Here is a 72,089-nt window from a genome sequence, read left to right as displayed (position 1 = left end):
TCTGTTCTGGACTGACACCCTTTGCCTCATCCATCAAAACTTCCCTGGATGCACTTCCATATATTCCATTGTACTTAGTGACATTTACTTACAGTTGTTCATATGTGTCTCTTCCCTGGGAGAATTGACAATCTTGAAGCCAGAATTAATCTTTAAAACATGTTGTGTCCTGAGGAGTCAGAGTGGAATAGTAGAATTTTGAGTTAGACAATAATGGCATCTGAAGAATGGTTATGCTCTGCCTAGTATGCATAGCAAATAAATAGACAATTTACATATAAGAAGAAGTATGTATGTATGTCTGAATGAGTAGTTGTAGATACACCTGTGCAAGAGCCTGCACATGTTTGTAAGGTTTCCTGTGTATAACCTGTCATGACAGGTTGGTGTGAAAATACATCTTCACACTTGCTTATGTATTTAACCATTTGTGTGTATGCGTACAAAACCAAATTTCATAGGCTCTTACAATCGAAGATCTTTACCTTCATTAATTGTGTAGTGAAGTTCCTGGCCTTAGTGCTTGTTGGAATTCTGTCTTCCTTTATGCAACTGGGTAGCTTGAAGAGGTGATTCACATTTAACATTAAGGTCTAGACTTTCTTCCAGAGCCTCAAAAAGAGTGATTTCAGCTTAATGAGTTCTCAAGTCCTCCTATATTAGATGACTTTGCGTTTCTTTTTTGTATTAATTTTTTTATTTTAATTAGAAAGAAAATTATTTTATATGCTAATTCCAGGTCCCTCTTCCTCCCCTCCTCTCCTGCCTCCCCCCCCCCAACTAACACTCTACCTATCCCATACCCATTCTACTTCCCAGGGAGGGTGAGGCCTTCCATAGGGGGTCTTTAAAGTCTTCTATGAAACTTTACTTCTTCCTTTTCTGCGTGCTTGCCTTCCATGAGCCACCAGAAACATTTAGAAATTCTACTCCTGGAGGGAAACAATATGCTTCTCTGACAATACTATTTGTAAATGCTGTTATTACCAATCCTAAGTGACATTAAAAAGTGAAAATAAGAAAATAACAGGAAAATATGAACAGAAGAAAACAGATTAATTTGAATTTATAGCTCCAGTTTTCAAAATCAGTAACATTCAGCTCAGTATTGAGACACAGGACTCCGAACTCAAGAGATGTGAACAAGAAAACAATATCTAATCTTTTTATTTGTCACATTATTGTATTTTGTTTATTTTGTACATGCATGTGTTCAGGAGGTCTAAGGGCAACTTACAGTAGTCATTTTTATCCTTCCACTATGGATAGAACTTAGGTCATCAGGATTGGTAGGTAGAAAGTACCTTTATCAAGAGTTATCACACTGGCTTAAAATATTTGATCTTCACCTATAATGACTACAGATCTAGGGTAATACAGATGTTGATTTGCAGAGATATTTACTACAGTATCTGTAACAGAACATGATAGAATATAGCCTTGCCATCTTCTTATGAACAGAAACAATACCTATGATGGAGATTGAACTACACTGAAAAAGTAGGCTGATTCAGTCCTATGTTTGGTTCACTGCTAGTGATTTATAAATAATTTCAGACAAATGGAAATTTAATTGGAATTAATTAGCAAGATAAAGGCTAAAATAGCTTATGGGAGAAGAGTTAGGCACAGAAGTAGTCACATCCATTAGCATACTGATTAGTGAAATGGACAGGCCTACAGTTCCCACAATGCAGTTTATATTTTCTGTTATAGAGAGAAGTATTATAGAGTTTTCTCTGCAAAAATTAAGGTCCCTAGTTTTTCCTATGTATCAAAGGAATATAATATTGTATTTTGTGTTACAGTTTGATTATCAGTGGCCACATCCAAAGGAGGTGAGACAGATACACGTATAAGGGGGTGTTTAACCATGATATTTCACTAATCTTAGCAAATAAGCTGAATATAACATACAGCAATAATGAAATACTTAAAAACCCATCAAGTAGTATCAATGCATGATTTTGGAGTCTCCTAATGAATGGAGTCATTTGAACTCACAGATTTTCTGTATAGTCAAGGGCAAGAGGAAAATTACAATGTGAAAGGAGATTAAAGCTTGGAAATTTCCTAAAATTTGTTCCTTGTGTTTCTGGATGGATGACATTATCCTAAATTAGACTAAGGTATATGGGAGGACAAGTGTGTGGGATGTAGGGAGAAACATAAAAAAAGAATCCAGTTTAGAAATTGAATTTGAGATGCCTGTTGAGGAGAGGTGAAAGCTAAACAAAGTGCACATGTGTTTTCTCCAAATGCATATGTAGCAAGAATTCCCCATGCCAACACTGTGCATGCCACAGTGTCATGCAAAAGCTTTGCTTTCCCATTAATTTATTGCCATCAAATTAATTTATTGCTTGAATATATCATTTGAAACTCTAGTAATTCATTCCATATTTCCAAGCATACCACAGAGAATGCTGTAGCTTAAAACTTGTTCCAGACTTACTTTAAAAAAAATCATGTGTCTCTACTACCAAATAAAATAGGAAAAGTGCCAACTCCATGCCTTAACCTTTTTAAGTTTCAATTACCTGAATTATTGAAGCAGAAACAACCCTTGTGCTTGATTGACCCTCATGATTGTCTTAGTCTTCTTAGCCTTGCTTAGGGCGCATTTCCACGGTCTACTATTACTAGAAAGGAAAATTTATGTTATTTTATTTGGTATTTCCCCCTAAACAAGGCTTGGAAACATCTTTATTAAGAAAGGAGTTTGCTGATCTAAGGAGATGTGTTCTCCAGAATTTTCTTCTGTTGCATTGTACTAGATGTTACTTCTCTTTTTTTTCTTTTTAATCACAAGCCTCATGATTCTGTCTTGTTGCTATCTATGAGTTTTGAACATACACACCAAATGACTTAATATATCCAAAACTACAAAGTACACTACAAATGTCAGCTAATTTTCCACTAAACAACAGCACCTGAAGTGAAATTCACCCTGTGTCAATAGGACATTTTTAAGACCACCAACCCCACTTTGGTTTTTGATAGAGCAACTCCCCCAAATGTAAGAGTTTCAATTGAATGTAGTTTAACAGTACAGCCTAACTAATACTTCACCAAAAATAACTACTTAGTAGTTTTTTAAGCATTTGGGATAATCAAGGCTCATAAAATGTATGATTGAATCAAGTTTCCTTTTGGATAGTCTTCTATGAATGAAGTAGACAAAATTATATAATGCCATTCCTTTTCTCTTACACAAGTCAGTGAAAGTATATGTCAACTTTCATTAACCAATTTCCCTTATGAATCTAGAAATGCAAAGACTCAGTAAGTATAAACTTGAATATTTTAAAAGTAAGGATCATTTAATAGTCCAAAATAAAGTATGTAAGTAGCCTCTCACCAATTATTTTAATTTATTAACATGTTTTTATATTATGGAATTGTTCAAGAAGAATTTATCTTTTATTGATTGTTAGGTAATATAGTAGGCATTGGAGACTCAGTAGTCATAAATTGTACTTGTTCTTGGAGATGTCTATACAAATTTTTTTAAAAAAGCACAGACATAATCCATGGTAACAGCTTCAAGTGGGGCCTGTAGAGAAGGAGGTGTAAAGAGGTTTTCAGAGGCAGGTACACTAACTAGGTATATAAGACAGTTGGAGGAACCATAGTTACATAATGCAGCTAAAAGAATCCCACTTGAGAAATACTAATATAGTGTGTTTGAAGAGTGGAGGTGGATGAGGGGCAAGATGAGTAACCACCTGCCAAACCTCAGCAGCATTGCAGGCAATGCTAATTATTTGAACTAAAAGGAGAGCATTTTGTCGTGTGTGGTGAGGGTGGTGCACAGGAGTTGAGGAGAGGAAAAGGAAGGAGGTCATAATAACACAATTACATCAAGTAACAAAAAACAAATAAAAATTAAGGACAAGAAAGAGCAAATGGATAAATTTCAAAGCGGGCATCAACCAACCAGATTTTATATTTTGGAATGATGTCTGAGAATTTTTAAAGTATGAAAGCTATGTAACTTAATCAAGCAGGAAAGGTCACAGAACATGCATGACCACTGTGGTCCAAGAAGAGAGTTAGGCAATACAGTTGAATAGCTTGCATTTGATACATTCTTTTAAGATATCAAATTGGGAACACTTTGCAATTTATGTGTGAAAATCTTGTAGAACTCTCAAAGCTTTCAGGAAAGTATGAATAGGTGACAATGTTGTAAACTGACTACAAATAAAGGGTTTGGGTTAAACATGATGATTTCAGTTATGAACATACAATTGGCTGATAGCTGTAGTTGGGCTTTCCTATAAGACTTTCTTTGGACCGCCAGCCCAAATAATGACATGGAGACTTATTTTTTTTTTTAATTACGAAGTCTTGGCCTTTAGCTTAGGCTTATTCCCAACTAGCTCTTATAACTTAAATTAAGTTGTTTCTCTTAATCTACATTCTACATGGCTCTTTACTTCTCCTCCAATCTGTGCATCTGACCCCCTCCATGTCTCAGTGGCATCTCCTGCAGTGGCAGATTGTAACCTACCATGCACCCCAATCAGTAAATAGTGAAGGGATTTGGGATGTGTCTAAAATATATTTTAAAATAGAATTTCAAAAATAATAGATTTTTAAAACCAAAATTGTATTCTTTTCATAACTTTTTAAACACAGGTTACTTTCAGGCAGACAGGGCACAGTGAAGGGAAAAGCAGAAAACTACAGTTGGCTAAATGGATATTTGAGATTATTATGAATTCTATCATTCAAGACTGGATTTTTTCATGGCTTTATTGATGCAAAGTGTAATGAAAGGGAGTATGTCCTTGTTTGAAAGGTTTCCATAGTATTTTTAACAGATGCATCCCTGATTGGTATCTGAAAATAAGTCACCTCTTAAATTAAATTACTCACATAGTTTTCCAGTTTAGAATTTCATGATATACACACATTATATATTCATATATTTGTATATTTGTGTGTGTGTGTGTGTGTTATGGTTGTATTTTTCAAACAAGAATACATTAGAAAACAAATACTTTTGACATGATAGCTTTAAAATATGGAGTTTTTCAACAAACAACTGGTTTTTCAGTACCAAAATGTCATCCCTGAAAACATACATACAAGCAACCTTATATGGATTCAATAGGTTATACTCAAGAATATATGACTATATGAATACATATATGCATGTCATAACAATTAATGAAAAAAGAACTCATGAATTTGGAGGGTGGGTAGGGGTGTATGGAAGAGTTTGGAGGGAGGAAAGGAAAGAAAGAGATGTAATTAACTTTACTATCTCAAAAATAAAAAAAATTTAATGCAAATAAATTAACAATAAACTATATAAAAAAGTCTCTGAAGAAAGAGATGAAAAGAGTTTAAGAGCATTTTTATTACCAATTGCATCAGGAAAGTAAAATTTTTCTTTGCAGATATTTGACCTTTTGCCTTATAATCAAATAGATATCTGTGTATGTGTGTGTGGGTATGGGGTGGTGCTTGCATGTGCACATGCACATATAGATAGACATAGGTAAGTATTATATTCTGTCTTGTCGTATTACCATGAGAAATTTCTGAAGTTTCCTGATTCAAACTTTTTTCACTAAAATGGAAAACTCTCTCATTGTTAAATGTTTATGTAAGTATATATGCATATATCTATATACCTATATCTATACATCTTTAAAAAGACTGCTTCTCACCTATCCTACTATCTTGAGTAATAGGACTACAGGATGCAAAGCCACATTGAGTTCAATGATCCCTTTTAATGATGATATTTTTAAGTTTATATTAGCTCATGATTTTTTGTTATTTTTGTTTATTGTTGGGGTGAGTGGGAGATGCATATGATGCCATTTTTTTTTTTGCCAAAATTGCCATGATCAATCATTCACTATTGCATCTAATTCTTTCCTAACAAACCAGTATCCCATGGTCAACTTCTGACTACAGTACACTGAGAGTATCAACCATTACTATTTGTCCACATAATAGATTCTCCGTCCGTTTTGCAGGCCAGTGTGCCCTACATAGACATGGTCCCACTTCCCTTTCTCCTTCTGGACGTCTCAGGCCTCAATAGCACACCCTACACTGGAAACCAAGCTGGCATATCTTTGAGTCTCTTCTTCCTACGACTTCTGTTTAGGCAACAGAAGGACTACTTGTAGTTTCATTAGTAAATATGTGAAATCCCTGCCCATCTAATATAGTATTTGAGGCTTTCTGCTGGTTTGTATGTTTGTTTTCTCATTTGGGTGTTTATTGTACCTTACAACTGTGTATAATTGTATTTCAAAGGCCTTTGAATGTGTGTCTTAGTGCCAGAAAATTCAATTAGAAAATACTGACTTCTTTATATAAAGTTCTGCATACCTAGATATATCCAGAAATGTTTCTGACAGTTCAGCTTCTGTCTTCTTTAAAAAATATAAGCACATATAAAAAGATACATAAGTATTTGTACCAGTAAATTATTGCTAAAGTTAAATTAAGTGACAGTTTTATTCAGGGTAACAGGTGTGAATTTATGTTGAAGTGAAAATTGGGTAAAGTTACCATATAAAGATACACGGAGGAGGGCCTAGGCCTCCCCCAAATGATGTGACAGACTTTGATGATCCTCCATGGAAGGCCTCACTCTCTTTAGGGACTGGGTAGTGGGTAGGTTAGGGGGTTGGAGGGGCATGGGAAGAACAGAGGACGAGGGAAGGGGGGATTGATATGTAAAATGATTGTTTCTAAATAAATAATAATAATAAAAATGTGCACAAATAGTAGTCATTAATTCTATTTTTGTAACATTTCTGAGATGCTGTTTCATGTTTTTATAGTCTGCCTCTTGTCTGTCATACACATTTATTCCCAAAGAAAAATTTATGAACAAATAAGCAATATATTAATAACATTTACAGATAAATAATTGATGTACAAACTGATCCTTTCAGTTCTGTTAGCATCATTTACAGAGAGCTATAAGACTTCAAACTTGGAGACATTAGTATTTTTCCATCTGTTAATATTATTTTTCTTGTATCAATATATATTTATTTTTATATACTTTGGTGTTCATGTTTATATCCATTTGTACATATGTGATACTTAGCATAATGTTTACTTCTTATAATTAGTAAATTGTTCCAAACTTTCTTTTAATAGCCATTTGGAAAGGACATTAATTACAGAAAGCTATATATAACGGAACAGTAAAGAGCTATAGATTGCTTTCATATTATGTTGACTCTGAAATGTGCTTTTACATTTTTATATGTTTGTGAATTCATAGTAATGAACTGAATGGATGAATCGCTATAAGCTTAGGTGCATTTAAAGTCAAAAGTAGAAGGGAAAAGATTCTTAGACCAGATACTGAATTATACAAAGGTAACTATTGATTAATTGTCTGTTGGAAGGAGTAACTGGTTTTATATTACTGCACTTAATTTTATCTAAAATAAATGGAGTGTTTTTCTGCCAAGAAATGATTTTGGCATCCTAAGTAGGCATTTAATTTCCTGCCTTCAAATACCTCAGTAACACAAGGTTCAGTTCCAACACTCTTTATTTAGACCACACAAATGGTGCAAAGTTTAACACTTGCTTTAATAAAATAAAGGCATACCACTTCCAGGTTTGGTTCTTTATATACTGACCAGACTCATTAAAGCTTAATGATCAAAGATTCCTCTTAAAAGAGAGGGAGAGAATAAAATATCCTTCCACCCTAGAAAACAGGAGAGGAGAGCCTGAAATTAAACCCTAGTCTTACAGGTTGCCTTGCAACAATTCCATTTTTTGGCTGTAGTTTCCACTTAAAACAAAATGAAATTTTCTAAATCTGTGAGCTGCCCATGGCAACCTTTTATGCCAGCTTATCTCCTGCATTTGTTCTGTCCTTTGATCTTGTTCTCTTTAAGGCGCCATATTTCTATGTGGTCTCTGCCTTTCTCGACTCTTCTCCGTCGCTTGTCCTTCATCTTTATTGCTGAATCTCATGACTCCATTTCTTAGTACTGTAGTACGCCCAACTGCTTGAAGTAAGCACACCAATGAGAGTACTTTCTCAGAACCGTATCTCACTTCTGCTATTTTCAAATTCCATGAGAATGTAGTGGTAGACAGAAGAGTTAATCATCTCCCACATGAATTCTATTGCCTGTAACTCCTAGCAGAGATCTAGAGAGATGGTAATTTCCCCACCTCTAATAAATATTAGTTCTTATAACCATTCCCAGTCAAAGTTTCAGCATCTGTCTCTAACTATTACAGACTTCAAGTGCTTTTATCATACCCTTATGAATTATTCTTGTTTTATATTTAAAAAAGATACCTGGTAAAGAGCATGGCCTTGAATCATGGAATAGAGAAAAGTCTGAGGGCTTACGTCCAATAGAAATTCACCTTTATAGGTGACACCAAACCACAGTATTTGAGGCCACAAAATATATTTCATCAACACCTTAAATTTTGTTTTGTATTCTGTAGCTACAAGAAATAAGATGCTATTTTCCAAAAACATTTTTTAAATTTATTGTTGGTACTAAATTTTTGTTACCTAACATATATTCTTTAATTGCAGAAATGTCTTAAGTGATAGATGGTGTTATCAGTTCAAACAAAGCATAATATTTTTTCAGAATAAAAAGGCATTTAATTTTTAATTTTTAATATTTTATTTTACTTTTTGTTTTTTTTTTTTTGAGACAGGGCTTCTCTGTGACTTTGGAGGCTGGCCTAGAACTAGCTCTTGTAGATCAGGCTGGTCTCGAACTTACAGAGATCTGCCTGCCTCTGTCTCCCTAGTGCTGAGATTAAAGGCATGCACCACCACCACTTGGCCTGAAAGGGCATTTTAAACACACCATCTGGCAGTGAAACTGGCAATAATCTTTTGCTCAGGTTCACATGTTTTCTGTTTTGACACTTGTAAAGGGTACCTGAATTCATAAGACAACAATAAAGGCAAGTAGGAGAGAGAACTCACTAAATAGACTTTGTGAATGTAATCATGTATGGCATATATATATATATATATATATATATATATATATAGGCTCATTACTAACCCCAGTGGTTTGAGTTTTTGGCAACTGTGCATTTATTTTACATAGAGCAAGATTGGAGTGCTATCCTCATTTTATTAGGTGAGAACTTACATTTAAAGGCAACTGAGCTACGAAATAACAGCGTGAGGTACCATGTGAATGGTTCAGGTTTTCCTTCAGACAAATTAAGCAGAAATCTGTGTAACAATCTCCCTTAATGTTAAAATAGATATGGAAGTTAGTTTAGAAAATTAAGAGTGGATAAAATAGAAAATTTAAATTCAACTTTTAGTACTCTGAAGAAAAAGAGGGCATATTTTGGATTGGTGAGTTGTTCTTGATTTATTTCTATATTATGAGCTTTTCCTGTGAAGCAGAGTCTTAGGAAAGAGATGAAGAAGAGCACTGAATCCCATGAGTATATGATTTCCTTTCCTGTTGTTGTTTCTGAAAATGCCTTATTCAATTTTGAAGTGAGAAAAATAGATATGCAGGAAAAATCCTCCAATTCTAAAATGCACACAGAAATAAATTGGTTATCACACCCATCCTCTGGTAACACTAGTATTAAACACCTCTGGCAAACCTATCTGGCTGTCCCAGGACATCTATAACTTTGACCTCTCTGTGAGGTTTCATATGACTCCTGCATGTGTTGAAGAATCTGAAAAACTGCATATCTTTTCAGAAATTATGGAATCTCTGTATCCAGAAATGTATTAGTGTTAACATTATTAAGTATTTTCAATATTGCTACCATTAAAGATTGTCAATATTGCTACCATTGAGCATATTAATAGATTTTTCAAAGAAATTATGTGTATGAAAAATTGTTTGTGCAGGTAGGATTAGGTTCTTGAGCAAGAAAAGATAGATAGTGTGGAGCCATGAAAATATGTAATGAAATCTAAGGAAGTGGAAAATGCATTCAGGATATGGTCTCCTGTGTGTCTTTGAAGCTGTTTGGTGGAATAATTCATAAGTCATTTCTCGGTGTTCAGCATAGTATTTACAAAATAGAACCAAATAGTTTTCAAACTTCAATTCTTTAGAAGTCTATAAAGATCATTTAAGACCTCCAATTCAATCTCTTTTCTAGAATTGAGAACATTTTTGTTTGAATAGATATACAGGAAAAAAGTAATAAATAAATTATTTTCCAAAGGGATAGAATAATTCAATCTATTCACTACCCATTAGTGTGGTACAACAGGTGTTGGTTGCCCCTGAGGTGTGTGTCGTTGTTGCTGATCACAGAGCCAGAAAACATTTAACTTCTAGTTTATTTTTTAAATGAAATATAATAAAAAAGAATTGTGATGCTATTTTTTAAATGAAATATAGTAAAAAAGAATTGTGATGCCATCAGCAATCCAAAGACAATGCTTTGATAACCAGTGGTTAAACATAGAGCATTCACTAGGGTCCCTTGTATTTACCAATGCAATTGTGCTGCCTTCTTAAGACAATAGCACAAACTATAAATGCAGTGTGCTATGTGGGATTAGTTTCCACATTAAAAAATTCTGTGTGAACATTTTCTTCTATACAAATAAGTGACATGTAAAGGCTAAGCGAATACACTTTGAGAATACAGACATTAAACTATTTACGTATCTTCCCGTTGCTCTCGTATAGTATAGCACAGTATGTACAGAAAGAAGTAAAAACAATTTTACCTTGTATGGTATCATTTAACATATGTTTTCTTTCAAGGCACATTTTCTTTATTGTATTTTAAGGACCATTTCTGTTCCTCGAAAATCAAGAAGAAAGCCTTATAGATTCCGATGTAGGTACGACCGCAGTGTTCTAGATTTTTGTTACTTGTGGAAATGCACTACAATCAATCAATAATTTCTGAGTACTGCTGTATTTTAGGCTTGTTTTGTGATGGTGAAAGTTACTGGAGTCATTAGCACAGTAGATCACATTAGCTCCTTTGAAATAGAGATGTTAATATGTCTAAAACGTCCGAAAGACTATTGAAGGATAAAACACCACTAACCATGAGGTGTCATGCTGCAATGAACACGTGGCCCTGGACTCATTCAGATTGTAATACTGAAGACTATATAAAGTTTGTTAGAGAAACAAAGGTAAGAGTGGAGAAGATTTTTTATGAGAGAACTAGCATAACTGTGAGAGTGTACTTCCAATGGATGTGGAATCAATGAACTAGTAGGAAGCTGACTAGGCTGTTTCCTTGATGGTCCTGATGGGAATGTAGTGCTTAAACACCTGCATTGAGAAGACGTGCTTGTGAGGTCTGAAACAGGGGTCCAAGGGTTACTTTTAAGCAAGGTTATTATATAATGAAATCAGCTGTGAAAATGAATTTGTCTGGAAGTAGTATGCAATACATTGGTGGCTTTTGGTGGATGGAAATTAAGTCTGCAGGCACCCTGCAGCCTGGAAAAACCATGGAAAACATTCCCAATAACACAGGTGTGAGGCAGGTGATAAGATTTTAGCTTCAGAGGGTGGTAATTAGCGAGTAAGAAACAGAGAGGATACCTGAGGCATTTAATGCATGAACACTCCATATCTATATTTTAATCTTATAACTACTCCTCCCATATGCTCGGTCTCATGATTGTTGGTTTAGTTCCATGAACAAAATAGTTACTGCTAATGTGCTAACAAATTTCATATCTCTCAGTTAAAGGCATTATTACGAAAACAACAATTTCTTGCCTATATGAAGATAACGGTACATGATAATATGAATTCATTTAGAGCATGCTGTGAGTTGTCACCCAGCAATGGTGATAGAATTCACTGAGATAGGCACCTGTTCCCAGAGCTTCTCGATTATGAAAAATAGCTGGTACTTTTGACGTAGTTGATAATGATTAGTGACCCATTTAATGACTTCAGACTAAAAGCAGAGAACACATCAAATAAAGGTAGGTGGCACATAATGGGTGCCATCCCATAACAGTACCCTAGTAATGTCATTAGTGCCATCTTCCAAACACTGAATTAATGTACTGTGTGCAGTGAGGAAGGTAACCTAACAGCCACGAAGACAGCCAAACTCAAGCTAAGGGGATTTATTTCTAAGCTTGATGTCAAAGGCTGCTTTTGATATTTAAACATCTATGTTTTTCAAACGGAATCCCCAAATTAAATAAGTAGTGAGTTTGGTATCTTCACGAAGCATTCACTTGATGCTTATGTGAATTTCATGACTGATAAAAAAATACATTTTGTACATTTAAAGTTTTACCCCCTAGTATGTATGTACATCAGTTAGAATGCCATTATAGGTCATTCATTACTGTATAGAAGCCGTGTAGTCTGCATATCATGATCACAATATGAGAATATTTTTCCATAAAGTGGTAAATTTTATTTCTGCTAATTGGTAATATGAAGCTCAGTTTGCAAGTACAGTATAAACATGGAAATTGTTGTTCTGCTATTTTTTGCTATTGTTTGAATAATGGGTGTAGTCAAAGAGCCTTAAGTATGGCACACTACATTTTGCTATATAATTTGACTAAACAATTCAATACAGGATGCTTTTAATGCAGCAACATCACCTAAATTGCATCATCTATGTCCAGGCCAATTCCCACTTGCCCTGTTATTTTAACAACTGATATGCCTTTGTCAATAAATTGGCAACTAAATGATCCAAATAAACAATCCAAGAGGTTTGCTTTTAAGAAGGTTTTCTCTTTGGACATGCGGAAATATTTATATGGTCTCTCCATATCCACTGCTCAGGTTTCACTCCCAAAATCACTCCCTAAAAGGAGTCTGTTTACCAATTGGATATTTATGGGTTATATTGCTATATTCAAATTGCTTGCACATTGTCAATCAAAGAAGAGTTCCTGAGATATACGTAAGGTAATGTGTGAGACATACTAAATGGAGACAGTTGAGTCCCTTTGAACCCCATGTTTACACCTTTGGAGAAACACTAGGGATCCACACTTGAAAATCTCTAGGAATTTGCTCTGAGCAACATAGCACTTTCATTTTTATTTTTTTATTTTAATTAGAAAGAAGATTATTTTACATGTCAATCCCAGGTCCCTCTCCCTCCCCTGTCCCCCCTAACTAACACCCTACCTGTCCCATCCTCTTTCTGCTCCCCAGGGAGGGTGAGGCCTTCTGGAGGGGGTCTTCAGTGTCTGACACATCCTTTGGGATAGGGCCTAGGCCCATCCCCTTGTGTCTAGGCTCAGAAATGTCTGGAGAACTACAAAGGTGACACCAACTAACAATCTAAGCAACAGAGAAGAGGCTACCTTAAATGCCCTCCCCTGGTAATGAGATTGATGACTAATTTATTTGCCATCCTATAGCTTTCAACCAGCAGCTGGTGGAAGTAGAAGCATTCACCCACAGCTAAACCTTGAACTGAACTGAAATCCAGTTGCAGAGAAGGAGGACTGATGAATGAGCAAAGGGGTCCATACCAGGCTGGTGAAACCCACAGAAATAGCTGACACGAACAAGGAAGTGCTCTTGGTCCCCAGACTGATAGCTGGGAAACTAGCATGGGACTGATCCAGAACCCCTGAAGTGGGTGTCAGTGAAGAGACCTCGGAAATCTATGGGGCCCCTTGTACTGGATCAGTACTTATCCCTAGTATAGGAATGGACTTTGGGAGCCCATCCCACATGGAGGGATACTCCCTGAGCCTAGACACAAAGGGGTGGGAGGACCCTAAGAGAGACATACATGGTCCCCTGGAGAAGGGAAAGGGACAAGATCTCCTGAGCAAATTGGGAGCATGGGGGGAGGGGAGAAGGAACTAGGAGAATTAGAAGGGGGGAAAAGAGGGATGAGGAGGACATGTTGGGGCAGGGAGGCTGAGCTGCAAGAAGAACGGAAGAGAGCAAGATAAGAGATACTATAATAGAGGGAGACATTGTAGGTTTAAAGAAGAAATCAGGCACTAGCACTTTCATTTTTAAAGGAGTATATAAAACTTGATTGCTTTGAGTTGCACTTGAATAAAGAAAACCTGTGTTGGACTTTTTCCTATGACCCAGAGGAGTGACTTAACCATTCTTGGTTCTAAAAGACCTAATAAACCTTGAGGGGAAAATTTTAAACCATACACAGAGCTCATTGTTGTGAACCAATTTATTTATGCATTTCCAGTAAATACAATGATAATTAAAACACGATAGTCAGTGTGGATATTGCCTGCCTAAAGAAGAAAAGAAAGGCTTCTTTGTTTATGATAATGAGGAGAAAGTTGTAGACACTTGAGATGAGGACATCAGTATGAAAGAGATGAAGTGGTGCCAGGAATCTGGGGATACAGGAAGGGCAACACAGGAGACTAAACACAGCCAGCCACAGCGAGGTAGAAAAACCTGCAATACTGAAGTTGTGTTATAGTCCGGATGACTTCTTAGAATTCATGCTGTAAAGAAATGAATAATGCACATTAAAAATATCAGGTAAAAATATAAAGACCAAGAATATACCAAGTAAATTATACTATACCAAAAGGGAAAAAATTAAGTGAATTAGTTGATCCCATCACTGACCAGCACACACAAAGGTGATTTAAACAGAACTATAAGACAAGCCAAGTTTTCAAGGTTATGAACTATGTTTGAATGAAGGTAAGCTAACCTGGGATATAATCAACAAAGGATATAAAATTCTTACTCTAAATATGAGTATAGCCAACCAGTGGTGGCACACGCCTTTAATCCCAGCACTCAGGAGGCAGAGACAAGCGGATCTCTGTGAGTTCAAGGCCATCCTGGTCTACAGAGCAAGTGCCAGGACAGGCTCCAAAGCTACATAGAGAAATCCTGTCTCAGAAAGCCAAAATAAATAAATAAATAAATAAATAAATAAATAAATAATGTGTATAAAGCTTTTTTTCTGAAAATCCCTGTGTAATAATTTATCTCATTAAGAAAAAAGGACAAATTAAAAAGTCAGTGTGAAAAAATATGGTTAACTTTTAAAATTAAAACTTTTGTTTAATTATTTCATTTCGTTTAAGAAATGGTAGAAAAATCTTGGGTAAGTGTGGGTACTTGTGCACACTTGCAATTCTAGCACTTGAGGGGCAGAGACAGGAAGATTAGGTGTTCAAAGTCATTCTTAGCTACCTAGAGAATTTGAGATCAGCCTGAACAGATGAAATCTTGTCTTAAAAGCCGAAAAGGAAATTTATATGTTAAGCTCAAAACATTTTAACTCACTTAAATTGTCTTTTATTCAGAGAACAAAGTCTGAATAAAATAATTTTTGAGACTATAAGACACATCTTTGCTCAATTAAACCATTTACTGTCAAGCCCAGGAACTTACTGTCTAATCATCAGGAACAACCGTCTAATATTTTGGTTTTGGATTTATTTGTTTTAAAATATCCACATATGTAGATACATTTCCTAAGACACCATCAGCAGCCATTTAGTCATTTTGTAGGAAAAATAGTTTTACCATATACTTTTGGCTTACTGTTATTTTTCAAGAAATTACATATTCTATGCACACATATACATGTGCATACTCTGAATGAGACACAGATACAAACATATAACTAACTATATAAATAAGTAAATAAATCTTAAAGAAAGAATTGAGAAATTTTGCAGTAAAAGAAGTTTTTCCCATCTGCCTGGTGGATGGTGTGTGCATGCCTGAAGTCTACCATAAAGATGTTCAGGGAGAAATTATTTGAAAACAAGAAAACCTTATAATAAAAACACTGAGAACTAATCACAAACATGCTAATAAAACCATATGATATCAGGTGCACAGAAAATTTTTATTAATGCCATTCAATATTGGACACACATTTATGTGGGACCAGAGGATATTCATGAAGAGGAGATTGCCACTGCTGCTTTTTTTTTTTTTACTCCATATTAATATTTTGGTTTGGAGGCAGTTACCATAATGAAACTCACATTTCTATTTTGATTTTAAGGACAAAGAATACTTTTATTTCTACAACTATACTTAATACATCTCATCCACATTTTCTCTAATGTATTTCAGTGCAATTTGTCAACCTATACTGTAATTCTTCTTGAAGTGAAATCAGCATGATAATTGTGCATCTGTGGTTAATTAGCTCAGTTGGTTGAATCATGAAGCTAATGAGGCCATATCCTGGGTCTGATCTTTGTGTGAGCCAATGAGTTTTACTCTCTTCCCGGGTCAGAGACTACAGTTCAAACCCAGGCCAACTATTTCATAGCTAAGTGCCACTGACCGTAAGGAAGCTGGGCCAAGAGAAAAGCAATTCAGCAGCAAGCCTGAAATAGATCTTCATCTCTACACAGTGTGTGCTTGTTCGTGCACTCTTCAGTGCCCATATATGCACTGAAGCATTAGCTATACACTCAGCATGCTGCAAAAGACACACAGGAAACCTGTGGCCTCCAGTGACACAGTAAGGAATAACTAATAGCGAGAGTTATCTAAAGGAAGCAAGGAAAATAGCTCATTCTAAACCACAAATTGAATCTTTCCTAAATTACAAGGAGAAAATAAGTCCTATGGTTCCAATGTGTTGGTTTTTCTTCAATAAGTTGTAAGAGTCTTACATAGATCAGGTAAAGGGCACCCTTCAAGTTCTATTTGAACTATGAAATAAGACAAATGAAAGGGAAGAGAAGTCAAGTGAGAGACCAAAACGTCTCTTTCATCACAGATAAAGACCAATTCAGAAATTTAATTTAAGCGTGTCTTAATAGTAACTACAGAATTAGAGAAATGTGTTAACCCTTTCTGACAAGAAAACCATGATTTTAGCCACAGCACCTGCTTAAATTTAGCACCTGGATTGTTTTTGTAGGAAGGTAATGCCCCAACTGTGTGTGGGGGGCGTTATCCACGCATGGAAATGTTTTGTATTATAAGCCTATCAGATTATATTCTATGAAGGAAGATAGGTCTGGATGGCATGAGTAGAAGAAAACAGTTCCCCCTTCCTCTTTCACTTACACTTTCAATTTTCAGGGCCATGGTCAAATCTAGTAGAGAATATATACTGTGGTAGGTAGATAGATACTAGTAGATAGTTCTTATCTGCGTTAAGAAGTAATTTACAAAGCCATTTTGGTTACTAGGCATCATAACTAGATAGGATTGTTGGTTTCTCACCTTTGAAAGCTTGAGTGGCACCTTATGGTACCATAACAGCTGGTATTGGGTGGATTATTTCAAGTCAGATACAACTCAACAGACTCTGAGCCCTGTATCTGAAGTGCATAGTGTCTTCAGCAATAGAGACTTTCATCCTACCTCAGAACACAGATCTGTGGTGTAATATTTTGCAGTGTCTACCTCATTCCTAAGAATGAAGAAAGGATTTATCTCCACTGATGTTCTGATGTTTGATAAAATGCTATATATAATTTAAAGCAGTATTTTGCTCTTTACAGATACAAGAGCAGTTGTTTTGCATTTTGTACTCTGAGATCTGTATGGGTCCTGAACTGTATTGTTAGTATGAATAACCTGTGACATATTAATAACTTTTCTAAAGTGAGCCATATTTCTCAATTTGCTCAGAATTATATTTAGTCAGTGAGGATTCGGGTTAAACTTTGGCATAAAAATTGGTTTAAATTGAAAATGACCTTGAGAACTTGAAACTTCAACTTGCTTTTAGAAGTAAGAACAGCTCAATTTGCACAAAACTTGACAAGTACCTCTTTTCCTGCTCTATATTTTTCAACATACTGTCTCCCTGATTTGCTGCAGTTTTCCTTTTATTGTAATGGAAGAAGGTGGAAGTTCTTTCTCTTTTGAAATCACTGAGAGACACTCTTCCATATTTAGAAAAATAGAAACATTGATCAACGTAAGACTTCCAAACTTCACTGGGATTGCTAAATCCAGCAGTTTCTTCAAGCATAGGGGGATTGCAGTTTTGGAAAAACATTTGTAGATATATTTTTATCGCCAGCAGAATACTATTTATATGAAAAAATACATTTTAAATACGACTACTGTGGTCCTTCTTATAACATTTTAAGTGTCTGTCCATATTTCCTATGATCAATTTACCTTACTCATTTTTTTACAGGATCCATCTGCAATGTATGAATAAATATAACTGAATCTCTGTTGTTAAAAATAGACTAAACTAATCATATTAATTACACAATTTGAACTCTAAAACTCTCATGAATATCATAATGCATGTTTCATTTTGTCTAAATGTAAGGTTTTATGATAACTGCCATGCACACATTTTATCTAAATTTCATGTTTTCAGTCATCTTAAATTAATATAGAACAGAGAACATGCTATTCCCCTAAGAAAGAGAAAATCCTGATAATTACCCAAGAGTCACAATTTTTTCATCAAAATACTAACTTGCAATTACTATTTAAATTAATGGCATGACAGTCTTATAGGATAATTGTATGTTTTCCTTTGGCTTTTCTTGGTTTCTAATATTTCATAAATTGTACTGCATATTTGTCACATATCATCTAGAACTTTTTCAAAATGAAATATCACACACCACTAAATATTTTAAATAAATAAAAATTTATATAAGCAAATTTAAAGATCTTGCTTTCTGACAAATCTTTAAGAATCATCACAGTACTTCTGGTTTAAAAGAATAAAATGTTAATCTCTTTTTGTGTATAGATAAAATTTTATTTGCATAGAGATCAAACTTAGATCTCTATTCAAAATTTCTATATCAAATAGATAAGATAATCTTACATTATCTCCTATTCTTGTCACCTGGAGTGCAAAAGATCAGAGATGACAATAGGGCCACAGAGGAGAAGTGAGGAGATGGGAGACAGGAAGCTAAAATGCAGCAAGCTAAAAGTATCCACATAAGTATACACACACACACACACACACACACACACACACACACACACACACATTCACACATTATGTATATGTATATGTGTGTATGTGTGTATCTCAGACTTCATTATGATTTTAAATATATTGATCTATAGAAGAAAATTGCCCATATGTTCTGCTTCATTTTTAAGATGTTGAGTGGAATAGTCTACTCAAAATCACATTGCTTCACATAAATAGATGATAATGGTAGCACCCTTGACCTTTATAGAAACCCTGCTGGAAATTTTTATTTACACAGATTTTTCATCTATTAATATATTCAATTGGATATAAAAGTTTGAACCTTTGAAAATGACTATAAAGTTCCACACTATTTAATAGATACGCTGCAGAAGACATTTTAACCTTTTGGGGTGGAGCTGCCTGTTTTATACTTTCAAAACCCAGTAAGGCCATTATTGCTTTCATTCCTATTCAGAAAGAGTATAAAAGGGTTAATTTAGCTTATGGTTCCAAATGGATCCATCATGACAAGCAGGCATAGCAGCAGTCATGGAAAGCATGAAGCCGGCTGATCACATGTCATATCTATCACAGGAGGCTGAGAGAGAGAGAGGAGGAGGAAATGTGCTGAGGTATTAAACCCTCAAAGCATGTCATTTATGGCACAATTCCTCAAGAAATACTCTTACTTGCAAAAAGTTTCATCACTTCCCTAAATAGTGTCACTAAATATTTGAAAACATGAGCCTATGAGCTGTATTTTTTATTTGAACATCTGGTCTACCTTCCGTCTTAACTAACCAGTGTCTTTTACAGGACCTTGTCACACAGTGTTCTAAGCACATGAAATTTATTCCAGTAAATGATGAATGGCATTCCAGAAGTTTCATTATTTTCTTTTTTTTATTTATTAGTTCTAGTTAAGGAACAAGCTTGTTTCACATGTAAGTCCCTTCTCGCTCTTCCTCCCATCACCCCCATCCCTCCTCCCCCACCCCCAGCCTACCCCCCACCCCATCCATCCGCCACTCCCCAGCCAGGGTAGGGCCCTCAATGGAGGCTCTGCAACATCCATCAAATCTTCCTGTGCTGGTCCTGAGCCCTTCCCCATGTGTCCAGGGCCAGTGTGTAACCCTTCACGTGGGATGGGCTCTCAAAGTCCCTTCTTGCACCAGGGAAAAATACTAATCCACCACCAGAGGCTCCCTGGAGTGCAGAGGCCTCCTTATTGACATCCATGTTCAGGGGTCTGGATCAGTCTTGTACTGGCCTCCCCGACAGCATCTGGGGTCGATGTGCTCTCCCTTGTTCAGGCCAACTGTTCCTGTGGGTTTCTCCAACCTGGTACAGACCCCTTCGCTCTTCATTCCTCCCTTTCTTTAACTAAATTCCCGATTTCGGCTCAGTGTATTTCTGTGGATGTCTGTCTCTGCTTCCATCAGCCACTGGACGAGGGCTCTAGGATGGCATAAAGAGAAGTCATCAATCTCATTTTAGGGGAAGGGCTTTTAGGTTATCCTCTCCACCATTGCCTGGATTGTCAGATCGTGTCATCCTTGTAGGTCTCTGGAGATCTCCCTGGTTCCAGATCTCTTCTCGAACCTATAGTGGCTCCCTCTGATATGGTATCTCTCATTCTGCTCTCTCTCCTCTATTCTTCCCCCAACTCAATATTTCATTATTTTCTTAAGACTTCCTTCTATAGCAATGTTAGTTTTTGTTTTCTTGTTTGCTTTTGCTTGTTTGTCTTTTGCATTTTGGTTTTGGTGGGTTAAGTTGACATATATTCCCCTTAGTACCCCCAAACATGAGTAACTGGGAAGATGAAAAGACATCTACTTTCACAATATGTTATTCCTTCCATGGACGTTTTCATAATCTTTTGACAAAAGGCAATGAAGACATTTGGAGTGGACAAGTACTAAGATGAATTTTCAAATGTCATAATGCTACAAATTAATAAATATAAATAAAATGCTTGTTACAGTATGTTTGAAAGATGAATTATATAGTATAAGCTAAGCAATAAACTTTTTGAAATGAAGCATATTGTTTGTACTCACTCAACCTTTGTAAGAAGTTCTTGTAGACACACCCACACATATTGCCACTTCATGACATTTCCTGGAAATTTATCATAGAGCAACCACCATAACCAAATTACAATACCTGTAATTGAACATGGTAGATAGAGATGCATTGTTTATGACAAAAACAAAACAAATGTAACTGTGTAGTCCAGCTGTGAACCCCAGACCCCCATAGTCAGAGAATTATGTTTGTTAGAGCAAGTGTGAATATTGGAGGCTATTTTAAGGCACAATAGGCACTCAGCATGCCTAGATATTACACTTAATTCTGTTAGCTCATTTTATATACCTTTTCTTCTATATTAAAACATGCTATAAAATAATTATAGCTATAAGTGAACACAAACATATACATCATGCTTCACTTTTCATATCATTTCCATTTTCAAACTACAAAGAAATGTATTACACTAAAGTATATGGGATGTTTTACATCACAATGCATTTCCAAATATTTTCAAATGGTCAAGCTACAGAGCTTGCCTTGTAGTTAGTATATTTGAAATATTGAATTACATAGCTACAGAACTAATGAGGTCATTTTTCTATGATAGTTAACTTTTTGTTGTTTTGTTTCTATCTTGTTCCAAAGACCATGATAATTATGACACTAGTAGCTTTCTTCTGTGGGAGATTTTTGCTATCATTCTGGAATTCTAGGAAAAGCCTTGTAATATGAATCCTATAGAGTATACAATTTTTAAGTGATCAATACTTGTAATAAATTGACAGAATATTTTTGCTGTTTAGCTGTTTATGTCTAGGTCCATAGAAAGCAGTTGTAGACTTGGTTTTCACCTATACTTTCTTACCTTCTCTCTGTGTCTGTTTTCCCTTCTAAATGTACATATGATTGAATTGTTATAACTTTTGGAGAAAAAGATCTCTGACTTTGTGCTAAGGAACATTTTATTAAGTTTTATCATTTCAAAATTGACTAAACATTTGGAGACAGAAGATTGTTTCATGCATGCCTGGACAATACTGATTATTAAACATTAAAGAAGTGGAGGTTCCCTGATGCTATTGTAATAGTGTGATTGTTTAATTTATTTTTGGCAGCAGAGGTTAAATTCACCAAGAAGTTAGCATAGCCCTGGTGTGGCTGTTCATGCCTTTAAACCCAGAACCTGGGAGACAGAGGCATGAAGATCTCTACGAGTTTGAGGCCAGTCTGTTCTACATAGTGAGTTTCAGTCCAGGCAAAGGCAAATAATGAGACTACATCTCAAAAACACAAGCAAACAAACAAGAAAAGAAGTTAGCAATAGGCCCTGAGAGTTATGAATGCATTGAATTGATGAATAAAGGAGAGAAGTGAAGCCAGTAAAACAAAAAAAATTATAGGTTAAAAACATAAATACAGTAAAATATAAAGTTTAAAAATATCAAGACTGATTTTAGGGGTGAATATTTAAATTGTATTTTTAAAGATCTCTTTAGAGTTTTTGCTATGGAGAATAAATTACATAGGCATAGAATGTTTTGGCAACATATAGGGAAAATACTGTATTCTTTTTCCTGTGAAAAAAGTCATAGTATTGTGCTCTAGTACAAAGTCAGGATACCATATTTGCCTGCACACCCAAAGCTCAGAATATTGATACCTAACAAAATAACTCTTCTTAGAAAATATGTAAAACTACCTCTTCTTTCTGCTAAATAGGTAAGAATGTATAATGATTTCCAAAAGCATATTTATGGAGCTTGGACGGAATCAAGCACCTCACAATGGTTGTTATATTTTAAAAACTACTTCTTTGTAATGTAAAAGAAACCATTTTCCCAATCCATGATGGGCAGCGAGCGTTATATTGGCAAAGTAAACTATTGTTACACAAACTTTCTTCCTGTTCAAAAAGTTGCTAGTGAACCTTAATCTCTAGTTATCCTTGGAAGCTATTGCCTCAGACCAGAATTTCCTTCCTCTTGACCTGACACCATTGGTTCACACTGCTTCCCGTGGCCTGACAACTTTCTTCAGATGATGTAACAGGCAGAGTTACACTCATGCTTAGTATGGATCCAGAAAACCATGGTGGCACTTTCCATTGAGAAAAAAGTGGCTCCAATTTGACTTCAATAATTAATACGCACCTCCACTTATCACTGTAGAAGCTCCTGATAGTCTCCCATTTCCTTTTGAATCTGCAATCGGTTAAGATAAGCCATAAACACTGAAATAGTGAAAGATGTCACATCTCTGGGCCTACCAGAACTAATTAGTGAGCTTCACCTAGGAGAGGGACCAGTATATAAAATACCCATAGCTAACTTGAATGCTTTTCTTAACAGCAAAATTAAAGAGACAGCTAACACGTTTGACCATCTTTTGCATCTTTTTAAAAACTCCATTTTGTGTATATGGCTGCATGCATGACTGTGTACCACAGGTGTTCACTGCCCCTGGAAGCCAAAAAAGAAAAACAACAGCAAAAAATGTTGCCAAATTCCTTAGAACTGAAGTTAACCCATAGTTGTTAGCTGAGGACCTAACACAGGCGGTCTGGAAGAATAACCAGTGCTCTTAACCACTGAGCAATCGCTTCAGCCCCAAACATGTTTTTAAACATTTTTAGTTGCATTAATTATAATAATAATGAGTTCCATTGTGACAATTTCAGCCTTTCTATAATAGACTCTCAGCATTTTTATTAAACACTGAGATTAGCCACATTTGCTCCCTTGACCACAAACCTGAGTCCTCTCCTCACATGCTTTAACTTCTCTGTGTCAACATTAACTATGTAAATTTATCTATTTTAAACATTGCATGAGTTATGCCATCCTTAAGATAGCACTAAAACATACATAATATCTCATGTGAAGAGAATATCTACAACATGAATTTTAATGTATTATTTGGTGCTAAACATCAAATTGGGTTTTTCAGATCATTACATTTGGCTTTGTGTGGTTTCATAGCAGTGAGTTTTGTGAGTCAATTCTTAAACCGTGAATTTTAGGCTCCAATGAGTCTTCCAGTTACCTGAGAGGCAAATCTCTAGATCTGAAAATATCAAGATATGCAAAAAGAATCAAAGGGGATATTTAAAATTATTACTAAATATTAATGTATAGATAATTATTTACTAAATATTTCTTTATTTTGGAATAAAAATAAAAATTTATAAATACATGCTAGCTATGTGATTAAAATACTAAGTTATGCTGGTTGGTGGTGGTGCACACCTTTAATGCCAGCACTGTGGAGGCAGAGGCAGGTAGATCTCTGTGAGTTTGAAGCCAGCCAGCCTGGTCTACAGAGTAAGTTCCAGGACAGGCTCCAAAGCTACAGAGAAGCCCTGTCTCAAAAACCCAAAAAAAGTTAGGTTACCTAAAATATCATTATTGCATCATTGCTTAGTAACCATGCTTTTTTTCCCTTAGCATATGATGGGTGGTGGTGAACTAGAAAGAAATCTTTATTTGCATGAATTTCCTTTGCACTCATGAAAATAAAATTAGGGAAACTAGTTCCATAATTATCAACCAAGCCAATTTATTAAAAAGTCTTACCATTGTGTTTATACATGAGGAATGCCAAAAATATTAATATTACTTCATTTGCAAATGCCTGCTACAGAGATTTGAGTATGGCTTTTAATCATGCACACAGACTATGTCAGTAGTTATTAAACCTATATTACATTAGAGGTATTCTAAGAAATTGTGTTCACTTATAATTTTCATTTATATTAAAATTGTTTTCAATAGTTTCTTCCTTATGGTAAGATGACAATATGATTTCCTAATGGGACTCTGTTGGTATCTAACAGATCGTAAGGAAACATAGGATGGGCACTTTAGTTTGGGGCATCATTCCAAGACAGCTTGTTTTTAAGGGTGTTATAAACATTCTAAATTGCTAAAGAAATCCCAAACATAATTGTTTGGGAACTCTAAAGTATGTAAGTGATTTAAATAATAATGTGTAGTTTTATTCTCTTGGGGAACAACACTCTTATTTTTGAAAAATTAAAAATTGTCTTTTATGCTATTTTTAAAGATTTGAAGAAGGGTATGTTTTATAAGAGTCATTTTGAAAGCATACCCTTGGACATACAATCTCAGGGGATGGTTAGGACTCTGAAATATATATGAAATATATACAAAGTACAGTCATAATGACATTTATGTTGGACTTTTAGATTTCTTACTATGTTTAAAAGTGTTCTTATGGCCCAGCATTAGTGGCGCATACCTTTAATCCCAGCACTCGGGAGGCAGAGGCAGGCGGATCTCTGTGAGTACGAGACCAGCCTGGTCTACAAGAGCTAGTTCCAGGACAGTCTCCAAAGCCACAGAGAAACCCCTGCCTCAAAAAACCAAAAAAAAAAAAGTGTTCTTATGGATTTCACATTTTAAGCAGTTTAATTTCATTCTTTTTATGGTGACCAGCTACTTCTTTTCCCATTACCTATGACACCCTTGCCCATCTGTCTATTTTCATGCAAGCACTCCCAGTAACTACATCATGCCATATTCTTGCTTCCAGTTCTCTGTATCATTGTGTTAAACAACCATCCTAAATAAATCTGAACCTTCAACAACTTTTTCTTCCATAACTCATTTTTAATAATTGTCAGACCTGATCAAAGAAGCACTGTAAGAGGCAGCATTATTTCTCACTAAAACTATGAAGACCTTGAAAGCAAAAGGTGGTCGCTGTGAGATGACTTTACCCAGGTTTCCCCTTGATTCCAAGTTCTATACTTTATCGTAAAACTTCTGTTTTGCTCATCAAAGATAAAGCGACATAGAGATAAGAGAGCATCTGTACCTTGCTCAAACTTTGTGCGGAGGTGGGGGACTTGGTCCTGCCTCAACTTGATATGCCAGGCTTAGGTGACTCCATGGGATGCCTTACCCTCTCTGAGGGGTGGGTGAGGGGTAGGGATGGAGGTGAGTGGAAGGAGAGGAGGGAGGGGGAACTGCGGTGAATATGAAATAAAAAATTAAAATAAAAAACAAGAGCATTTAACAGGAATCTTTCAATGGGAAAGTTAGCAAATACAGAAATGAAGGTGTTTATGAAAGGACAAAGGAAGCGACATGAATGGTGAGACACCACTCCCCAGAATTCAGGACAGTGCTCACTGACTGCACTCCACAGGCTAAACTGAAATCCTTCTGTGCATAGTTGATTCATTGTAATGTTTTGGTTTTGTTTTTATTTTGATTCATGTTTGAAAACATGAACTATGCGTTATGCTATTAGGTCTGATGAATTTAAAACTTTGTTGTATATGAAGAAACGCTTACTAGAAGGCTGCCACTTTTCAGTTCACTTGTATATTGTTCTGGCAAATTCTATGTTTCAAAAGCAAAGCCAGGCAATTGGGATAAATAGCACACGGGACAGATCTGTGAGGCATCCATCATTATGCCTTTAGAGACTTTTGCTGTCTTCTGAACGAGGACATTCTCACAAGCTGACATGCTGAACTGTCTCGAGCACTGCTTCAAAAGCACATCTATGAAACCTCATTCCCCTGCCTCCACACCCAGACACAAAAAAGCCAATGGGCAACTTATACCTGCAGACATACAGTTTCATTGACAGTTTCTGAATAGTAGTAGCACAAACAAGTTCAAATAACAAGTAAAGCAGTTATTGTTTTGGATGAGTTACTTTTTAAAAGATTCCAACTGCTTGTTTTGAGGTGGCTGAGGACTCTAATATACTCTGCAAAGTGAAAAGAGGTATACGGCGTATTGTTATTCCCTCACTGGTGGGGTTTTGAAAATCATTACAGTACAGTGATATAAGGAAGCTATGGCCGGTTTTCTAAAGATTCCTTGCGTTGCTCTTAAATATCCCTGTGTTCCTCCTACCCTAGCCATAAGGCTTTAACTGTTTTTGTTTGCCACTTCTATGAAATTCAATTATAGAGAATAACTTTCACCTTTGCTATCTTACACCCAATGGAACTGTCTCGAAACCCTCTAGGCTTGAATGCATTATTAGTTTGTTCCTAAGTTTATAGCTGAATCGTCTTCCATTGTAAAGATATGCCAGTTCACTTTAATAAGTCATCAGCTGGAAAAATGTCTGGGCGTCCTAGTTTTTTGACTGTAGCGAGTATAGCTTGTGTAAGCATTCAGGCTTTTGTGTCAACATAAATTTTCGCTTCCTTTCTTTCTAAGATTTATTTACTTAACGATGTATACAGTGTTTGACTACTTGTATGCCTGCAGGCCAGGAGAGGGCACCAGATCTCATTACAGATGGTTGTGAGCCACCATGTGGATGCTGGGAACTGAACTCGGGACCTTTGGAAGAGCCGGCAGTGCTCTTAACCATTGAGTCATCTCTCCAGCCCCTAAATTTTCACTTCCGTGGGGAAGAAAAATAACCAGGTTTCACATTGCAGGTCACACAAGTTTTTGATTTTATTGTTATTATATGAGCACGAGAGACTCGTGTCTGTGGGCGCACACCTGCCACTGTGTGCCCGTGGAGGGTAGAGGACAACCTTGTGGAGTCTGCTATTACTAGACTAGGTATCATGCTGCTGCATTATTGGATTTTTTTGGGGGGGGGTTCGAGACAGGATTTCTCTGTGGCTTTGGAGGCTGTCCAGTACTGGCTCTTGTAGACCACGCTGGTCTACAGGAACTCACAGAGATCCAACTGCCTCTGCCTCTCTGGGATTCTTATTTATTAGAAATACTTATTCTACTTACAGGCCAGAAGAGGGCACCAGATTGAATTGTAGATGGTTGTGAGCCATCATGTGGTTGCTGGGAATTGAACTCAGGATCTTTGGAAGAGCAGTCAGTGCTCTTCACCTCTGAGCCATCTCTCCAGCCCCAGTATTGGATCTTAAAAGAATGTGCTAGCTGGGTGTTGGTGGCGCACGCCTTTAATCCCAGCACTCGGGAGGCAGAGGCAGACGGATCTCTGTTAGTTCGAGGCCAGCCTGGTCTCCAGAGTGAGTGCCAGGATAGGCTACACAGAGAAACACTGTCTCCAAAAACCAAAAAAAAAAAAAAAAAAAAAAAGTTAGTTATACGCTAAACCATCTCAGAGTGTGTGCCTTCAGTCTTCTCTCCTATGAGCAGCATGGAAGCTCTTCAGTTTCCTCTTAGTGCTAAAACTGTTTTCTTTCACCTGTTCTAACAAACATGAGACATCTCCCTGGGGTTTTGCTTTTCATTTTATTGATAGCTAATATTTTTCAAACTGCCTTGGTATGTTTATCAGTATCTGCATGTCTTTGGAGGTGGAAATTTGCTCAATTCTTTTCTACCTTTTCCTTTCAATTAGTGTTTTTACTGAGGTGTGAAGTAACTTCGTCTTTTGGGAATCTGGTGCTTCATTGAATAGGAGGCTTGAAAAACATTTTCTTAGAATCAGCTGTTTACATTTTCAAATTCTTAATGGATCATTTTAGGAAATGAAAAATGTTTGATTTCATGGATCACTGAATCAATTTCTCTTTTTAAAATGTTTATTTGAAATCAAAATATAATTGCGTCATTTTATCCTTCTTCCTTCTAACCCATCCCCAAACCCTCCAATGTCTCTCCTCTTGCTTTTGCTCAATCAAATTTGTGGCTTCCTTTTCTTTATTATTACACACACACACACACACACACACACACACACACACACACACTTCTATATCTATATCTATATCTATCTATATCTATAGCTATAGCTATAGCTATAGCTATAGCTATATCTATATCTATATCTATCTATATCTATACCACTTACCTAGAGCTGGGCACTTGGTTTTGAATAACCAATAATTGTGGGCAATAATCAACCTTGAGGAAGACTGTTTCTGCACTCAGCACTCCTCAGTTGCCCATAATTCTTTCTAAGGTTGGGCCACATGAGATTTTCCACATTCTTGTATGTTAATTTTTGTGTGGATTCTATGAATCTTACCTAACCACAAATCTTAAAGGTATTGGTTTTATTTTAGCTTTGCAAATTCTATGTACTTTGTCTTATATTTAATCTTTGCTTTTTAGTTAAAGGAGTGGAAGATAGATCAAAGTTCTCTTTCTGTCTTTTATTGTTTGTGTTAACTAGTCCATGTCTAATTTGCCATTCCCTATGCTATGAAATAACTGTCATTCTTTCATTTTACATTTTTTGTCTTTCTTCACTTTTTTTTCTCCTCTTTAATCTGGTGCATCTATTTTTCCACAATGCCATATAGTCTTTATTGGTAAAATTACAATCAATAATTGAATTTGTTATTATAGCTTATGTTGCATCTATTGGTAAAATATTAGAATAATATACTACTATATAATCTGCTTTGAAATCACAAATAGTAATTCCTCCTATTATAATCTACTCATACAGGTATTGTTTCATCTAATTCTTTGAATGTATATAAAGTTACAAAGTTCTGAATAATTTTATGTATCTACATCAATAATCTATATATACTATTTTTCAAGTCACTTGGATCACTCAGACCAACCATTGAAAGGAAATTTTTTCTGCCTTGTATTGGAGATGTTGTTAGTCTATGGTTCTTGTGTAGAACATTGTCAACTCAAGTGGCTTAACTTCCTTTAAGGTGTGTGTGTGTGTGTGTGTGTGTGTGTGTGTGTGTGTGTGTGTGTGTGTGTTTATATGCATACATACATACACACATGTATGTATTGTGTAAAATTTTAGATAACTATAAAGTAAATGATTCCTAGAGACATTTTCAAATGACCCAATTAAAAAATGGGGTAGGAACCTAAATAGAAAATTCTTAATATAAAAAAATGATTAAGAAATACTTCTAAAGTGGTTATCACTCGATGCAAAATTTTTAGACAGGGTGGCTAACATCAACAAAGCAAAAGACAACAAATGCTGGTGAGGTTGTGGTGAAAGAGGAACCCTCATTCCACTTTTGGTGGTAATGTGAATTGGTGCAGCCACTCTGGAAATCAATATGGAGAATCCTCATAAAACTAAAAATGAAAATGCCATATGACTCAGCTATGCCACTCCTTAACATATACCCAGAGGACTCCACATCCTTAGCTGCTCAACAATGTTCATCAATACTCTGTACACATTAGCCAGGAAATGGAAATGACCTAGATGTTTTGAATAGATATTGAAAATATGGTACATATATACATGGGACGTTATTCGGCTGTGAAGAAAATGAAATCATGAATTTGCAGGTATATGGACAGACCTAGAAAAGATTATATTGGGTGAGATAACCCAGACCCAGACAGGCAAAAACTATATGTTCTCTGATCCGTGGTTCCTTGCTGCAAATCCTCAGATCTAATTATGCAACATGAAATAAACACAGAAACCAAGAAAGAAGCAAGGGGCCGTAGGATGGGATGGGAGGCTTGGTAGTGAAGATGAAGGTACAGGCAAGTTTGAAGTGGGAGAGAACTCCAGTTGGGGAGAGGGAAGGCTGACCAATACAGAAGGAGGGACAAAGGACCAACCTTCATTCTTATGATTTTGTATCTACTTCTGTTTATTTTGTGTTTCTGGTTCTTTATCTCTGCTCGATCCCTCCTATCTACCCATCTCTCTCCTCATTTCCTCCTCTATCTCACACTCACTCTCCTGGTTTTCTTTTTTTCTAGCTGTAAATTATAAATTTATTTTATTGAATTGGTGTTTGGGACCTGAGCAACCTTTCCTTGATTCTAAACTTAAGGGAAACACTATTTAGGTTTTTATCATCAGATATAAATATAATATTAGCAAAAAGGCATTTTGTGATTATTTTAGAAACCTTAATCAAGTTAAAGGCTGTTTTTCTTTCCCTAGATTTGTTTGTAAAGAATGCATTGAAAGATACTCGTTTGTCAAATGGTATTACTTGAGTTTTGTTATTTAGCCTTCTAATGCTATAATTATATTCTGTGTTTTTGTTTCAGTAGGTCTTGCATTCTTGTAATAAACTTCATCTCCTTATGTGATATATAGTATTCTTATGTCTTGATTAATTAAAATTGATTAAAGCTTGCTAAGGATTTTTTGTGCTTATTTTCATTAATGCTGTTGGTTTGTAGTTTTCTTTTTAGAGATTTATCATGTGGATGTAAAATAAGGATAATAGTTTTGGAAAATGAAGGAAAGTCTTTCCTTACTTTTTATTTCATCAAACTAGTTCTATAGAGTTGGTGTTAAGTCTGTTAAATCTATCAGTATTGTTTAGCACTGTCCATGGAAACCATTTGGGCCTGAACAATGTCTTTCGAGGAAACTGCTAAATTATAAATTCAACTTCCTGAACATCTTTAAAGATATATGAGTGTGTGTGTGTGTGTGTGTGTGTGTGTGTGTGTGTGTGTGTGTGTGTGTGTGTGTGTATCAGTTTTATTTTGCTGGAGAAATGGCTAAGCAGTTAAAAATACTTGCTGCCCAGTTACAAGAAATAATCCTATCACCTCAATAATTGCCTTCATGTGGTTTGTAAATTTCCCTTATTATCTTTTGGTATCTGGAGTTCATTCCCTTGTTTCATTTCTAATATTGATGACTTGGATATTCTGTCTTTCCAGCCTTCCAAGTGTTGTGTCAACTTTATGAGTACCATAAAAGAACCCAAATATTATTTCATTGACTTTATTTTTCTGTTTTTAAATTTATTCCTTTACACTAATTTTTCCTTCCCATATCTACTTAGGTTATTATTATGGGTTTTGAGGTTCAAGTGTGGATTGTGGATTTGAGATATTTTCAATGTATACACAGATACTGTTATTAATTTCCATCTGAACATTATTATAGAGGCAACCCACAAATTTTTATATGGTACAATTTCAGTTTTTCTATCTTTCTATTATGTTTGTATGGCTTCTTTTTATTTGTCTTAGCTAAGACTTCCTCTGTAACCATAGATTACTTAAGCATGTATTTGACTTTCTTTTTCATTGTTATATTTTTTCATTTACTTTTACATACCGACCACAGTTTCCCTTCTCTCTTCTCCTCCAGTTCCTTCCCCATGGCAGGCCTCCCATGGGAGTCAACAAAGTATGGCATATCAAGTTGAGGCAGGACATAACTCCTCCCCCTGCATCAAGTTTGGGCAAGGCATCCCACCATAGGGAATGGGTTCCCAATAGGCAGCTCAAGTACCAGAGACTGGTCCTGATCATACTGCGAGGAGTCCCACAAATGACCAAGCTACACAGCTGTAATATACATGTAGAGGGACTAAGTTGGTTCCATACAAGCTTCCTAGCTGTAGGTCCTGTTAGCTTCCAAGAGCTCAGGTCAGCTGTCTCTGCAGGTTCCTCAGTCATGGCCTTGACCCCACTGACTGGTACAATCCCTCATCCCCTTCTTCAACAGGACTCTCAAGCTAGGCCCAGTTCTTGTGTTTTCAAAGTATTTGGAAACAGCTTAGTACTTTCATATCAATTGATGTCTAGTTTGAGAGCATTTTTAGCAAAATAAATAAATAAATAAAACAAAAACCACACTGGGAAGTGATGCTGCATGTCTTTTTTAATCCCAGCACTCCGGAGGCAGAGTCAGGTAGATGTCTATGAGTTCGAGGTCAGTCTGGTCTACAGAGTTAATTCCAGGACAGTTAGGGCTGTTACACAGAGACACCTTGTCTTGAAAAACAACAACAAAACCTTTGTGAAATCTTGGTCTAATGATGTACTCTTGAAACCCGAATAGTCAAAAAATAGAGGCAGAAGGATTATGAATTTGCAGACAGCTTAAGTGCATAGCAAGACTGTCTGAAATGAATAAATATTTAAACAAACAAATGTATCACCTCTGTGTGATTTCAGCTGTTAATATTTTGAGATTTATGTTATATATTTGTGTTTTTATTTCAACAGCTTTTTAGGTTAGTGTGAAATCAATGGTTTTCATCATGGATTCTTGTGTGTGTGTGTGCATGTCAGTGTGTAGCAGGCTTTCTTAGGCTGCCAGCCCCCAAATCATGACATAGAGAGTTACTATTAATTATGAAACTCAGCCTATAGCTTAGGCTTGTGACAATAGCTCTTATAATTTAAATTAACTCATTACTATTTATCTACATTTTGTCTTGTAGCTTTTTACCTCTCTTCCATCTTGTACCTCCTGTTTTGTGTCTGTCTCCTTTGGTGTTTCTCCCTCCCTTAGGTTCATCTCCTCTTTTTTCCTCTCTGCCTGGAAGTTCTGCCTAACAACCTCTTGCCTAGCTATTGGCCATTCAGCTTTTTATTAAACCAATCAGAAAGCTCCTTGGCAAAGACATATCTTCATAGTGTACAAAAAGATTATTCTACAACGTGTGTGTGTGTGTGTGTGTGTGTGTGTGTGTGTGTGTGTGTGTGATTACACTTTGTTTTTATTTGTTTGCCTTCCTGAATACGCCCTCTTGTAACTCTCTTTCTTAGACTTGTCTTACACTATTCCTAGGATTTTGGGAAAATGGCATCAGGGCAATTTATTTTACCTTGGTGGCATCTAGGCTTCAGGTTTATATTTGTAAGTATGGGTTTGAATTTGACAACAGTTCTTTAGGTGATTTTTGACTATAGACAATGGCAGTGTCCCAACAATTACCATCCTTGTGGGCCACTGTTTTCCTGAACACATGACTAAGGGGACCTAACAAAAGCAAAGTTGAAGGAACTCACCAGCAAAAATCTTTAGTTCCTGGGCCTCCAATGTTCTTGCTATCTTCTCATCTTCTATTATAGCCTCCTGCTATCTCTTCAAGTCACAGTCTCCTGCTATCTGTTTTATTCTCTAGAGATATTGATATTCGGTAGAAGATTAGAAAACCCATGTTTATTCAATGTTCCTAAATGCAAATTTCTCCCTCAAATTTCTCCCTTTTCCTTTGTTTCTTTCTTTTGGAAATGGGAGGTCACCATTCAACTTCTCCATTAGTTTCTTTATGCAAGGTAAACATATAAAGTACTAGAAACCAATTAATGATTTTTTTATTGAAAGGGAAAGCTTTGGACTGAAACATTTCCATCTGTAATTTATATTTAATATGCTTTTACTTCCGTTCTTCAATTTCTTCCTGCTTGTTTCATGAAGAATCCCTCTGTAATGAATTTCCTTTGGATACTAGCTTCACTCTGTTTTGTAGTGAGCTTTTCTCACTTCAAAGTAGATACTGAATGACATCCCATGGGAGTCTTATCCATTTGGCTTATTGTTATTCCCCTGAGCCTACTGCAAGGCGTACCAAACACTAGTGCTTAATTGCTGCAAAACAGAACAGTCACTAGGAATTTAAACTTTCCATTTTATATGTTTCCTACTTTGTGCAGTCTTACAACACAGGGGCTATAGATTTGCCATGGACAATTCTCCCCTCAACAACTCTTCAGGTGTGTGGTTAGGACTCTGACAAAATTTGCCCAGAATTTCTTCAGCCTAGGAAAAAGTAATTGCAAAGATTCAGCACATGTTTAAGGTCATGTTTCGATGTGTAGAACTGCATGCAATTTTCAATTACAGACAGGCAGGATACCATGACATTTCCCATATGTGCATGTGATACTCAGCCCCGCACCTCTGAAGTGACCTCATGAATAAGGAAATATCCCTTGAAGCCACGGATAGGAGGTTTCCTAGTTCTCTGACTTTCACCTTTAATGTTTAGGCAAGTCATGGTTTGAATTGTCAAGTATTATTTATAATGTATGTATTCCTGGAGAGGGTGCAGATCTATCTTTCGGATTAGGTACTGAGTGTAATGTTAGATGTCTTGCGAACATAATTTACTTTAGACATATAATCACTAGAAAATTTACAATGGAGTATGAAGATACAGATCTTTTAAATTGGGTTCTATCTTTGCCTTAAACACTAGCAAGGCTTACTCTCCTATTTGGCATTAGATCCTGCTTAAGGAAACACAGATTGAATTCACTCCACTTTTGTTAGAAAATATGGAAATGTTTGTACATGGGGACTCTCATTGCATGCTGGAATGGAATCTCACCAGGGAGGCGAAGGCAGTTTTATTGCCTAAGAGCTGTTGATACACTCGCTACACCTTTCAAAGACATCTTTCATGCCACACAGGCAAACCGTAGCCAGTGAGGGAACAGAAAGGCTCTTCTCACATGTGTCACTCGCAGCAAACTTGCAGAGCAGCTGTGCTAGGTAGTGATGGGGATTATCACAAGACCCAATTGCAGCCATTTGCCTGCTGGAAGAGACAAGCCAGCCTCTCAGGGGACCACTTTGTTGGAGATGGTAGCAATAATGCATCTCTGTTGCTAGTGGCCATGTAGTACAAAATTGGTGCTAGATAAAATCAGAAAGCAATAAAAATGCAAAAAAAAGAAAGAAAAAGAAAACTCTGAGGTTCTGTTTTGTTTTGAAGTCTTAAAGTGAGAGAGTAAAACAAATGTTCTGGGCTTGTATTCACGGTAAAGAAAACAGAGATGCCTTTAATGAAGAAAACTCACAGGGTGTTCAGTCTTCTCATTTGAGAGCCGTTTGGGTGTGTTGAGAAATAAAGTTGCAAAGTAGGCATGTTCAGACCTTTATTTGCTACTTTTGGTAGGAAAGATTCCCCCACGCCTCTCCTCCCCTAACTACAAGGCAGAGTTTTCTGTGCAAATGAAACAGGCGTTGCAAGAATTAGATTCACTTTGGACGACTCTTCACATTCCAAGTCATCACTGCGTTAGGCAGCACAATCCCATCTCTGGTTGATGGGCAGAAAAAGTGGGCAGCTTGCCAGGTAGACGTTACCATGACTCCCAGCCCCCAAAGGTGATGCGTTTTTCAGCTAATTCAATGAAGAGTGGGCTGAACTTTGGGTCTAAACGAGACAATAGCTGCCTTCGCAGTATCAGCAGAATGGTTGATGGGAATGCACTCACTCTACATTTGGCAGAGGATCACGTGACCTGACGACTGAGATTTTGTGATGGTGCCAACGGAGACTTGGAAGCAGCAGCGGGCCTGACTTTTTTCTTCTTTTCTAGCAAGGATCAGAAAATGGTGGATCTTAATACTTGACTTTAGCCAGACTCAGCAAGCAACTGAGCTATGAAGCACAACTTCGCCTTTATTCTGGGTTTTTGGCAGGCCACCAGGAGGCTGTCCCTTTCACGCCTGATAAATTCTGCTGCTTATCTCGAAAGAGAGAGAAAAAAAGGAAAATAATAACAGAATATTGAGGCATAGCAAGTGAATCCTAAAATTATATGTGCTTTCCCCCCTCCTCTTCTGACTGCTGCTGATTTTTTTAAAATTTTATGTTAATACCTTTTTTTTTTCGGTTACTGAAGAATCCAAGTAGTTGGGTTATTTATTTATGTATGTATTTGGTTTATAATGAACAGGCATTTGAACTGGTCGAACAGGACGACAGAGCAGTGAACATGAGATCATTTCAGCCGAGTAGCAAACTGGCACCCAGCCTTTTCACCCCTTCGGTTCGGGAGTCAAACGTGTGCAGTTCTCATTTCTCAAGTCAGCCCAGCCTGGAAGGATTCAGGGTCTCTCCCACCGTCTACCATTCTGCTGCCAGCTGATGGCAAGGATTGGTCCAGCTTCGGTGCAGTGCTTTGTGCCTGGAATACGGAGAAGGAAGAGAATGACGACAAGCCCTCCTTTGCTGAGAAATAGCAGGAGCCCCGAAGAAACAGCAAAAAGCCAAACAACACAAAAACCCAGAACTTCTCAGTACATGCAAGAGTGCTGAAAAATAATGATAATGATGAGATGCGCCTGCTTGAAAACAAAACAAACAAACAAACAAAAACTCAAACCAAAGCAAACCAAAAGCAGCAAACTTTGGCTTGTCTAACTCCTGAGACATCGGGCTTTGTAGAGCAGTTCTGAAGGCAACACCACCAAATGAGCCTTCTTTGTTTTTATTTCTTTGCTTTTTTATGGTTATTTCAAAAACTGTGGCCTAAGAGCAGTACGTTGCACTTGGTGAACCCGCACTTTCGTATCAGGTATAAGTTTTGTTGTTTGCTTTTATGCTTTCTGTTACATAAATCGGCGTCTTTGCACTTTCCATTTACTCTGATTAACTCACCACTCACTTTACACTGTGTTTCTTTCACTTTCTTACTCTAATCATTAGCATAGACACTAAACTGAAAAATAGAAAACTCTCTAGAAATATGCTCCTGCTCTTGTGCACGGACATTTTGGTGAGACAGCAGTGTGGTCTCTGTGATTGCTGTGTCCAGGTTTAATTTACGCAAAGTAAAGAGTTTAGAATTCAGTAGCATGGGAAGTCAAATCTTTTCTGTGACTCATAATTTGAAATGCAAAAGAAGAAACTTCTCTAAGTTCTGAAAAGAGATCTTGCTTGAAAAATGCGCCCAAATAATGTTAAACAAAATGAGTTTATGGGGAGTTACTTACAAGGATTGCAATAGAAGAGAAGTGGGGATAGGAAGGTCGTATTCTCAGTTGCTGCGTATACTCAGTTGCTAAGTACAAAATAGTTTGTTCCTTAATAATTCTACTTCTAAAAATACATGGAAAAAGAATTTGCCCTAGAGCAGTTGCAAAGTGTTGGAAGCTGCCCTTCACTGTTTCAGTGGAGAAAGTCTGTACAAACTTGTTTTAAGTGCAAGCTCAGGTGAACACATTGCATTCCTATTTTGTCTATTTGTAGAGGGAAATTGCTAAGCAAGTTAAACATTTTGTGACAAAATGTAGATTTTACTGGTTTGGTGGGAAAGGAGTAGATGATATATTCTATTACAGTTTTATTAATTTTTTAATTAAAAATGTTCCTAAAAATGTAGGAAAAGATTCTGAAAAGAGAAAATGCTTTGGAATATGCAGTGTGTATCAAAGTTATAATCTTCATAGTAAGAATTAATATGGTAGTATAATACATGAGAAATAAAGTTTAGGAAAATTGTTATGCTATTAAAATCATATTTTGTGATATCAGAAACAGGATAAACAAAGAGAAATACTATACAGCCGGCTAAGTCTGTCTTCTTTTTGGCTATTTGGCAAAGATTTATGAGGTGCTACACAGACCTTACATATAGATAACATTTGCATGAAATGTTTTGTTGACTTTATTGGTTATTGTTCACTAATTATTTAGAAAATACCTCTTGTTCCTCCAATGTGTTAGAGGAAAGCCAACTTTGAAAGGCTTAATTAATATTGAGAAACCTGTTTTCATGTTTCAAGATCCTTTAGTTTAAAAAACATTATTTTAAATGTTATTTTAGGAACCATTAATCTCCACACTCCTAATTATCTTATTAAGCTCCATGCCAAATCCAAACCCCTTTCAGCTTTCACTGCTCCATTGTGCAGAACCTAGGCTGCTTCCTTAAGAAACATCTCCTTTCACTTTCAAACTGTTACTGTGAAAGCAACGCCAACCAAAATGAACACATAAATGCAAGCTGAGAGTGTATTTCTGTGTCATATGAGTATCCTGGGGTGGGGCCCTCAGACTCTGCCAAGCCTTAAGAAAGATACTTTTAAGGGTTTCCCCCATTTTGACATTGTGCCGTCTTCTCGGCCATCTACTTTCTTTCTCCCAATCCAGTTCATACAGATGTTCCTCGTAGGTAGCAGTTGTCTGATATTTTCCTTTTGTGGTTCTTTTAGGGGAACATTTAAAGTGGATATGAGAAGAAAAGAAAATGACCATAGGAGAAAAATCATCTCAGGTAAAAAAAAAAAAAAAGCAAAAAAAAAAAATAAGGCATGAATGTAAAGTGTAATTAACGTACAATATTTTCAAGAGAAAATTACTCTGAGCTAGCAATTGGCATTTTCATTGATGGGGTTTCTTTCAAGAGTTTCCAGAATGACTTGCCTTTGTGAACCTTTTTGTTTGGTTTGTGATCGATGCCCAGTTACCATCATTCTGAGTACATGTGTGTTTACTGACTCATACAGCACAGGTACAAGTTGGTTGAATAGGAAGCTATTTAATGAGAAAAAATATATTGTCAGTGGTTATACCATATAAAAGGAAGTACAGTCTGGGAGACAGGTATAAACTCGTAGCTTTCTTTTCAATCTTTTTCATATGTCTAATGAGACAATAAAGCCAAAGCAATAAAATCTACAACCAGTGTTTCCTCTTTTTTTCATGAAATGTATAATATATGATGAAATACTTTCACTAAAATTGAATGCATGATTGTTGATTATTTACTATAGTTTTAATAAATAGGAGAATGATTTGAAAATAAATAATGGTGAAAATTTATGTAGACCAAATTATCTGTATTAAACTCTATAAAATACATTCTATTTTTATTTATTTCAAAAAATGCCAAATCATGAAGTAATTACTATGCAGTATTATTTTTCACAATGAAGATATAATTAAGAAAAGCTAAGTCATTTTTTATATGACTGAAATGATTAACAATTGTGCAACTTATAATTTTGCGGCAGATGAGCTTAGAATTCTAAAAAGTGCATATAAGTGGTTTAATGTGTGCTCACTGGCTTCCTCCCTTACAGTCTGAAAGTTCACAAGATTAAGAATAATTTATTTCATTTCAACCTGTTGAACACAAGAGAGTTATAAACAATGTATGTTTTCTTTAAAGGATATAATTTTGGGGAAAAACAAATTTAAATATATTTTGTTGAAAGAGACTATATCATCTTTGATGTGGTACAAATGAATACAAGCAGTACAGGATAGCAAGAATTACACACTTATCATGTCATTGATTTTAGTTTTCAGATACAGTTTTTTCTATACTGTAAAGTCTAGTTTCATCCCAACTGAATACACACACACACGCACGCACACACACACACACACACACACACACACGCGCGCACACACACACACACACACACACACACACGTATGTGTATATATTTAGGATTTGTAATTTTTGTGTTCTTTACCTAGTCAACCAAATCTCATTTGTTTTACAAAAGCTATAATGTTCTATACATCCTTAAAATCATAACTAAGATTTTATGTGAATAAATACAAGGACTCTAATGCATATAAAATTAATTTAATAATTTATTTATTTTTAATTGTAGACTCATAGCACTACATCCATGTCTTAAAATAGTATAATTTATATATCCATATATGAATTCTTAATTAGAACAGTTTAACAACGTTAAAATATTCACAATTAAAACAAAAGCAATCTACAAAAAAGGGGTGGGGGAAATGAACTTGAAAAACTACTTTCTAATCCTCATGTTTATAAACCTGTGTTTAGTGGGTTTATGAAGGTCTTTAACTGGGAATATGCATCCTGAGAGTACAGCCTATAGAATATTTACACCAAAATATTAATATTATTTTCATCCCCTAATCTCATTAGATGTTTAGAACAAATGCTGCATTAGCAGAGTCCATGTGAGATGATGCCCGTTGACATAAACCCGTAGATCCGATCTTGTGGTGATGTGGACGCACAAGCTCGCTTCTATGGGTCTGTGGCAGTGTGGTAATCTGACAAAATACCATATAGAGTGCGGGTCAATTCCATTCTCAGTACATTCCTGATAACACACCAGTTTTATTTTTTTTACATAGTCTTAAAACAATCATATTTGTTATTCATGTTATATACTAATCCTTGTGTGTCTTACAAGGCAAACTTTAATTGTTGGTTTTCTGGAATTATTTGTAGCACAGCCATTCCAGGCTGAATTCAAGTGCAATAAACTGCTTTCAAAAGATTGGTGTTTTTTTAATAGCTGGCTTTGAGCAAGACCGAAATAGCTGTTGCTGAGAAACTTCAGCACATTGTCTGTTAGTTAATGCACCTTGTCCACTTCCACAGCAGAGCAAAGTCTATAGGCAGATTTTTATGTTGCTATTGAGCTTGTTTCTCTTCAAAATTGAGGCCTAATGTTACTGACTTTTAAATTTACTCACTGCTAGTGAAGTGTGGCAAACAAGACGGTCAGAAAGTGGTTTATGTTACCTATACCACAAACACAAGAGATTAGGGTAGTGCCGTAAGGTACAATTGAAGTTGACTGGTAAACCGCTAGAATATTCCATCGACAGCCTTGCCAAGCCCTTAGGTATTTGGCCGCCATATTTGGAGGAGCTGACTGAAGATATGATAAGGAGTTTGAAGCCACATTGGAAGCTGTGTGCATCCGGGTTGAGGTAGTAGGTTGTATGGTTTAGAGTTACACCCTGGGAGTTAACTGTACAACCTTCTAGCTTTCCTTGGAGCACACTTGAGCCATCGAGGAATTCTTCAACTCTTTAATCTGACTAAGCCAATTTCTGTGCAAGAAAGTAATGTGTCATGAGTATGGGAGGCCTCAATGTATTGAAATTATCACTTCAGACCTGCTTATGAAGATATTTTGCCTGTGTCTACTTATAAACAATGACACAATACTACCAATAATGGGTTGCTAATTTGGGTTGACCGTTCTAAAGAACTGATGGATAGTGAATTAAGTAGCATTAATATCGACATTTTGGATTTTTCATTAATGGTTTCACAAAATTTGACATTTAGTTTTGAAATGGATCATTGGTCTGTTTTTAATCCATGCTTAGAGACTACAGAAAGACTGTCTGTGGATGTTAATAAATTCCATAGTATATTATCTAAGTTTTCTCATGACCCATCACTTTCTAACTTATGTTATAGCTATCAGTCTGTTTATTTATATTTTCCATACTAGACTGTAAGCCCCTTGAGGGCAAAGTCCATGCTTTATTTTTCATGTATTCTTTTAATGCTTATACATCTTAAACAGTAAATATATGGAGGATGAATAAATGGGCTATAAGATTTCAGCCTCTAAAGAGTTTCTAAATTTGAGTTTCGTTTATTGGTCCAAAAATTTTTATAACTTATTTCCAGATTCTTCTAAGTCAGTAATATCTTGATTGTTTTATGGATTTGATTTACTCTATACATGCAGTTTAAAAATTTGGGACTAGCTTTTCTCTGGAATAAATAGTAGAATGAATTTTTTCTTACTAATTGCTTCATCTCAGTTTGTATATAATCTTAGCTTTAAATAATGCATATTTGTATTAACCATTTACATATCTTTTTCCAGATCAATTGTTTTTATTTTTAAAATCAATTCCAACTATAGGTCATGCCAAAAGTCTCAATTTGATGACTTAAAACAATCACAGTTTTTTATTTTATATAATTTTCTTTTCTTCTATACTGTCATTTGTTTTTCATACAACTGAGCTTTATCTGTTAGGAACCTTACAAATATGTCATAAAATTTATAATAGACAAAGATATAAAATGGAATTTTAAAATCTGGAAATATTTTTGTTTAAAGGAAAGTCATTTTCTATATCATGTTATAAAAACAAATGATGCTTTTTAGAATATTTTTGTTTGCTGTTTATTTTTGTGGCTTCTAGTGTTGCAGTGTTACTCATTTCATTTTGCATATATCATCTTTCAACACTAAATTTAAGTTACATTTGACATTAAAACTTTAATTTACAACTAAAAATATCTCAATAAATAATGGAAAATATCCTTTAAATTGTACATTTGTTTATATATGTGTGTTTATGGACAATATATATATATGTATATATATATATATATATATATATATATATCACCTTATTTCTTGGCTTTGTGATCATTAACTTTTTAGAATAGAATACTCAGGTATCCAAATATTTTGTTACTTTAAAATTGCCAATAATGACAATAAGCAATGAACTTCCTATATACAGAATATATGAGCTTTACAAACTGAGCACCAATAATTTCAACCATTATTTTTTGACATGTGGTTTGCCTAACAACCAAGGCTGCTCTGGGCCTTGCTATGTTGCTCAGTATAAATTTGAACTGGTGGCTCTCCTGCCTCTGCTTTCTGAATGATGGAATTATGGACATAATAAACCTGACCAAAATTATTATTGCACATAAACAATATTACTAGTGTCTCTGAAAAAAATCATTTCAAGGTCTGTCCCCCAAAAGCAAGGCTTCAAGAAATAATTGGGAAATTAGCTTTTAGAAAATCAAAAAGAAAAGAAATTAGGAGTAGTATGTCCTGTGGTGCTGGTTGAGCACAACAATGAGACAAATGGACTAGAAAGTAGTCAGCTAGTATATGTCTGTCATGGTTTAGACCTTAAGAACCTAGTATCCATTTCATTTGTGTTTGTATATATTTATTTACCCCAATACTGATTGTATAGGTTTGGAGGCCACCTGATATGTACATTGAAAGGATCAGATACATACTATTGCAGAGGAAGTCATGTTTTCCTTTCAACAAAGGAGAGCTAAGTGTGCTACAGAGGCCAACTATGAGATATAATGATAGTATGCTATAAAATACTACAAGAGGGGGTGAGGCAGATGGCTCAGCCATTATTACTCTTGCTGACCTTGCAGAGGACCTGTGTTTAGTTTCCAGCACACCCTTGGGTAGTTCACAACCCCTGTAACTCTAGCTATAGGAGATGTAATACCCTCTTCACACCTCTGTGAGCCTCTGTACACATATTACATGTGTGCGTGCACACGCATGAGCACACACACGCACACGTGCACGCACACACACATACACACACACACATTACCGTATCAGATTAGAGAATTATGATGTCGTGCCTGCACTTTTTAAAGGAAGATGAAGTTGTAACTCATTTGTTGCAGAAGCAACAAAAATTCTGCAGAGCAGGTGGCATAGCATCAATGAATAAGAGTTTTAAAATGCCATAGGTTGATAAAGCCAAGTCTGATAATTATATATGCCTTTGACTGTGATAAATTTTGCCAAGCCAACCCGATGGCTGCTACAATTACTGTATATATTTGGATAAAAATAAATAGCAAATATAAATATAAAAGTTAACAAGATTAATTTGAAAGATAACAAGGTCTAAGAGCATTGACGATGTGAGTTTGCAACAGGTAGAATACATGCTCAACTGGAAGGAAAACATACTACATGCTGAAGACTGGCATGCAGTTGCACAAGATCAGCGATCCAAATTGAATCATTTCCTGAGGTTGCATGTTTTACTCTATGCTAAGGGCTGTACATTTTATATCAGATGAAATGCTGATCACAACACAAACATTCTATTATTAATGAATCATACTTTACATATATATATTTTGTGGCAGTGTGCTGTATGTTTATATTCATAGTGGTTGATTTAATTTATTTTGTAAATATACTTTGATAGTATTTGAAATGCTCTTTGCCTTCTCTTGTCATCTCTGATTTACTTTCAATTCTTCATAGCTTATGACATTAAAGTAAAATGGGAGGAGCGTAAATAAAACAACAACCCAGTATAAGCAGTAAATTGAGCCTTGGTTAAAAAAAGAAAAAAAAAAAAGAAAACAACCAAGTTCATAATATTGTGACTTCACAGTATTGTGAACTACATTGGCCAAAAATCTATGAAGGAATCAGATAAATTACCCAGAATGTGTCTGTTTTAAAACAGTTCAGCAGTACATAAACTGTGCTATTAGAATATGTGAGTCATTTTCTATAAATAATTGTTTAGTTACTCCTGCTTCCCATTACCAAGCACTGACTCATAAGCGGAGGTAATTCCCCGAACAATGGGACACAGAGTCTCTTACCCTGGGCCTTAAACTCACGCCTCACTCTTCCTCCTGAGTACATACCACTTACTGATGTAGGGGTAACTGACTCCTGATTATACATTTTTTCCCCCTGATGAAACCCATTTAGTTTCATTGTGAAAGGTCTCCATTTGAGGCTAGTGGCTGCCCACAAACATTTTATTTTGTACTTTAATCTCTACTCAATAAACAAAACAACTACTCTTATAACAAGATACTATCATGTTCATCCACCAAACCTTTTCTGATTCAGGAAGAAAGGCTGATTCTGTTTTGATTTCCCCACAGAAATTACTCTGAGTTCCATTAATAATATGTACCCGAAGGGGTTGTGACTTGCCTTTGTACTTTCTGGTATATACTTAGAAAGAAACACATTTGTGTTGAATCAATGCCTGTTGTATTGTATTGAACTTTGGGTTATTTATGGGTTGTACGGGGAACCTCTGTATAAAATTATAATAAGTTTTGTTTCAGTGTAAAGCATTATGTTTTCCAAGATACTTGGAAATGTATTACTATCCTACTGTGGGCATTCTAATGGCATCTGACAGGTCTGTAGTCTACTCTTAATTAAATCTATGGTCTAATGTTTAAAGGTGATTTATGAAATTAACTAATCACTATTTATAATGAGTGCAAAACTCCTGTACACAGACATCCGTTTCTTTTACAACTCACACCTCTTTCTGTATCATTGGGTTTTAAAATAGGTTCAAGTACTCCTTGGTGAATTAAAAAATGAATCAATGAAATAAAAATATTCTGACTTAGAAGAGTAATTGTAAATCCCAGAAGACTTACACAGAGCTTTCAATTTCAGTATAAGGGACATTGGGAATATCACTTCACTTTTAAAATGCTTGTAGGCTGACCTTAAGTGTTGTACCCTTTCTTCATCCATACATGATTTCATCCTCATCTTATTGTGCAATGTGGAAGGTGTGAGATATATGTATGCGTATTTACATCTTAATCTGAAATTTCCTAAATCCACATTATGTTCCTCTCCTCCCTCGAAAAGACAAAAGCCATTATGAAAAAAAGCTTCTAGTAATAACATATAACATGTGTTTACAATTCTTCTATGGGTACTAGAAAACCTGTTGTTCAATATGTATAGTGTAGTCCACAGTTGACCAATTCAGTCATAAAGACGTGTGTGTGTGTGTGTGTGTGTGTGTGTGTGTGTGTGTGTGTGTGTACACTGATGCACCTTGGTGTGCATGTATGTGTCATCAAGAGTCATTCTTCTGTGAATATTTTCTTGAGCAAAGAGGCAAAGAGTTTTTCACGGGCCTGGGACACACCAAGTAAGGTAGACAGGGGCCCAGTAAGCCTCAAGATCTGCCTGTCTCTTCCTTCCCACTTCTGAGACAGCAACACATGTCATCACCAACTTGGCTTTGAGGTCTGAATTGAGATTGACATGCTCACACAGACAGCACTTCATTACCTGAACTATTTCCTATGCCCAATTAATCTTAAAAATTAGTACATATATGTCACATATTTTAAAATCAAACATTCTAAAGAAAATAGATACATAATATAAACAAAATTACACACACACACACACACACACACACACACACACACACATATGCACATTTTGTAAGACAATCATGTGTTTTTGGTTTTGTGGATTACAACTATCAGCCATCTTTCTTCCTAAGTCTTATGATTTATCACCTATTATCTCTATTTTTGCTTGCTTTATAAATGCCTTTTACCAGGAAGGAAAGCTAGGGAGAATTCTTTTTACCTTGAGGGTTGTTTTTTTGTTTTGTTTTTCTAATTCTCTACTAACTTAAAAGTGATAGAATTTTATTTATGCCTTCTGAAACATCCAACTTAGAACATCTCTTATTCATTTTACACTTATATTTCAGTTGGTTCCTATAATACTAATACTAATTGGGAATGAATGTAACTGACGCTGAGCAATAACATATAGTACTTGATGGGTTGCTTGAAGTATTGTTACCTAATTGTTACAAACAAGTCTTATAACTCTTGGGTCTAACCCATAGCACCACAACTAGTATTAGTAATAATAATGATAGTTCTTGGATACATAAATGGTAACTTAATTATTCTTAAAACTGTTTTCTGTATCATCCATAAAATCAGCCACTAGCCAATTTGGGTCAAACATTTGGTATTTAGTATAACTGAAGCATATAATTTTACATTTTAGTCAAAATTTAAATAGTTGCATGTGGCTGGTGACTAATGCATTAGATTTTGGAATGGTGAAGTTTCTATGTTGGTAAATCTTGTTCATTCTCATGGGCTCTTTCAATTGATTATATATATATGTTCATTTTATTTCCTCTCAGAAGTGCAAATGTTTCACAATTTCCTAGTAGTCCACAAGAGCTTAAGAGAGTGGTGATTGTAGGAAATTGCTGCTTGCCAATATCTGGATTTTTAAAAAAGTTTATTCAAACCCCAGCTCAGGTAGAAATGAAAACCCTCTCCTACATATACCATCAGCTTCTCATCTGCCTACCTATACATAATCTATATTTTATTTTTATTAAGTATACGTTTTTAAAATAGTGGCTAGAGCTTATTTTATGAGGTATTTAATTAACAAAGTCCATATAATTAGCCAGCTAAATCCACTGAACAATATTGAAGAAATAAAAAGCAGTGTTTTAAAAATGACTCAAGGAATTACATGATCAAAAAACTACTATGTATTATGCTTGAACATTTGAATGTAAAATATAGGAAAGATCATATAAATAAGGACTGATTCACTACATGAGTGAGTATAGGTGTTTCCTTTAGATTGGCAGCAACATGAAAATAGTACATTGAGCATGGTCTTATGAAAGCTCCAAAGATGGCATGCAAACTTCATCAGTGAAAGGGTTTTTTATCTCTTGAAAATATTAAGAGAAATCATAAAATCATGCTTTTATATTTTGAAAAGCAAAATATTTGCATTTTATTTTTAAAGAAGTGTTTTTTAGCTCCTACTCTTAAACATCCCAGGTGGTATGGTTTGTTCTGTAAAAGTATCAGTTATCTTTTTAAACACAAGAAAACCGTGCTCAGGACAATACATGAGCATGAGTATGTAACTATGTATGTGTGTACATGCATTTGCCACACTTATATGAATGGTAACCCTTAAAATTAAAAGCTATGTGACTTCCACTGTTGATCTTTGACTGTTCTATGCCAGTGTCTCTAATGACCTGACATCATTCAGGATGCACAGTCAAGAGTGAGGGAACGATTTGACCACTTGACTCACTCTGAGTGCAGCTTCCCTGCTCCCGTACTTACCCTTTCCAGACTTCTTGAGACTAAAACACTGTTTCAATTTAGAGATTAAAACACTGTTACAATTCACACAGTAACAGTTCAATAAGGTTGTTGTTTTTCTTTTTTCAGGAATATACAAATGACATGAGGTTAATAAACATGTCTGACAACAGGTACTATATTTGCTCCTGAGTGAAATTTCTAATTCAGTGCAGTTCAAAGTTTATTGTCTACATCATGGTCACTTCTGTTCCACAACATTTGAAAACAAAGAGCTTTGCAGGCTCCTTGTGACATTAATATTCAGGAAGCATTTAACGTTGTTCCTAAATTGAGGATTCGGGCACAGCTCACCTTTTCTTCCCTATCTTCTAATGATGTTAGTGTGAACTTTGACTTTTTCCCTTCCTTGTTTCAATTTTAAGCCTCTTAGAAGACTGCCTCTCAATTTGTCCTTCAAAACTTTCATCGGGAAGAATGAATAGGGTCGATGTTAGCAGTCTTGGAAAGTTCTCAATGCTACTTAGCTTCTTCACTCCTCCTTCTTGAGCATAGTCAATGGCTTTCTCCTTCCCAGGAACACAGGGATGGAACCTCACCCTGGGAGTGAGGAATACCTAATCTTAGGGCAAGTCTGATCAACATGACAACAGGAGCTGGCTTTTCCATCATGCTTCAAAATAGCTTGTCAACACCTCTAGTATTACTTGATGATTTTTAAGGACTAAACGATGATGACACTGAACAACCATGGTGGCTAGTAGATAAAAGTATATTGTGAAAAGATATGTTATATGGTTCCGTTCATGTTTTATTGATGTGTGGATGGATACAGTCCTAGAAAACCTAAGGAGGCTTAGGTTTTCTTCATGTCTCTTCTTTTTCCTGGTTCTTCCTTCTTACCTTTGGACTATTATGGTATATCTGCCTGGATTACTGCTTTGAGCAGATCACATTAAAATATCTTCATTGTTAGGTAAGACGAAGTATGTCTCACCTCTTTTCTCTGAAATCCCAGCCTGTCTTCCTGCCTCTGAAGTTAACTTTTTGCCATTCATGTGTAATGCCTACTTTAAGAATAGGCCCAATCCTGTCACTCCTGTGCACATGCAAATTTGGGAAAACAACAAACTGCTAATTGTGTCTGTGTTCCTACCTCTAAAATAGGGATAATGATCTTTCCAGTATGATTTCTTTAGACCATGGAGAAGGTAGAAAACCATTTAATAGAGAGAAAAGAAGCATCCATGTCTGTATAAACAACTAATCAAGTCAATGAAAATCACTCATTTGAAGTCTTACATGTGTACACCTAGGAAATGAGATAGCACAGTGTTTTCTCCAATGCTCTCTCTAGGGAAAGGATGGCTAACCTTATTTCTCCTCTTTGCCTTTCCATATTTTCTTATCTGATATGTGCTTCCAGGGCTTGATGCAATGAAGCTAGAGAGCATTGGTAGGATTTAATTTCCAGGTTAATCATCTGCCTAGTTTGTGTGTGCTGTCTTTGTCATATAATGCCATAGGGAGCTAGTACTGCCTTACAATTTTATCCCATTGTTTTTCCTTAAAAGAGGCACCACTTTCCGTTTGTGCTAAGAATGCATACCATTCCTGTTTGCTAGGGTTGGGAGTGCTTTTAAAACTCCATGGGTCTTTATTTGTTAATGATTTTATTATATATTTTTTGAGACAAAGTCTCTGGAGGCCAGGAATGGAGTACTATAAGTATCCTCTTGAGGTTTTACTTTTATTTTGTTTATATTATAAAGGTGGGGGGGTGGGTCTGTGTGGGGGCATTTGCATATGCATGCAGGTGCCCATGGAGGTGAGAAACAGACATAAGATCCTTTGGAACTCATATGATAGCCAGTACTGAGTTGCTCAGTAGCCAGTACTGAGTTCTGGCAACCTAAGTTGGATCATCTGTAAGAGAAGTACTCACTCATAAACACGGCCATCACTATAGCCGCTTGCCCTTTGACCATTTAAACATGGTTCTTTACTGTTCTTTTTCTTTAGGTTGACTATACCCCTGTGTCAGAGTCTTGGATGGTTTCCCAAGGCAGTGTTAACTTTAATGTGTACATTTAGGAAGCAATATATACATCTAAAGTTTGGGGGTGTAATATGCTTGTATGACAAGTAAGATCCTATTCTACCCATCTGCAAAAAGACCCAGGACTATCCCTGGTGCATGGATAAAGGTCTAATACAGGACAGTAAATAATATGTCTACTGACTTAGGTCTTTAGCTCCTGTTTCCTTTTGAGATTGTCAGTGACTCAGTGAGCTGTGATGGCGGCCTTGCTTGGTTTCTGCTATGGGTTAGATTTTAAAGTACCTCGGCCTAAAGAAAAGTTCTTTTCAGATTTTGTAGATAAACAAGAGCAGATCAAATATCGGTTTTTGTTGTTGTTGCTTAAATAGTTTTGTTACAATTCATTTACTTTGTATGAAGCACTGGCAAATTTAGCCAGTAAAAAGTATGGATCACTGGTTTGACTTAAATTTAAAATAGACAATTTAAAAGAATTCTCTTCTTACTTTTTAATGTTATGAGTTTTTGCCTGCAGGTATGTATTCACTTGAAGTGTATGTGGTGTTCTCAAAGGTGAGAGGGCATTAGATGACCTGGAATTAGAGTCATAGGCAGTTATGGGCCACCATGTAGGTGTTGTAACCAAGCCCAGATAATTTGCTACAACAGCAAGTGCACTTATCCAGTGAGCCACCTCTTGAGCCCAACAATGTTTTAAAAAATATTAGTATGTTCAAAGTAATATCTGTTTCTGTTGTCTATATGAAATTCACATTTTACTTGGACACCTATTATTTTTTCAGGCAGCTATGATTAAAAATCATTTTCAATACTAATTTTCTATTATGAGGACATATGAATATATTTGCCTGTGGCTAACTAGGTAACAAAATACACATAATTAGAATATGAAAGATGAACTATCAGAGGAAAACATGCCAATCAATTGTTGCAAGAACTTACATCAAAGTCCTAAAACATACTTAAATCTTCCTGAAATGTTGGGACTATGTAAAATCGGTGGTTTAGATGACTCAATAGCTAACAAATTGCATCTAGTAGACCCAAGGCAACTTGTAACATTATCATACACTTTAGGTGATGAAGAACTGTTAGTGTTCAAGCCTCCTTGTATGATGACTTCCACGATGGCTTAAACAGCTTTTGCACTGGCTGCTCCAGCATTCTTTTGTGTACTCTTTAAGGAAATCTTCTGAAAATCAAACTCTGTTCACTGCTCAGGTGATGTAAGACTTCACTAGTTTTTCATATGCTCAGCCACTGTGAGTTTAGAATCACTAGTTTTGGAGATATCGGTTGTCCTAGTAAGATAAATCTCCTATACATAACCTATGTTGCATCTGTTTGCCCTTATCATGAGAAGTCACACCCTCTAGATACTTTCACAGACTCATTCCTCCTCTCCTCACTGTCTCAGTTGCTCCCTGTGTAGTGACCCCCCTGCTTTTTTGTTTCCATGTACCTCTGTGTTCAGATTCCCCCAGTGGAGGCTTCTCTACCTTCTCATGAACTCCTAGTCCCCACCCATGTTTGGAGGCTTGGGCTGGTATTCCTAACTCTGGAAATTTTCAGTGTCACCACCAAGCACGTATGTTCTCACTACTGTTCACATCCAGTAAATCTCTTTTGTAATGAGGGAACTCACGGGGCAATCTGAGGCCTAGTTCCTTTACTTCATATAGAAAAGCATAAATTCACAATGATTTAAAGATGTTTTCAGAAGACGTAGAGTCAGGAGCATGGGTTGTGCCATTATTTAGTCATTGTGAGGTTGAGCTTCTCTGTACCATGACATCATTACAGTCACAGAATGCTATGCTTGAGATAAGAACTTAAAGTACTTTGTTGGATTAGGTAGAGTGGGTGCTCAGAAAGTGTTCTTTGTTACTGCTTACTCTTTTGATTAAAAAAAGAGGACATTTTGGAGACAGTGTGTGAGACCAGGCTTCCATTAGAGCAAAGAACCTTAAATTTCCCTACCTTGAGAAATTTCTTCTTCCTTATCCTAGACAAACATCCATTGTCACTTAGCAACTCACATTTATGATTATAAATTCATTTTGGGGGGATGTCATTGTGTAAAATATCACAGAGTACACATGAATAAAATGCTACAGTCTACTGTATGTGGTGGTAGGTGGCTAGGTATACCTGACCTGTGACTGTCACTCAGTACATGACTGAAGCTCTTTGACATATAATCCTGTACTATGTGATATATGATTCCATAATCTCTCTATGTTCACATTTTACTCCTTGTCTGGCATGTAGTTGAAGCTCAGGGTTCTTGAATGAATGAATGTATGAGTGAATGGTAATAACACATTTGTTACTATCCTTCTACCCGTTAATGACAGATGTGAAAGAGACCTGCATTTTATTGTTTCTATGGCTGTTTAAAAGTAAATCATAGTGCACTCCGGTGATGAGATTTTGAAAGGCTGTCCCTTATTTCTGCTAGATCTTTACCAACACATCATATTTTAATGTGACCCACAGTTAAGACATTTTTTTAACTTCTTAAGTTCTTCCCCTCTCTGTATTACTGACTCAAAGAGGTACGTGTGTTTTTAAAAGCTCAATAAAGCAGCTGCTCTGAAAGACATTAAAGTAATTTACAGTTTGCTTCCACCAGCCCAGTACAAATTCAACCCATGCTTTCCCCACCTTCTGTCTCTGCTACTTATGAGCTCATACTTGTGAATTACTACTATCCATTTTACTCACTGCAGACCCATGCCTGATGTAGTGGAGTGGAAGGTCACCGAAGTACACAAATCTAGCTTTGGGTATGAGACAGCCAGTGCACATATGTGGCAGCATCATTTTGTATGTGAAGAGGCAATGTCTACATCTTACATTCAATTCATTTGTAAATAGCACAACAAAACATCATAGGGCTCTTGTGGGATTAAATGAGATGGTGGCATTTAATTTATGTTATAAATAATATGGAGCAAAGATGACATTAAGTTAAAGCTGTTGTGGTCGAGTACAAATGAGCATAGAGAACTTTTGACTGTTCCATTCATTTCAAATGTTTTTCAATTTTATCAGCACATATTGCTTGCATAAAATAATGGGTTTAAAATGAAATGCTCTTGAATACACACAGTGACTTTAGCCATACCCAAGCCTTCTTCACTCCCACTTATCCCCAACTCCATTCTGCCACTACCTCGGTCCTTCCAGAACAGTGTCTGTTTTACTTCTGTGTGTGCATGCATTGGTGTGTGTGTGTGTGTGTGTGTGTGTGTGTGTGTGTGTGTGTGTGTGGAGGGGGGGTGCATACAAGTGTGCATGCATGCTTAATGTTTTTGAATCATTTTGCTTTCTGGGAAAATAGCATTTATTCTTCAAGATCAGCTTATTCTCAGTGTTGACAGTAAGATGTGGTTTGTAATGTCAAAGCAGAGTGCTCCTGTTTCTTAGTTAATATTGCATCCTTTTGTATTTTGTCTTATTCCATAAACTATCACAAAAATTGTCTTGTGTCACAGGTAATACTTGTGAAGGAGACTCCTCTAGTCATTTGCTGACGGGCCCTCATTCAGGTCAGGGAAGAGACTCTGCGAGTAAGAATGATTGTTGCATAAGCAGAAGAAACAAGTTGAGAGATCTGTACCCATTATAAAAAAAAAAGGAGGCAATCATTGTTTAGATACCTACGACTCTAGTACTCTGGAATTGAAGTCAAAGGGAACTTTGGGGATTGCTGGCTGTATGCAGGCAGCCTGGCTAGTTCCAGTTTCAAAGAGAGTCTTTGTCTCAAGAGATTAAGGTGGAGAGTAATCAAGCCTAGGGTCCTCCTCTGGCTGCCATACACATGTGCCTATCCATACATATACGAGTGCTTATACCACCACACACCTATGTGCTTGTACACAGAAATGATCATCATATCCTCACTGAATAGCAACAACTGCAAAACTAAGGTTTCAACTCTTTGACAAACCATTTGGGGGAATGATTTCTACAGTATTTATTAACTTAGCAATTGATGAGTTTCTATGAAGTAGAAAAATATCTTTGTCTGGTTAGCTTGGTATCCACAAGATTGACAGAGGACAGACAAACAGTGGAAGTTATTTCTGGAATAAAATGAAATCTTGTAACAAGAACCTATGAACAAATCTAGCAGTTTTTGCTTAGTACTTTTTGTGCTATGCTGTGTTTTCTTTTGTACAAATTTCAAATTTCTTACTGTTTAGAGATAAGATCTCACTATTCGGCTCATGCTTGTTTCAACCTTGTGGTTCTCATGCTCCAGCTTTCCAAATGCTTGTATTACTGATATGGGGCAGTGTTCAGCTTCGAATTTCATCTTATTTTACAGATTCACTTTATGAAAATTGCTCCTGAAAGAATTTGGATGTCCAAGAGTGGTCCCTAAAGGACCAATACTTATAGGACCTGGGAATCCTTTTGATTCTGCAGTGCAACTACCTATCCTCTGTCCTCCAGTGATGTCTGCTCATGGTTAAAGTGAAGCAGAAGCAATGCTTCTGTTGTTTACATGTTTGCTTTCCCTCAGTTACGTAGAAATCAAGACATAAATTCCTCTACACTTCATACCAAACTGGAGTGGTTCATTGTGTGCTAGCCACTGGTTATTGCCACCTTAATTTTGTAATCATGCTTACTTTTGAGGGTCTTTGTTGTCTGCAGACTATTGTTAGGGTTGTTACCTCCCTTTTACTGTGAAGGGAGAAGAGAGAAGGAGGGAACAGAATCATAAAGATTAGTGCTCAATTGATGGAGGAAACAGAAGCTTGTTCAAATTTGGGTTTCCTCTCTTTCATTTTAGTGTGTACCTGTGAACAAACTTGCCCACTGTCTCTAAAGGGCACTCCCTTAGGCCAGTGACAGAACCTATCCTATAACAACAGCCCCAAGAGAAACATTATTTGCCATGGGAGTTATAGCAAAGTACCCAGAAATTCCATTTAAACACTTGAAGTGAGAAATGGCCCTCAGTGTGTCTTTCATTTCCTTGATTCCAGGGAAAAATGCAAACAAATGGGGGCTCCAACACTAGGCTGTAAGTTTGAATCTCTTACAATGGCCCAGACCTTTCCTTATCAGATGCCTTATCTGTAGAGCTCTGGTAACATCAAAAGTTCCTGAACAGTCACTTGTTATAAACTTAGAATAGGGTCTGCTTAGTACTCGTAGTTAAAAGAACTATAGTCATTATTGCTATTTGTTATTTGTGAAAATTAAGTCTCATCTGACTTGAAATGCATAGAAAGTGCTTGTATTTCTCTTTATATATAAGAACGGCATTCCCTCCTAAAACTAGAAGTTAGGAAGTTCAGAATCAGCTTCTTCATTTGTTAGAAGACTTTGGAACAGATTTCTCTGTTTATTAGAGGGTTTTCCATCACTCCATCTTGAGAACAAGCATTCTGAGCATGTGGAAAATGAGCATATCCCCCTGGTGCCTTTGGCAGCACATCAAGAGCATATATAAATTTACATTACAAGTCCATCTCTGTCCTGACACTTCCCTGAACTTCATCTCTGTAGGATGATACTTTAATAATGACTTCTTGTAAACATTTGGAATGGATTCAGACATAGGTTAGTATGGTTTCTGGTAAACATCAAGAGGAAGATTGCTCATTGATTTTATCATATATCTTGCAGATCTACCCATTGTGTATCATTCTCATCCCTCTACTAAATCTAGACACTACAAGATATGGGGTTGTCTTTAAAGCCTTGCCCTTCCATTTGAGGGGAGTCAGAGACACCTCCCCTACAAGAAGGAAGAAAACCTTGTGTCAACAGCTGTCAGTGAAAATCTGTCCCTACAAGTTTGTGTCATGGAGCATTAATATTCTTTATATGGCCAACATTTCTAGCATTTAATTTTCCAGATGTATTTTCAAAAAACATGTTATAGTACGGTCCATTACCAATCACTAATAGAGAGTTTTATGACTCACTTTTGGACCAAAAAAAAATGATCATTTGTTCTGTGAGGATACATTTGCAAAACTAGATGTGGTAACATTTAAATGGCCACTTATTTCTAGTAGAATACCGCTCTGACTGTAGCCTAAAACTTAGATTTTCAATTCATGGCATCATTATCTTCAAACCCAGATGGATGTATTTTGCACTTAAGGAGCATAAGTGAAACCAGTTGGATGGAAATAGGCTGTGTCTTATCATTAAGAAATTTATAAATGGAAAAATAGTGATTTGCATACTAAATGTATGGTTGGAGGCCAGGTCCATCCCCCAATGGAGTTTGGCTTTTCAAGAAAGAGGAAAGCAACACACATCTCCACTACATGCTCCTTTGTTAAAGAATGGTGGCTCCAGTATCCAGTGGTCAAGCTGAGCCATGTGAGCTCTTTCATGAGTGTGATGAGCATTGTGGGGATTCTTCCATGACTCATCTGTCCCTTCCATCCACAAAACTTTTATTTTATGCATATTCTGCATTTTAAATTTCTAGAAAATAGAGCTCTTAAAATAATGCCATCACCGCCTTTAATCCCACCACTCAGGAGACAGAGGCAGGCGGATCTCTGTGAGTTCGAGGCCAGCCTGGTCTACAAGAGCAAGTTCCAGGATAGCCTCCAAAGCCACAGAGAAACCCTGTCTCAAAAAAACCAAAAAAAAAGAAAGAAAGAAAGAAAGAAAAAGCCATCACTGTTGTTTCTATCTTATTTTTAACCACTTTGTGACCTGTGAGGATCCATCAAACAGTTTTCAATTCTTTCTTTATTGATGTCTCCACAGTCAGTTTCCAACATTCCTAAGGACAGCTGTAAAGTAAACAATGATTTCCTGAATTTATGCAGTGCCTATAGTGTAAATATTTCTGCAGAGAGAGGTTTCTTAGTCTAGAATACACATCCTGAAAAGCAAGGTGATAGCCTGTGAAGTTTCTTTTTCTTTTTCTTTTTCTTTTTCTTTCTTTCTTTTTTTTTTTTACATTTCTGTCTTCTGTAAGATTTACTCATACTTACATAAACCTCAAGTGTTTGTTTTATAGCTAATCTCCACTGACAGCTCTTCCAAACTCTGTTTCTATGTTGCTTAAAGTACAAAGGGTACGATAAAGAAATGAAATGGAGGTTAAGCAACCTGTCTGAAGGCTCAGAGCTAGCTGCTGACTGTGTCAAGAATCAAACAGAGAATCAAACAACACTGGACCCACTGTTCCTTTAAAGGGCTCATTGTTTCCATGTGGCTCTTCTCAAGAGTAGGGTCCAACATCTTTACTTGTCAATGTAAAATATCCTTTACACTATTAAGGCATATAAATCATACAAGTTAATATGCCAGTGTAATGTTTATAACCCATGACAACTAACCACCAGTAATATAATATGTCAAGCATGTATTTAATTGCTAATTCTGGGCTGATAATTCTGAGGATAATTTTTGTTTTGCTTTGTTTTACTTTCAGGAAGTCACACAAGTTCCAGTAATTAGTGGTAAATGAAAGCACAACCTGATAAAACACCTGCAGACTTTAAAAATTGATTTTGTAATATGAATACTCAACAGGCTCCCAAAAGGTTTCCTTATCACAAACTTAAGAATGGCAAATGTGATTAGTGAAGTTAGTTGGATTTTGGAAACAGATACAAACAGGATACTTTCTAAAGGATGAAAGAAAGACAGTTCAGTGGAAGCATTTCTCTGTACACTTAGGGCTGCAGATTATGAGGTGTTCCTGAATTATCCTCAGAAAGGGGCTGAGACAAGAGAACTTCCAAAGCCCTCTCACACATGTGGCATTGTGTTCTAGGTGAGATCTTACTTTCCTGCACCATTCCGGAAACATTTACCTCTCTCCTATGCTTGACGCTGCATGATGTATATACATGACTGTCTACCCAACTCTTTTCCTCCTTGACACTGGACTTTGGGAGGACAAAACTAGGTGTCCAGGTATCTGTGTTGTTTCAGTAATTAACTCCTACTACATGTATTGAGGTTCTCTGTGATTAGTTATAGCTTATCTATACCAAGCTCATGCAAGGCTGTTTATGACTTTTATTTCACCTGAGTGACAACTACAAGCTGAAACTCCAACAGGCTTAATAGTGTGAATGGCAGAAGGAGGAACTGAAGCCCATCCATTCCCTCCCTCTCTTAGGCTTTCATTCAATAGCTTTATCCTGAGAGAATCTTCATGTGTCAGACATTATGTCAGAACTGAGGATCTAAAGACAAATGCATTAAGATCCCCTGAAACTCTGCCTAGTCACAGAGGTAGACTATAAACAGTAATTATAACACAATGTGATAAGGGCTTTGACAGAACAATGTGCTCTCTGCTCTGGGATTTCTAAAGATGGAATAAATGACTGTGCACACCAAATTGTTCCATTTAATTTTAATGTACTTTTAATATTCACTCTAGTCTGATTGTTTAGTACGTAACAACCGTAATTCAGAAAAAGGTAGGAAAAGGCCTATGCAAATTATGAAGGTTTAAATATTGCAATTCTATTTCTAAACTAATTAGAGCTCATTATTGTTCACATTATACATTTAATTTGAATCTCAGACAGAAATCTATATAGTGTCTAATGTGGAAAATCTTTAAATGGCTTTCTTAGAAAAAAAACATTATTGTTGTCATTTATATAACATAGAAATTCAAAGACAAGTCTCAGAAGAGAATTATTTTTGAAGGTACCTTCCAAGAACAGAAATATGGAGGAATTAGGGTAAGGTACAACATGTCATGAAGATAGCTCAGATTAAGTCAGAAACATAAATAGTGTTCTAGAAGGAAGGTGGTGGGTGCCTGAGGTTTGAGTAGAAGTGCATCTGCTGTTTGTTTTGTTTTTATTATTATTAAATCTTGTACAGATAATGTTTGACTGGATTTATTTCACTTGTCATAGTTTATCAATTTTTTTTAATTCTCTTGAAAAAATAACTGGAAAATTATAGCATTTAATAATGGCAATTAAAATATCTTTTCTGAATTAATAAAATCATCAACCTCTTAACATTTCTTAATAATCATCAAGCTATTGCAATTGAAGCAAAGAAAGCCTATTAACAACAAGACATGAATATGCCAGGAATAAAAAGTCTTAAGTAAATTGCCATTATAAAATGCTATAGGTTTTTTTTTTTTGAAAAAAACTTGGAAAATAATTTGAAATTTTATTACATTTCTTCTTTACTTTTATAGAGAGATCACATTTATGTATATTAATAGGTTATATTGTGTGACTTTTTTCAACTGAGAATAACTAGCATACACAGAAATTTAAAATTTTAATATTTGCAAGAAGCCACACATATATATACTGAAAGCCACACATAATATTACGTTTAATTATTTTCATTCTGAAAGACCAGAATTTATTCTTCCAAACTATAGCACTGTGTCAGAAGGCAGATATACTTTCTCTTCCCCAGCCTGCAGAATCACTACCCCCTCTTTAAGAGCTCAGCTCTCTCAGATTCCTCTTGAGTGAGATCATGCAGTTTATCTTTCTCTGTGTGACACACAAGATAAAATACATACGGTAAACAAAATAGATATGAAAAGGTCCAAAAAGGGGGGGGGGATAGAATGATACTCTGTTTAGAAGCTTAATTTCAAAACCTGAGAGTGACCAGTAGCCATTGGGTAAACACTTACGTAACCAACAGTGGTTTAAGAGTAAAGAGAAGTCAAACCAATGAAAAATGGGTAGAAGCCAATAGCTGGTCAGTCACCCCTTTCAAGCATCTGAAGAATGCATGTCCAACACATTCCAGGATCACCTCCCCTGCAGGCTGTGGAGTTGCCCTGCCCAGTGTCTATCCATCCACCTTAGGCCACATTGTAAAGAGAAACTAGCAGGAGAAGCAGATGCTCTTCTGTGTTTCCTATGGAGCTCTACTCTAGTAACCCCTTCTCTTGTAATTAAAAGAAAGTCATAATCATTGTGGTAGGGGAAAGTTAGCTACCTAAGACATTTGACAAAGGTGGTGCAAAGGGCAGTGAAAAGAGACTCAATAGCAGGGGGTTGCTGGCTAAGCTAGCTTTACTTCTAACCATTCTTTAATTCCTTGTTCACATTCCCTCACACCACCCCAACTAAATTCCTATGTTTCATCAATGTAAGGATGCAAATGGAGTGTTGCGTTGATGGGTGCTCCACCTACCTGTCTTGAATAAACAAATCTATTCCTTGTGAATAGAATCGGTAGAGAACCAGCCTTTTACTCACTTTTCTTCCAAATTTCTGACTTACTGCTCCTGGAAGGGGTATAGAGGGTTTTCTGATCCACTTAGTTTGCAGGAAGTAATTGAGTTGATAGATTATACCATTTCCTCCTTCTGATCCTGTCTGTGGATTCCCCTCCGAATGATTTGCAGAGTGTGAAAGTCTTTCTAGCTTCTTGATGAAGTTCACTCCGGGAGTTAGACTGCTGAAGACCAGCAGCCACCAAAGCCACCCTAAACCAATGGCTTCTCTCATCTCCAAAGAGAGTAAGAATAGGAGGACATGGAGAAAGCAGATTTATTAGAGTCGAATAAGAAGAAAAGAACTTCATAGTGTGGGAGGGGCTCCAAAGAATACCCTTGTGTTTACCTTCCATGTCTTCTTTTATGGGATGTATGGTGAGAATTGGATAGAGTCAGAGATAATTTTCACTAGACTGGTCCTGTCAGTGCATCAGAGTGAGTCAATAAGGAGTTGACATGCTCTGCGCATGCTCCCTAGTGTCGGTTTACTAGTCCGTTCCAGGGAGAAGTGGCTTCTCTGGGGCTAGCTGCGTTCCAGCAGGGACCCTACTTTTCTGCATGAGGGAGCTATCTGCTGTCTCACAAGGAGCCTAGAGTCGCTTCTACTCTAACACTTGCTTTCACTGCCTGCTGAAGCATCATAGCAACATTATGGTGTAGGGGAAACTGTAGCCACGCCTACTTAGGGGCTGGCTACAGGTGTGTCTGACCACGCTTGCAAGGGCGTGGTCAGGGGAACGTAGTATGACTGAGTTTTTTGTTTCTGTCTCTCTTTTGGGTTTGCGTACAGACCGCTGCCACGCTGGCTGGCTAGGTTGCTCTGTAAGTAAGGCTTTTCCCTATTAAATACCTTTATATTTCTACCTGACTCGGTATTGGTAATTTCCCACTATATTATGGGTCAGAGTAGAAAAAGTAACCCCTCATCCAAAGTGTGGTTGAGCATTCTAGCCAACTGAAAGCTAAGAACCCCAATACCATCAACAATAAATGCTTCAAGTTTTTCTTCCTTCCCAACTTCTATTTTCTATGAATCTCATCAGAAAACTCAATTACAGAAAAGATAAAATACAATAAAAAAACGGTTCTAAACTTCTCATGCAAACACAGTAGCTCCTTTTATTGCATTATCCAATTATAATCTCATCCAAGACATCCCCAAAGCTACCCAGTAATCTCATTTATCAAAAAAGGGAGTGGAAAGACGATGATTCTCAGTAATCCTTTGAGGTGCAACTGGAGAGTCACCACATAAGTATAGATATCTAATGCTAAGACACTTAAGAGAATAGGTGTGTTATTCTTTCCATGACAATCATGCTCTTAACCCTTATGTTTAAAAACTATCTTTAAGGTGTCATAACAGACAGGGCTCTTTTCTGAGAAGCCCATATGAATTTTCTCTAGGGTGCTTTCATCTTTCTCCAAACATGTTCCTGTCTGTTTGTTTGTTTGTTTATTTGTTTTTGAGACAGAGTTTCTCTGTGTAGTACTGCTCAGCTGTCCTGGAACTAGCGCTGTAGACCAGACTGGTCTTGAACTCACAGAGATCCACCAGCACCTACCTCCCTAGTGCTGGGATTAAAGGTGTGCTCTACTGCAGCCCATCCCCAGATGTTTATTTCCATTTAAGAAACATCAACTTTGCTTTATAGTAACTCATCTGTAAATTCTTTTGTCTTAATTTATTATGTATTGACTGTTGTGCATCTTTCATCTATCAAAGTACATAACCTGAGATTACAGGTTTTATATTGTTCTGTGTGATAGTCCATTATCTGATTTTGTGAGTCAGAGTTTCTAAGACATTAAGGGACATCTCTGAGTGCTAGGGCTCAGGAAAGACCACTACCTCCTCCACAGTTGCCATTGATATTCTCCATATGAAATATATTTTGTTTTAAATTTTTAAATTTTTGGTTGTACATTAAATTGAGTCTCATGTAACTGAAACTTGTACTATAAACAACCAAGATAATCATGATGAAATCCATCATATTTTTTTAGTGAATTTATTATAAATGACATCTTAAACCTTGTCACTATATATTAACAACTCATCTAAAATCACCCTATTCCAATGTAACAAAATTCTGGAGAAAATCTAATTTAACATTGAGTTGTAATTATGACCAATGTATGTATAGTCATCATCTTTGCTTTTAATAATCATCTTTTTTTCTGTATTATACATGTAAGGTATTTGAATTACCTGATGTCAAAAAAAAATCCCTGGAAATATTTCAGCCTTTCTATTTATGAATATTTAAAACAAAATATTTTTTAAAAAACAGAACATTTCTCACCATTTGTAACCATTGTATTTGAAGGTGAATATTTTGTTAAATGTAGTTTAGTCAAATATTCATTCTAGTTCATATGAGATCTTGTTAGTGAGGCTGCCTAGTTTTTATTCAACCAAAGTTTAGAAACATAATTTTCCTAAAATGGCTACATTTCTTCAAGGAATTCTGCTCTGTATTGTTCCTGTAGTAGTATCTGGGTGGCGTTTTCCTAATACTAAAGGCATATAGTCTGGATTCTTTTGGTCATTGTTTGTGTATATTCCAAACTTGTCATTTGTGAATTCTAGAATAAATCAATTAAAATGGCTTTCATTTTCTGGTCACTTTCAGAATATGTAATTATTCCACTACAAAACTTCTAGTGAGAATGTACCCATTTCTGTTGGTCAGTGCAGAAGCACAAGTGTAGAGAGTGTATTTACAAAATTATGGACAACATTTTAGTACTGAGAGCAATGAATGAGGTTGGTATGCTGAATAAGCCTCCTGTTTTTTGTCTCTTATGCTTATTGTCTTCTACTTAGATAATGATCCTTGGGGAATGGGAGCAAATGGCTTTATAGATAACTAAGAAATAAGTAGACTGAAAAATACATTTTAATTAATTTATTTAATTTAGAAACAATGTTATTTTACATATCAATCCCAGTTTCCCCTCTCTCCCACCTTCCCATGCCCCCCACCAACCCCCCAATCCTACACCCCAGGCACTCCCCAGGGAGGGCGAGGCCTTCCATGAAGAATCATCAAAGTCTGTCACATCATTTGGGGGAGGGACTAAGCCCTCCTCCGTGTATCTGGGCTGAGATAGTATCCCACCATGGGGAATGGGCCTCCAAGGTCCATTTGTGCACTAGGGATAAATATTCGTTCCACTGTTAGAGGTCCTATAGTCTGCCCAGGCCTCCTAACTGACACCCACATTCAGAGGGCTTGGCTCACTCCAATGCTGGTTCCCCAGCTTTATGACTGGAGTCCTTGTGCTCTCACTTGGTCAGGTCAACTATTTCTTTGGGTTTTTCCAGCACGGTCTTGACCCCTTTGTTCATCCCTCCTCCCTCTCTGCAACTGGATTCCAGGAGTATCTTAAATGCCATCCTAGATGCTTCATCCAGTAGCTGATGGAAGTAGAAGCAGACACCCACAGCTAAGCACTGAGCATTTTAATCATTGTAGATATCATAATTAAACTTCAAAAGAACTATGTGAGTATTCATAATTGAAAATGGATGAGTAGGTATAAAAGGTCAAGTAATAGCAAAGCCTCAATCTAATCCTAAAACTGGGCGGACCTCCTAAAAGTGTACAATTGTTGAGTATAATTAGGAGTTACAAATAGGTCTTAGTGCTGGGCTTTCACTCTGAACCACCACCATTAACTATAATGATTATGACCAAATACTTTATAGCCCAAACTTACAAAAACCAAAAATTTCAAAATCCTGAATATACACCCTGTTCAATTTCTGCACTGGGTTCTTATCAACAAACATTTTTATTTTAAAATTCTTCCATAAAGTATGGAGAAACTAGGGTAGAGGGTGAGGTTTCTCAATTTTCCAGTCTAAGGTTTTGGGCCATGAAACAGTAAGCTTTTAAATTTACACTACTCTTTTATCATTTGCCATAAAAGCAGGTTGACTATCTTATTCCACAAGCAAGCTTTTGGAGAGAATCCAAGTCGTTTAAATTTGATGCCTCCTGCTCCATTCCTTCCCTCACTAGCTGACTGCTTTTGTGAAAACTAGCATCTCAAAACAGTGCACTAAATGTCCATAAACAGCAAATTTCATTCTATCTGCCCTAAAGCAAGATTATTTCATTTCTGTGTGCTCTATTTGATTTGCTACAATTAATAAAACATCCATCCATATTTTTCAGAACTCTTGATGGCCTAAGAACTTTAGGCAGCAGCTGCTTGGTCATGCCTAACACACCTTTTGCTCTCATTTTCTCACTGGTAAGCATAGCTGATACCATGCATCCGAGTCAAGAGCGTGTCTGGAAAATGAGTCATGGCACTTTCAGCAGAGCACACCACAGTTTCCGCTTTGGAAATAAAATTCTTACATATTTACTTGGATCTCTTCCCCTCATGTTTCACATAGATTAAATTTTCTTGCTTTTAAAATCAAACTGAATAAAAGAAGCACTTCTGGCTCTCTACCATATATGACATAATTACTTACTTTACCATATTTCCTTTGTATGCTAGATAATCTTTGCAGTCAAATCAACACACACACTATCGTTCATGCCCACACTATCCATTTTAGGTATCTACAATGCTAACAGTATTTGCCAAAATATTATCTGGCCCAGATTTCTAATACATAAACCAGATTAAATACATGCATCTGGTATATTACTGGAAGAAAGGCACTTTTGAGAGTTTAGAAATGGTTTTGAAGAATATATTAGTAGTGCTGAAGAGATGGCTCAGTGACTAGGCACACAGGTTACTCTCCCAGAGGACTAGGGTTTGACATCCAGAACCTACATGGCAGCCAGCAACTGTCTAGAACTGTGGTTCAAATGGGATCTGATGCCCTTTTCTGACCTCCATGATCACTAGGTAAAATGTGATGAATATACATTAATGCAGAAAAAAACACCTAAACACACAAAATAAAAATAAATACATATGTAAACAACTTTAAATGAATTGGTGCAAGGTCTGATTGCAGGTGGATTTCCCCCATTGAATCTATCTAACATGCTTGCCTTGCTCAAAACGAGCAAGAAGTCAGAGTGATAGCTGGGGGGGCCAACATAGGACCAAAACAGGCCCTCCTGAACATGGGTGTCAGCTAGGAGCACTGGGCAGTCTATGGGGCCTCTGGAAATGGAACCAGGATGTATCCCTAGTGCATGAACAGACTTCAAGAGCCCATTTCCCATGGAGGGATACTCTCTTAGCCTAGATACACGGGGCAGGGCGGGGGGGGGAGCGGGCTAGGCCTGCCCCAAATGACTTGACAGATTTTGATGATCCCTCACAGAAGGCTGCACACTCCCTGGGGAATGAATGGGGAATGGAATGAGGGAGTTGGAGGGGGGGGTGGGGAGGTGGGGGGTTGAGGGTGCATGGGAGGATGGCAGGGAGAGATAATTGGGATTGATATGTAAAATAAGATCATTTCTAATTTAAATAAAATGTATTTTAAAAAAGTACAAGAAGTCCCTATGATGAAATAAAGTTGTGCTTATGTAACTATAAGGGGTAGTGAATGTTATATGCTATTAGCATAATAAACTCATCATGTGTGAACATATAATACTTTCTCTAATTATTTCACCCATATTTGAAGTTTTTCCTATTCAGTGTCTTTTGAGTCTTGAATGTAGAGAGTTTTTTTTTTTTTCATTTTATACTGAAATTTTGAATAGGGATTTTAACATACATATATTATCTATTTGAAGCAAAATGATGGGTTTTCAAAATGAAATAGCCTGTGTTAACTGCTCTATTCCTTTTACTGGTAAAAGATGAATTTTGTTTTTATTGAATTATTTGTCTGTACAATTCTTTACATTTCTTTGAAATAATGTGTATCACTTTTAATTAGACCTACTTATTCAGCTAAGATACAGACCTTTTGCTCTGAAATGCTATAAATTGTCATATTTGTCCCATGATTAGAAAATGTAACAACTGAAAAATATTTATGTACACATAATCATAGTGGCCCTATTATTTATATTGTATATACTTATATAGATTCAGATAAAAACATGAAAATTTTATCTTGGGAGTGGCTTAAAAATGTTCCCTTTTTTCACAGGAATATTTCATGTTTTCATAACAGCAAAATTCACATCACATCCAGTTTTACAGATCCCAAGATATCAGGACGTTGGGTTTTATCAGGGGACAGATTCCCCTCTCACTTTATAAATGAACCTAATTCATGGAATGTTCATGACTTGGTTTTCTTCTTTCCTTGGTCATGTTAAATACGGTTGGCTGGGTCTACTTAGACTACTGACATAATGGTTTTATAATATCAGATTTTATAATCTGTTCATGCACTATGTATTGCAATTAATCCACCCTCTCTCAGATACTCTTTAGCTGAGGACAGCCTTTATCATGCCTGGTAAGTATCAACACACACTTGGCAGGTAAGTGGATCAGTGAGTATATGAAGTGTGGTATTTCTTACAGCTGTGCCGTGTACAGGTGATGCCAACATGGCTAAAGTGATGTTTTTCCTATTGGTGGTAGCCAGTGTTCCTGTTGATGCTTATAGAGTCTTTTTCATAATTGCCAGCATGCTCTTTCCTATTTATTGTTTTCCATAGGAAGGAGAGAAAGGAGCCTGAGATCATTAGCCTCCTCTTGTTTTCATTCTGAAGACACACATATTACTTAAACAATTCTTTAATTAGATCCATTCTTCTATACAACTTTTAAAACTAGTCTTATCCTAATAAATTGTTAAGAAAAAGTTACTATGAATTACTATTACAGTAGTCAATAGTCTTCTCTGTATTCTTCTAGAACCAATCAAGCCATGTTTTCTGTTCACAAGCTCAAGATAAAATAATTTTCTACCCTGATCAGGGCAATGGTTGTTATGACTTGAAGCTCACACCTGCTTCTGTATTGAAATACTCAATCTTTCTGCTATTTTTTCCTTATTCAAGATCTACTATCCTAAAACTTTCTTTTGTTCCTCTCATAAAGAGAAAAAGTGAGGTATTTATTGTCTGAAAACAAAGTCTGTGTATTATTGTGGCTATGACAAATAGGACTATGTGGTAACTAAACTCCACCTAAATGACTATATCCAAATTTCAACTGAAGACAATTAGGCAAAATTAATAGATTTTTTTGTCTTCAGTAGTTGGTAAAGTATTTTTTAAAAAGGCTGTGAAAATCCGCTATGTCTAGAGAATAAACCATTTATATTTTTAATATTTTTGTAATTGTAATTATATATTTCTTCCCTCCAGCTCTTCCCATATATCTCTTACTTACTCCCAAATTTATGGCCTATATATATATATATATATATATATATATATATATATATATATTATACGTGTGTGTGTGTGTGTGTGTGTGTGTGTGTGTGTGTGTGTGTGTGTGTGTGTGTTCCTATATGTATATATATGCAGGAATAATCACTCAGTATCGGCTAACCAATCAGGTGCCCCTCCCAGGGAAGATCATTTCTACTGCTCTCAGATATCTCCAGTTGACCATAGTTCTTTGTTTAGAGTTGAAGTTCTCTCTGCAGCAGATGGGACCATTACAGAAAACCACAACCAATCAAAATGCAGAGAAAAAGAGAGCATGTGACTTCCAGTCCCAACTTACACATCTACTACATACTTCCTACCCCTAAAGCTCAGAGACCACTGCAGAGAAGCAGGCAGGTAGAAAATTCGCAAGGGGAGAAGCATAGGGAGTTTGTTATGAGATTGTGTTTCTGAGAAATATCAAAGTGGCTGCAGCCACAAAGTGTCCTTTCCATTAAAAGCCAGTGGGGCCGGATATAGTAGGCCACACACACAATCCTGTTATATGAGTGGCTGGGGCAGTAGGACTGAGACTTTGAGTACAGCCTGAACTGAGTAGAGAGACTTTATCAAAATCAAACAAAAGATACCTCAAAAGAGAAGATTCCATGGATGGAATTGATACTAACTGCAGTCAAAAGCATCCTGGATGCAGGTGGAGGCAAAGATGAACATAACTGAGGATGTAGCACAGAGCGTAAGTGTCATTTTCTTAATCCAGTGGTCCCTGAGATGAAGGATGGTGAGACTGGTTGTTCAGTAACTTCTAAACAGAGGAGAATGTATTTTGGTGAGACAGGGTAGTGGGTATTATAATAGAGCATCTGAATCTTCCAGGTCCCTAGGAACCTCATATGTATTGTTATTATATCCCATTGCTAGTTGTCAAAACAGGCTGGGCTGTGACCTTTTCTTCTCATCTGCATATTTATAAAAATAGTATCTAACACAGTTTGTACTAACTCTCTTATGAAGGCTTACAGAGCTTATTCAGGTAAATCAACCTAAATAAAGGAACACAAAATCCCAAACATGTTTAAAGTTTATTTAAAAACAAAGCAAACAAATAAAAAACCAATCAAAATATTTGGGTTGTCAAGAATGGAATACTACCAGGCCTTGGTGGCACACACCTTTATTCCTAGCACTCTGGAGGCAGAAGCAGGCTAATCTCTGTGAGTTTAAGGCCAGCCTTGTCAAAAAAGCAGGTTTCAGGACAACCATACAGAGAAACCTTGTCTTGAAAATCTCCCCAACTGCCCCCCCAAAACAAAACAAAAACCTTTAAAAAATATAATTGTATACCTTAGGTAACTGTGCTAAAATTACAGATGTCCAATATGTTCTCTGTGTTTGGACATAATATTTATATGTGTCTTCTAGATAGCTTTATGTAGAAAGGGCTTTGCTTGTAAAGAGTGAATAAACAAGTGAATATTTTCATTTATTTATTTCATTGAACAAAATATCAGTGACTGCTGTCATCTGTTGTAATGAAATGCTTCTAATTTGTTCAGTTCAGCAGTTTTTTTTTTCTTCTAGGAGAAAAAAGCTTCAGGAAACACATATTTACTTCTAGATGTTGTGATACATCTATTTGAATTTTTCCTGTACTTATCAGAGGTCTACTGTAGAGTCTTGTCTAAGATATTGGAAAAAAAACTCCTTCATAGTTTTCCCTAACAAGAAATGAGTTGTACTCTGAAATATATTCTTATTTCCTTATTCTGTTTATTGGATATTTCCTAAATGATAAATGAAGGGGGAAGGAATTTTTTTATACCCAGGATGTATGGAATGTGCTCTGACTTCACTGTTGTATAAGTTGGATAGCTGAGGTTTGGATAAGTCACTATTTAGGCTTGCAGAACTGGTTGGGACTATACATTTGGAACATATCTGTAGTATCTCTTTCTGCTTTTCTAGAATGTCCACACAACTGACACTCATGAGAGAAAACCATAGTGTATGAGAGAAGCAAGTAAGAGATTTGATAAATATTTGGTTTTCCTGACATCATTTATCTCATTCTTCCTATGCTTTTTAGGATATGTGCAAGCTATTTTAACAGTGATTGAAAGGGTTTCTTTCCAAATGAATCTGGACCATAGTTCTTATTTTCATTGACTTTTAAAAAGCTGTAGCTATTTTTGGAAGGGTACATAGCTTGAGAGTGCACTGTTACAATACAAAGGTGTATTTATGTGGTTACTTAGTTCAACATAGCTCTGTCTTCAGATAATGAAAATAAGTCTAGTTGTCTCTCTATTTCTTCTATATATGTAACTGATATGCACTTAAGTCAGATAACACCCTTTAATTTGGGGTATGTTTTACACTTTCAAATATCAACAAATCTATGTCTCCCCTCATTCAGACTATGCAAAGCAAGAAAAGCAATTTGAAATTTTTCCCACTCAACCAAGTAACTTTAAGGGTCAGTCTATAACAGAAAATTATCACTTTACTATTTTGTGGCAGGTTTTGTTTTCCACAGACTTAGAATAAAAATTGGCATCCCATTCCAATGTGGTAAATTAGTATTATCTATGAGAAGAGGAATCCAAAACTCTGAAGGAGTAACCATTCTTTCAGTATTTGCTCAATGAACACAGAAGAGACAAAGTTAGAACTCAGAATTTCTAATTTCATTTTTTTCAATTGCTTCTCAAATTAGTAGTGTTCTGTACTTTCAAATTTAATTTAGAGCTCTGAAACATAATTGATCTATTTGTGTTTCCCTGTCTACATTTAAAGTGTTTGTTTCAACGGCTTAAAATCTGTTAGAAATATGAATGTAAAAGCAGTGCTAATAGAAACTTGTAAGACTAAGATGATAGATTTTATTTCTACAAAACTCTAATAGAAATATTGAAGCAGAGTTGCTACTTTACCCACTGACCTTGTTACTCTAGAATAGAAAAATAGTATACGGCTAAGCCATATCATTTATCATGCAGTTTGAAATTACTACATGGTAAAAAAATTAGAATGTTTTCTTGATATAACTTTTAAATATTATTCAGTGCTTTGTTCCATGAGTCAAAATCAAGTAAGTAAAGTCTACATGTTAGCTGAACTTTGTATCATAACAAGTAGTCTGATAAGAAATAGAGATGCAAAAAAAATGACTAAGGAGAAAAATGACTAAATGGATGGATGGATGAAATGAGCAGAAGTTTCAATGGAGTAATAGATATAATGTCCGATATATTGGAAAATAAAAATAAATAGAAAATGTCTCACTAATTAGTTAAGCCAAAATTATTCAACAGTTTTAAGTCATCACAACTTTTGTCTGCAATGTTATACAAAGAAGAACACTTGTTTACATTCATATACATTTGAGAATGTGAGTATGGAATTTGTATTATTCTCCTCCTTCCTCTTTCCCTTCCATTTCCTTCTATGTTCCTCCCATTCCTTCTCAAATTTCTGGGCTTTATTTGTTTAATTGTAATTGCTACAAACACACCCACATACATACACACACACACACACACACACACACACACACACACACACACACACACACTGATAAGCACAATCTTCGGGATAATTTAATGCTACTTATATGTATTTAGGGCTGACCTCTTGGGATTGGCTAGAATATCAGAGGCTTCATCCCTGAAGATGAATTCTCATGTTCCCAGCAACCATTGATTACTTGTAGCTCTTTTAGGGCTGAAACCTTGTGAGAATTAAAGGAGAAAATTTAAATGAAGGAATAAGACACATTAGAGCCAGATACTGGGTTTAATAATAATAGCCACAATTTAGAAACCCCTGAGTTTCCCAACATTTTTTAAATGATTAAGAAAATGGTGACATTTCTAAGTTGCAATTCCTTTGTACAGTCACTTATTTGGTTTGGTACAGTGCCATTTGAAAAAAGAAAGAACATGATTCTGGGGGAGAGCAAATGCATTTACATTTCAGTTTTCTGTGGCTTTCAAAGTGTTCCATGTACAAAGGAACTTCTGAATTCTATGGAGTGCCTCTGGATTCTTTGAAGGGGTTTCCATGACATGATACAGATTTTAAAGAGTGACTTAAGCTAGAGCCACAAGAAGCATAATGTTCTCAGAGGCCACCTCACTTTTCAGTAGTCGTCTGACAAACGCTCAAGAAAGAGGTGTAACTGGAAAGCAAACAGGTCACCAAGTGATCACACTGGGAACATTGCGTAAGTTCTCTGAAGCTGAGATCCCTTTGCAGTAACTGACAGTAATCATGTAAGTTATCTACTAAAATCACTGTGATGATTAAATGGGTGAAACATCAGTGCTGAGCCAGTCGGGAGTTGTGTGCAAATAAAAAGTAAATCATGGCATTTTCATTGTTTGCCATCATACTAATTTGAACTACCACTTAAAAAGATGCCTACATATATGTTTCCTGAATTGTTTTATTTGTATGTTTTTCAACACAGGCTCTCACTGTTTAGCTCTGGTTGTCCTGGAACTCCATATATAGACCAGGCTGGCCTTGATTTCCCCTAGATCCCCCTGTCTCTGCATCCTTAGTGTTACTATTAAATGGATGTACCCTATTCTCCCAGCTTGTTTCCTGATTTAATATCTTCTGCTTCTACATCATGCTCTCCTTATCACAAAGTCACATTCAAACTCCCTGATTGTGTCCTCTGCATGAACTAATATGGATTTTTTGGCACTCTAGCCTGATCCATTCCCCAAATTTTGTGAATCTCCAGCCCTTGAACCTTTCCATTTGCTTAGCCCACACAAGAGAAGTGTTATCCTGTTCAGTTTGCT

At 36.2% G+C, this 72,089-nt stretch overlaps 1 long non-coding RNA gene and 1 other non-coding gene across 2 annotated transcripts; both read left to right on the top strand.

Annotated features, from left to right (window-relative positions):
• Positions 1-36,412: 36,412 nt before the first annotated feature.
• Positions 36,413-56,301, top strand: LOC107978275. Its single transcript, XR_003484785.2, has 3 exons — positions 36,413-36,809; positions 38,449-38,510; positions 54,089-56,301. It is a non-coding gene; the product is annotated as an uncharacterized LOC107978275 (long non-coding RNA).
• Positions 40,947-41,026, top strand: Mirlet7c-1 (microRNA let-7c-1). Its single transcript, NR_105089.1, has one exon. It is a non-coding gene; the product is annotated as a microRNA let-7c-1 (primary transcript).
• Positions 56,302-72,089: the final 15,788 nt, after the last annotated feature.

Source organism: Cricetulus griseus, chromosome 4 (genome assembly GCF_003668045.3).
Source record: "Cricetulus griseus strain 17A/GY chromosome 4, alternate assembly CriGri-PICRH-1.0, whole genome shotgun sequence".
Classification (NCBI taxonomy): Eukaryota; Metazoa; Chordata; class Mammalia; order Rodentia; family Cricetidae; genus Cricetulus; species Cricetulus griseus.
This window is presented reverse-complemented; position numbering and strand designations above follow the sequence as displayed.